This window comes from Oncorhynchus masou, chromosome 20 (genome assembly GCF_036934945.1).
Source record: "Oncorhynchus masou masou isolate Uvic2021 chromosome 20, UVic_Omas_1.1, whole genome shotgun sequence".
Classification (NCBI taxonomy): domain Eukaryota; kingdom Metazoa; phylum Chordata; class Actinopteri; order Salmoniformes; family Salmonidae; genus Oncorhynchus; species Oncorhynchus masou.
The window spans coordinates 5,230,284-5,302,372 of NC_088231.1; the positions used below are offsets into that span (position 1 = coordinate 5,230,284).

The 72,089-nt window shown below is 43.0% G+C and overlaps 2 protein-coding genes across 8 annotated transcripts; one reads left to right on the forward strand and one right to left on the reverse strand.

Annotated features, from left to right (window-relative positions):
* Positions 1 to 18,464: 18,464 nt before the first annotated feature.
* On the reverse strand, positions 18,465 to 26,601 carry LOC135506750 (G-protein coupled receptor 83-like). Its single transcript, XM_064926102.1, has 4 exons — positions 26,033 to 26,601; positions 25,548 to 25,673; positions 24,676 to 24,809; positions 18,465 to 24,176 (listed from the first exon to the last, which is right to left on the reverse strand). The coding sequence occupies exons 1-4, from the start codon at positions 26,468 to 26,470 to the stop codon at positions 23,474 to 23,476; spliced, it is 1,401 nt and encodes a 466-aa protein (XP_064782174.1). The 5' UTR covers positions 26,471 to 26,601; the 3' UTR covers positions 18,465 to 23,473.
* A 15,792-nt stretch (positions 26,602 to 42,393) lies between these two features.
* LOC135506752 (ankyrin repeat domain-containing protein 49-like) lies at positions 42,394 to 57,212 on the forward strand. Of its 7 annotated transcripts, none has more exons than XM_064926107.1 (4): positions 42,415 to 42,451; positions 43,301 to 43,353; positions 50,918 to 51,172; positions 52,229 to 57,212. In XM_064926107.1, exons 3-4 carry the CDS (start codon positions 50,963 to 50,965, stop codon positions 52,694 to 52,696), a joined length of 678 nt encoding a protein of 225 aa, XP_064782179.1. In that variant the 5' UTR covers positions 42,415 to 42,451; positions 43,301 to 43,353; positions 50,918 to 50,962; the 3' UTR covers positions 52,697 to 57,212. The 7 variants fall into 7 exon arrangements, with proteins under 7 accessions (XP_064782176.1, XP_064782177.1, XP_064782179.1 ...); XM_064926108.1 differs by having other exon boundaries at positions 42,428 to 42,451; positions 50,921 to 51,172; XM_064926104.1 differs by lacking the exon at positions 43,301 to 43,353 and having other exon boundaries at positions 42,394 to 42,451; positions 50,921 to 51,172.
* Positions 57,213 to 72,089: the final 14,877 nt, after the last annotated feature.

A 72,089-nucleotide genomic window follows, 5' to 3' on the forward strand; every position in this document is an offset into this window, starting at 1 on the left:
ACACAAACAAGAATCAGACACTGAAAGTAGCAGGAACAGAGAGAGAAATAGAGACCTAATCAGAGGGGGAAGAGAGAACAGGTGTGAAAGAGTGAATGAGCTAGTTAGGGGAGATGTAGAACAGCTGAAGAATGAGAGACAGAGAAGGTAACCTAAAAAGACCAGCAGAGAGAGACAGAGTGAAGAGAGGACAGGAACAGACATAACAAGACATGACAGATATGACATTAATACATTATTTGGTTTAGTTTCCCTGGCACTGTTTCCACAGTTTCCCCCCCCCCCAAATTATCTCAAATTAATTATAAAGCTCGACAAAGTCACTTATAGATGATTTGAAAATGATAACATAAAACACTGATATCAGTCCCATGACTTGAATGGGATTTGTGCCACAGAATGTTAGCATATGGAAACTGTGCCAGGGAAAGGGTGGGTCTAATCATGAATGCTGATTGGTTAAAACTGAGTACCAGCCTGGTGTCTATTCCACAAGTTACCACCCGCTAAGGCTATGAAGTTGAAATGCCCATTCACTATTCCATCTGACTGTGCAATCCACTGTCTCATTAGCCCAGCCAGGCAATTTATAAGCTCGATCTGTACTGTAAAAAGCATCTAGCCATTATCACCCATGTCTTCTAGACTAGCATTTGTATTATCCTGGCTGTCTGTCTCTCTGACATTTGCAACATTGTTTCAGTATTCAAATTTGATCTCCAGTTGTCCCAATGTAACAGACAGACAGGCTGTCAACTTTTCCCAGCCAATCGAATCAGCATAATTTTTATGGATATGTACAAAGAAATGTCAAAATAAAATCCCAGAATGCAGCTAATTTGCTGTCATTTCAGCTTCAGTTTGAAGTGATTGTGTTAGCTGTGTAGTTGGCTAGCTCTTCTGAACATTGTCCTGACGAGAGAGCACATTTTCTATGCCAGGTGAAATCCCCTATCATTAATTCATTGTTAAAACAAAATTCACGAGAAAACAGCTTAAGCAAACCCAAATAAATTGTTGTGGAAATAACAATCAATTTTTAGGAGAGACGAGGTCAATCACCAATCAGGATATTACTTCATTGAAACGTATTAATAACATTAACTAATTGTTGCAATAATGAAGATGGTCGACGAACCACCCCTAGATGATTCGTTGAGAGCCCAACGAGCAGATTTGAGCCACAGCATTTTATAGCAAAGGACATCCACCTAAATGTTCATGACAACCAACAGATGTATGGAATGGGTCACAAGGTAAGGATTTGCATACAAAATACTAATAATTCACAGCAGACAGTATTTGCTGTAAAGACTTTTCTTATTGTGTAGAAACCCATAATCGAGCGATCTCTCCCTGGTACCTTCCAGCACACAAACATCAACTCATGCTGTAGAATGCAGTCTTTAGGTTTTTATCACCAAAGGCATCATAAACCTCCAGATGAGCTTCAATACCAAACAACTCTCCTTCCGTGGCCTCCAACTGCTCTTAAATGCAAGTTAAACTAAATACATGCTCTTCAACCGATCGCTGCCCGCACCTGCCCGCCCGTCTAGCGTCACTACTCTGGACGGTTCTGACTTAGAATATGTGGGCAACTACAAATATCTAGGTGTCTGGTTAGACTGTAAACTCTCCTTCCAGACTCACATTAAGCATCTCCAATCCAAAATTAAATCTAGAATCGGCTTCCTATTTCGCAACAAAGCATCCTTCAGTCATGCTGCCAAACATACCCTCGTAAAACTGACTAGCATACCAATCCTTGACATCGGAAATGTCATTCAAAAAATAGCCTCCAACACTCGACTCAGCAAGTTGGATGAATTCTAACACAGTGCCATCCGTTTTGTCAGCAAAGCCCCATATACTACCCACCACTGTGACCTGTATGCTCTCGTTGGCTGGCCCTCGCTTCATATTCGTCGCCAAACCCACTGGCTCCAGGTCATCTTTAAGTCTTTGCTAGGTAAAGCCCCACCTTATCTCAGCTCACTGGTCACCATAGCAGCACCCACCCGTAGCACACGTTCCAGCAGGTATATTTCACTGGTCACCCCAAAGCCAATTCCGCATTTGGCCGCTTTTCCTTCCATTTCTCTGCTGCCAATGACTGGAAAAATCACTGAAGCTGGAGACTCATATCTCCCTCACTATCTTTAAGCATCAGCTCTCAGAGCAGCTTACAGATCATTGCACCTGTACATAGCTCATCTGTAAATAGCCCACCCAACTACCTCATCCCCATGTTGTTATTTTTTATTTTTTTGCTCCTTTGCACCCCAGTATCTCTACTTGCACATTCATCTTCTGCACATCTATCACTCCAGTGTTTATTTACTAAATTGTAATTATTTCGCCACTATGGACTATTTATTGCCTTACCTCCCTAATCTTACTTCATTTGCACACACTGTATATAGACTTTCTATTGTGTTATTGACTGTACATTTGTTTATTCCATGTGTTGTTTGTGTCTTATCTCGGCCAGGTTGCAGTTGTAAATGAGAACTTGTTCTCAACTGGCCTACCTGGTTAAATAAAGGTGAAGTAAAATGTTTCATTTTTTTTTTACTGTCAGCTTTAAGCCTCCAGAGGCCCACCTCCGAAGAATACAGACACAATATAGTTCTAACAACCCCCTATTCTGTTCCATAGAACAACCATTTGATGCAATAACAGTATTATAACAATCTTGTAATTTCACCCACACCAAAAAGCTACTTTGCTGTTATTCTGGCTGCACTGTTTGACCTGACAGTATTAGCCCAAATTGGCTAGCTAGCAAGCAATGGATAATAAGAACATTGCCAGCCATCATGGCAACAGAACATTTAGAACGAACTTATGGGTCGTGTCCATAGATTTAGAACAAAAAGACTGGTCCCTCACCGAGTTTCCTGCATTCATAAATTCGCTTTGGCTATCTACTACAATTTCAGAGCACTCTCATCTGAGTGCCCAGAGCGCAGAATAACTGATGAATTTACAAACGCTCCACATCCGTTGAATATGTCAGTTGACCGCGACAAAAAGGCGTAATTAAAATTATAGCCAGCAGCACATTTGGTCACCAACGCTCTGGATAGCAGAGCTGGTTAGGCTGTTTTTATGTTATCCAGAGCGTTGGTGACAGGAACTGTGCTGCTGGCAACAATTTAATGATGCCTTTGGGTGTTCGTTTAATTTCTCTGTATGTCTTTAGCTTTTGCAAGCAAACTTGCAACATCGTTTCAACTGGTCCCTCACCGAGTTTCCTGCGCTGACGAGCTCAGGATAGACACCTGTATTTGTGTCCAGTATTTCAGCCCCTTTTCAGGTGTCCCGGCTTTTCTTTTTACAAAAGAGATACAATTGTGAGCAAGAAGCATCAATTCTTTCAGGCTACAGGAGTGTTGGCCTGATGAGAATCGCTGAAAGCCATTACACTTTTTGGTGTTTTGTAACAGACGATCGTGTCTCTTTCCCTTCATCATATGGCGGGTTTAGAGGTGATTTGTTTGACAAACAGAAGAAAACATCAAGACTGGTTGTGTTCATGCCACATTAAAAGGTATTAGATGTTTACCGTTAAAATACGTCTTTACTATTAGTCGCACAAAAATGTTTAGCACATAGGAAGTCCCATGAAAGTGAAATAGATCGCAAATTTCACGGTATAATTTGCACTCTGCTGTATGCTCTGTTACGTTATATAATCGGTTGACTAAAAACCGTCCGTCCAAATCCTAATGAAGGGAAGACAAAACAAATTCAAGTTGCCAGTGCAATACCCGTCACCTAGTGGTAAAGATAGTGACCAGTGGTGTTGCGTGGGTAAAATCACTGGGGAAGCCAAGCCAAGAAAAATTGTCATATTGCAACCTATGAGTTGTGATAATTGCGTTGTTTTCTCTATAACCAGTTATTTCACATTCCTTGCTAGCGTGATATATAGGCCTAAGGCAGAGACAATAGGAAGACACAGTAGTAGAATATATTCAACCACACCTTTGTTTCATCACAAAACTGGAGAGCAACGTCTGTCCGGTGGAGTCCACAAAGCATATTGAATGTAACAAACATTTACATGACCTACAGCATGGTCAATCAAGTTAATGTTTCTGACATTTTTGGAATACAAAACAAGTATTGATTTAGAAGCCAGGAGAGTTACCACAAGTCGCAAAGAAAACAGGCGCTGCCTCCATTATTTCAGCACCATTTCAACTTCGACGTTTCAACATCATCAAATCACCTATGCTTAGTCTAATACAGTGACAACTAGAACATTCCAAAAACTATTTAGTCCAATCAGCGTGAGCTAAATATCATGTGCCTGTCCATGGTACTGATTTGTGTGTGTGTGTGTGTGTGTGTGTGTGTGTGTGTGTGTGTGTGTGTGTGTGTGTGTGTGTGTGTGTGTGTGTGTGTGTGTGTGTGTGTGTGTGTGTATGAAAAAACATGACTCACCCTACTTGTAGAAAAACGCCAATGCCATTGTCTTCTCTTTCATGTTGCTGAAACGGTCTATGACTCTGTCATGCAGTACACACTTTGAGTTTTTGTTGTGCAAGGCTACCTGGCTAAAATGATTGCTTGTTAGCATTTCATGGGCAACGATTAGCCTACTACATCTAGCCACATATTGAACTTCTATTCTCTGTGGTCAGAAGCACAATGTATACATTTATGGTTGGATCAGAATCCCCGTTATAATCATTGGCCATTAAGGAGAGTTAAGTAAAACCACAAGTCTATATCCCTATCTCCGTCCATGGCTAATTTAGGAAATGGCCAATTTTAGCTAGCCAGCCACCAGAGAACAACAACACAACGAGATTCAACAATTCAAGATTTCTTCTGACAATGATATTTGGCTTGATGTGATGTGATTGGTGTGACGCCAAATCCAAACTAGCTTCCCTTGACACTTTCTTTTAGTGCGCCAGGACCATTCACAGTTGAGCTCACTCAATTTAGCTCAATACTGACTGGTTATTATGCTTTTTTTTAATCAAGGGAGGCCAAATGCTTGCTGGCTTCCTTTGCATTCAATGCTGCGGGCGGCAACAATGTCATACTCTTTTTGACCAGACAGCATCAGCTAGATGGGCTACACATAGAGAGACAGGGGGCGCTGTTTCGCTCACTCGGATGCTTTCTCCAGTGAGATACATTCAGTCTCTTGTGAATTGAAGGACAGTTATGAAACACTGAGAGATGTATTTTGTTGTTGGTACATTTTTGGGGAAAAGCCTGGCTTCCCTTGGCATCCATGAATACATCCCACTGATGGTGACTGAACAACATGGGAAGTAAAAGAAGAAGAATCCGACTACAGGAATACATGACAAACTATTAGTTTAGCTATTTTTGGGGCACAATCACATTCAAGGTTGACCTGCCGTTGAGGGCAGCAAGATATGTTGGCTGGATTACAGGTCTACCCTGACGATGGGTTTGGAGGCAAACCCCCAAACTGAAAGTGAAGCTACCTGTGAGACGTTCAGTGTTCTGGGCTGGCGGTTGTGTTCCGTTAAAATGTCACCAGGTATGTAGTTAAAATGCCACCAAATTGGTTTCCTGTGGCAACAGTTAGGCACATTCAAAATATGCAGTGCACAGAACGTAAAGTGACATCATTTGGCTGACATTGCCGCAGGCCCGCAACAGTACTGTTCGTCTAATTCCAAGCTTCAGTTTGTAATGAGATATTGGATCAAAATCCAGTATGCATGAGATGGCTCAGCAGCATCTCTCCACATAAGCCTTCAAGCTTGTTTTTGAATTTAATCTTTTAGAAAAAGAATAAAAAAAGAAGACTGGGAGCCAGTTAACCCTGTCTCTCACTTCAACCGAAGCATATGTCAGAGTTGGCTGTAAGGATGCTGTGGTTATGTCCCAATTATCTCTCCTTCCTCCTAAAGTGTGCACTTGATCACTTCACTGAACATAGATGACTGATATAAGAAATAGGATGGGAAGTAGGGAACAAGTGTTCACTTCGGGAGAACTTGTTGGGACGCACACTGTGGTCTGACTGGAGCATGCTTTGACTGAGAATGTTACCGAGGATGGGCTGGTTGAAGGAGGAAGGGAGAATGAATATTCAGCCTAAAGGGTCAGCTGCCCTACTATATCGTTGGGGATATTGAAATGCAGAAAAAAGTAAAGAAGCCATACTTGCATGTCCACAGTTGGGATTCGACATGTATTTTACTTAGCCAACTTTGCAAATGTAGGAGATTGTTTCAGCTGGCCCGAAAAAAAACGTGTTACAACTTTCCATGCATTCGACTTTGCTTTACAAGCCATCATGTTGGTATGGATACAGTAACTTTGCAGGACCAAATGCGTTAGTACAATACCTCAGGGATACATTAACCCATTGTCCTTCAAAATGACAGAATAGAATTGCTGGGGGGGGGGGGTAATAATACATTTCCCATTCCCTGTCAAATGAAAGGCGGAGTGGTAGCTCTATATTCTTACAGGACGCCAAAAGAGTCAATCAGAGTGAACTCTGCATTATACGTGTGTGTGTGTGTGTGTGTGTGTGTGTGTGTGTGTGTGTGTGTGTGTGTGTGTGTGTGTGTGTGTGTGTGCGTGTGTGTGCGTGTGCGTGCGTGTGCATGTTCGCTTATATAATGATAACACACAGGTCATGCTTTACTGTGATAATTGGCTTACTGTGATTTGGTCACGACATTTCCTAATTATAAAACTGTTAGTACCAGTCTTCAGTTGCAATTATACATTACCTTGACTAAATACTTTGCAATGCATATTTAACAGCATGTAAATAGGTTGACTGTGTGTGGGCTGGAAATGACAGGGCTGTCAGACAGCGAAGCAGATGACAAGGTTTTGCCTCAGTATCAACTATGGCAGAGCTTGTTAGGATGGGTGAGAGTGTTTTGTGCCTATTAATGAGTCATTGAAATATGACTTCTTATGAAACACCCACTTTCCAGGTTTCCCAACAGGAAGTAAAATAAATGGCTGGAAGGAATTGGGGTTGTAGTTACACTTTAAAGTGGGTGTAGGTTGTAGGCTTTGTTCGGTCGGTGTAGGGGGAAGTTACACACTAGACAGTGACCTTGGGTGAGTTTTGCATTTGCATCATGCCTGGTCACTCCCCTCTCTACTATAGTAACACCCTAAACCACTTCCTGGTTTGTGAAATAGGTATTGGGATGTGGCAGGTGGGGAGAAAATAGTCAAATAAAAATTGATTTGTTTGAGGCTGGGAAACTTTCAATAACTTGAATCAAGTTCTTGTGGACTACCAATGTAGATTACATACTTTTTCTATGGCCTATTGGATGGCAATTTCCTTTCTATGGCTGACTTTTGTTTGGAATACTTATATAGTTTTGTAGTCAGTTAAGTCAGTTAAGAACAAATTCTTATTGACAGTGACGACCTAGCAAAAGGCCTCCTGCGGGGATGGGGGCTGAGATTAAAAATAAATTAAAATATACTACAAAACACACATCACGACAGAGTCATCTGAAATGACGTGGTAAGAGCAATTATTGTTCTTCATTTGCTCGGCTGGTTGTATTTGCTCGCTGTCTACATTGATTGGGCATTGTCTCTGGATTTTTCGGGGGGCTTGGATTTTAACTTAATTTTAGTGTTGGGGGATTGTGGTTGATTTACATAAAATCTCTGTTTCTGAATACACTTTCATGAGCTTCCTGCTCTTCTTTGTATTTATATTGGTGGCATTGGGAATAGTGCTAACAAACCATTATACCATCCTAGCTGCTTTGTAGCACAACTCCAAACCTAAAGCATTGAAGAAGGGTTTCTTTTTGCCACGTGGAAAGACCTTATACTTTACCAGAGGTGTTTTCACCATATTTCATATGAATCAGTCCATGATTAAACACTTTAGAGGGAGGAGAAGGACAGAGGAATGGACCCCGGCAGTTGCTGGCCAGAGGATGCTGGCTTTCAAACTTCTGATTGGTGCAGTTTTTGAGGCAAGCTATTATAACTGTTATGTGATTGCTCAATACCCTGAAGCTGGGTGATTGCACTACCAAGTGCCTTCAGGTGCTGTGGTACGGAGTGGTTCGGAGCTGTCCAAGGTCCTGTAGAGGGTCCAAAAAGTTGGAGCCATTCCCAAAATGGACCTGGGACTTTCCCACCCGGACTTGATATGCATTAATCTATTTTAAAATAGAGAGCCCTGTCCCAGACGAACCCAAGGATAACTAGACTGGTTCTGTATAGACCTGGTCAGATCCAGACTCGATCCGAATGAGGGAAGCAGCAGAAAAGTCACGTTTTTAATCTAATTTATTAACCGGAGCTGATAAAGCGCAAGGTAGAGGAGGGGGAGAGAAGTGCCACTCTAGCAGGTGGCAGAGGGGGCGTGCTACTTGTAGCTAGTGACACAGGGAGCAGGGAGAACGGAGGGAGAGATGAGAGATGGCAACCAACCAAGACGACTCGTGCTATAGTAGACTTATAGCTGCCAGAGAGAGGTTATTTATCATGTAATATGATTCAGTAATACCTGTCGAGACTGCATCAAACCGGGAGAAGTTAGTTCTGCTACTGTAGCTAGCCAGTCTAATTGAGGCTGCATGTGCTTTCTCATCCTACAGTTACAAACAACAACTCCATTCAGAATATTAAGTAGCAGCCTACCTGCTGGCTCTTGTCAGTTTGTACCCAGTCCTTCTCCTTTAACATTTAACATTTTTAATCCCATCTTCCATTGACTAGATTTCTTAACTTGTGCCATACACTTTTATGACACTTTAATGACTTATGATTGGCCAACAACGAGCTACACTTGCCACTCTCGTGAAAAGAGCAGCAGCAATTATTACATGTCTCTCTCTACTGCAGCTGTCGCATTTGGATATGTACAGGTCATTCTGGATAAGTCAGTAAAGTTACACATACCCTAGACCTGTGACAATCATATCAGATCCGACCCAGACCTGTGACATTATATGGAATTTCTGGATCCGGACACGCTCAAGTCCTGGATCTGGTCTCTGGTATTAGGATACATGTGGATCCTGGAAGACCTCTAGAGTGGAGTGGTTAGCTGCTGCCCAAGGTCCTGCGAGGGTGGAGGGTAGTGCTGTAAAACTGCCTCATCAGGAGGACTCTGTCCAGGGTCCTGTAGAGTGCAGGAGTTTTCATAGTTCTGTAGAGGAGAGCAGAGTGCAGGAGTTGTCACGGTCTTGTAGAGTACAACAGAGTGCAGGATATCTCATGGTCCTGTAGAGTAAAGTGGAATATTAAGGAGCTATCCACGGTCCTGTAGAGTAAAGCAGAATATTAAGGAGATGTCCAAGGCCCTGTAGAGTAAAGCAGAATATTTAAGGCGGTGTCCATGGTCCTGTAGAGTAAAGCAGAATATTAAGGAGCTGTTCAAGGTCCTGTAGAGTAAATCGGAATATTAAGGAGCTGTCCACAGTCCTGTAGAGTAAAGCAGAATGTTAAGGAGCTGGATGTTGACAGTTGTCATTCCGTCCAGTGAAAAGTCATCCAGAACTACAGCACCAAAACAACGCTTTCACTTTTTTATTAACGTTTCTAGCGCAGGCGTTCCGCAAGCGACTCCCCTCGACCACATCCGTTGAAATTGCAGAGCGCGAAATTCAAATTACAGAAATGGAAATACACATACATACATCAAAATAAAGCTTAACTTCTTGTTATTCCAGCCGCTGTGTCAGATTTCAAAAAGGCTTTACAGCGAAAAATAATATATATATATATAATAAAAGCCTTACCTTTGAAGATCTTCTTCTGTTGGCACTCCAAAAGGTCCCAGCTACATCACAAATTGTCCTTTTGTTTGATAAAGTCCTTCTTTATAACCTCAAACTCACTTTAGCTGGCGCGCTAAATTCAATAATCCACCGGTTTCCCTCCTTCAAAATTCATACAAAATGAATCCCAAAAGTTACCAATAAACAAGTCAAACAACGTTTATAATCAAACATCAGGTACCCTAATATGTAAATAAACAATACAATTTAAGATGGAGAATCGTTATTGTCTTTCCCTGAGATCAACAACAAAGAACGCACTTTCATCCACGCACAGGAAAACACTACAGACAAAATGGGAGCCACTTAGAAAAATTACAAATTCTAGCAAATTTTTCCAAAAACAAGCCTGAAACTCTTTCTTTCTTTCTAAGACTGTTGACATCTAGTGGAAGCCCTAGGAACTGCAATCTGGGAGGATTTTGCCTGATAATAAACATGACAGCCATATGAAACAGTGGTAGGCTGAAAAACATTTTTGGGGGATGGTTTGTCCTCGGGATTTCGCCTGTCATATCAGTTCTGTTTTACTCACAGTCATTAGTTTAACAGTTTTAGAAACTTTAGAGTGTTTCCTATCCAAATCAACCAATTATATGCATATCCTAGCTTCTGGGCCTGAGTAACAGGCAGTTTACTTTGGGCATGCTTTCCATCCAGACGTCAAAATACTGCCCCCTAGCCCAAAGAGGTTTTAACAGTGTCAGCTACAAACTAATATTTCATCAATATCGAAAGGGGATACTCACTCCTACAACATCCACAAGCTTTACAGCAGTTGTCTTAACTCTCTGTCGCGAACGTCTTCATTTCGAAGACTTGTCCAGACTGAACCGTTGGAGCTACAAATTAATATGTAACCAGTATCTAAAGGGGAGACTCACAAACATGAAGGTTCTGTTCTATGACGCACACAAGCTTCAGGGGAGTCGTCTGAAGGTAACCCAGTACCAGAATGTAAAAACTGCGTAAGAGGTCTAATGTCCCAAAAATAATGTAACCAAACATGAGTTTACATTTTTTTTCTTCTTATATCTCTTAGATATAGTAGGACATACACTTATGATTTAATTTTTGACTCTGTTTTGCCATTCATTAATGTGCCATTCAATGTGTTTCTATGGGCTATAGCAGTAAAGACAAATTCACTGTGTCAATGTCCCAATACTTTTGGAGCTCACTTTACTGCGTTTCATCATAATGATGCAGAGGAGAGTTCTCTTAGCGAATCAGATGCTTGTGAACTGTAAATTATTAATGAACAACAGCAGTTCCAATAAGCATGTTTGAAAAATTAAAGGAGAGCCGCACACTCTAGGAGCTCAGACGCAATAATTGAATTACCAACGTTTCGACAGACAAGCTGTTTTCATCAGGGTATAATGACAAACTGTGGGTCACTAGTTTATATTAATGTGAAAGGACACACACAGGTGTGTCTAATCATGGCCGTGTGTGGCCTGATATCATTGATTAATCTTCAGATATAAAAATAACATACAAAAAACATGGATAGTGTTAGGGTTCGTTCCTCTGCCCTTGTCAATCATTGGCTCATTGGTGAAATTAGCATTATGACAATGTCTTTAATTTAATCATTCAAGAACCTTTATTAATGCAATTGCAGACAGAATTTGACAATCAGGAATATAGCACGCATGTTTCCGAGTAAGTTCTGCATCAAAGAAAAGGTGCCATGTTATTTTATCAAACCCGAAGTGATGTCACTGCCTACGTCATTATCTTTTACTCATGAGACCAAAACAATGCTTACACAGCTATATGAACAAGGCTTTTAGTGTGTTATCAAAAAGCTTAGCAGTAAATGTCCAAGTTGATTAATAGTGTAATGTCTGACTAGTCTTATCTTCTACACTCCCCTGCAGAGTTCTGTCTCAGTCACACATTTCTCAGAGGGGTCTCTTTATAAGAGGCAGAGCGAGAACTAGAAAACAACTGTGGAACAATATTAAAACCTCATCATGTATATTTATTGCTAATCTGTAGTCTAGGACCCTATAAATGTAAGGAGGGGGGGGTCTTATAACTCCTCCCCTTCTATTAATACAACATAAGCATAATCAATTTTTCTAATACGTCCATCATTTGGTACAGCCCCAATCATGACCCCTAGGTGAACCTCTAACAATAGCATACGATCATAGATACAACTTGGCTGCAATAAGCTTGTTCACCACTTCATCTCAAAACAAGATATAGGAAAATGGTTTGATAATGTTCTAAATAATGTGCTGGATGATTGACAACGTCCCACCCTCTCTGAGAGAAGTAATCGATAGAAGATGTCAGTGTGATGGCATACCATAAAGATAAACATCCTTACCATCCTTGCTCATCTCTGTCAATCGTTGCCATGGCAATGGGGGCCACAGTGATTGAAAGCTCAGGTACTTAAACGTCCTATTTCTACATGAAATTACCTCTGATCAATCACACACAGGAACGTTTTGTTCCTCTGGCGGAAATGCGATGGAATTGACCCCAATCCTAGCTGTAACTTTGTACAAAAGAAGAGTAGATAATTATCCACATCTTAAAGTTGTTAGTTTAGAGGGTTGTTGCTTTACACATTTATTTCTATTTAAATAACAAAGAAAATCAGGGTTGGGTAGGTTACTTTCTAAATGTAATCCATTACAGTTACTAGTTACCTGTCCCAAAATTGTAATCAGTAACGTCATTTTTGGATTATTCAAACTCGGTAATGTAATCTGACATTCAGTTACTTTTTGATTACTTTCCTCTTAAGAGGCGCAGGTTAGTAGCTGGCACATCCACAGTCATAAAGTCTGATTTTAAACCTAACCCTAAATCAAATCCAATGTTATTGGTCACATACACATATTAGCAGATGTTATTGCGGGTGAAGCAAAAAGCTTGTGTTTCTAGCTCCAACAGTGCAGTAGTAGTAGTAGTAATTCACAACAAAGCACACAAATCTAAAAGTAAAAGAATGGAACTAAGAAATATATAAATATTAGGACGAGCAATGCCAGAATGGCATTAACTACGGTATATACATATGAGATGAGTAAAGCAGTCTGTAAACATTATTAAAGTGAATAGTGTTCCATTATCATAGCGGCCAATGATTCCATGTCTATAATATATGGGGCATCAGCATTTAAAGTGCAGGCTTGGTGGTAGCCGGGTGGTAGCCGACTAGTGATGGCTATTTAACAGTCTGATGGCCTTGAGATAGAAGCTATTTTTCAGTCTCTCGGTCCCAGCTTTGATGCACCTGTACTGACCACGCCTTCTGGATGATAGCAGGGTGAACAGGCCTTGGCTCGGGTGGTTGATGTCCTTGATGATCTTTTTTGGCCTTTGCTGTAGGTCCTGGAGAGCAGGCAGTGTGCGTTGGGCAGACAGCACCACCATCTAGAGTGCCCTGCGGTTGCTAACGGTGCAGTTGCCGTACCAGGAGGTGATACAGCACCATAGGATGCTTTCTATTGTGCATCTGTAAAAGTTTAAGGGTCTTAGGGGCATCTCCAAATTTCTTCAGCCTCCTGAGGTTGAAGAGGCGCTATTGCGCCTTCTTCATCACACTGTCCGCGTGGGTGGACCATTTCAGATTGTCAGTGATGTATACTCTGATAACTTTAAGCTTTTCAACTTCTCCACAGTGGTCTTGTCGATGTGGATAGGGGCGCGCTCCCTCTGCTGTCCCCTGGCTATATACTATCTCCACCCGGCACAGCCAGAAGAGGACAGGCCACCCCTCAGAGCCTGGTTCCTCTCTAGGTTTCCTCCTAGGTTCCTGCCTTTCTAGGGAGTTTTTGCTAGCAGAAATTGCTCAGTTCTGCCTTCAGGACAAGACTCATCCCAATAAACATCAACCTAGGCATTAGAAGAAGACAAAAATGTCTGTTACCAATTGAACGACATCTATTGCAGGATAAATCAATGTTGCATTTTACTTTATGGGTTGGTTATGTAGGCTTGTTCTAACCCTATCTACTATGCTATCTACTATGATTAGGCAATATATTTACATTTCTGTGAGATTTCCAGTCATTCCAATTCATTTAATACCCCTTGATCTTTAAGAATAGGAAATATGGAAATATACCTTGAGTGTACAAAACATTAGGAACACCGTCCTAATATTGAGTTTCATCCTCTTTTTCCATAAAAGCAGCATACATTTGTCAGGGCAGTACTCTACAGGGACGCTGGCCCATGTTGACTCCAGTGCTTCCCACAGTTGTGTCAAGTTGGCTGGATGTCCTTTGGGTGGTGGGCCATTCTTGATACACATGGGAAACTGTTGAGCTTGAAAAACCCAGCAGCGTTGCAGTTCTTGACACAAACCGGTGCGCCTGGCACCTACTACCATACCCCGTTTAACAGTACTTACATTTTATGTCTTGCCCATTCTCCCTCTGAACGGCACACATACACAATCCATGTCTCAAGGTTTAACAATCCTTCTTTAACCAGTCTTCTCCCTTCATTACACTGATTCAAGTGGACATCAATACGGGATCATAGCTTTCATCTGGAATCACCTGGTCAGTCTATGCCATGGAAAGAGCAGGTATTCCTAATGTTTGGTGCACTCACTGTGGATTAGCGAAATTGTTTGACTTGAGCATAACCCAAAAACTAAGGACAAATTAGCCTACTCTGTTTTTTGTTTAGTTTTTTGGGGGTCATGAAGGGTTGATTGGGCTCATTGCTTCGAGTTTAAAAGGAATTTGCTCTCGGAATGGCATGCTTGGAGCACTACAGAAAAGTAAAAAACTAGATGGTAATTTTCCATTAAGAAAATAAAAGCCCCACTCATGGTCTTCTGAAATTGAACTTGTATTTGATAGTATGGAGCACAATACCACAAGGGAGTTTAGAAGGGAGGAACTCAAATTTGTATTCCATAGGCTGGGATCCACAATATGCAGCTGTTGAAATACCGCATTTGTCACTGGCTGGCCACTGGGGCGTATTCATTACTCCGAATCTGTTGCAAAACATTTCTTAAACGGAATGAAACAGAGACCTATACGGGGACCTCACCAATAGAAACTCTCATTTTGCTTTTGTTTGCTTCAGTTTGGTTTTTAAATGGTAACCACAATCTGTACGGCACAAATAAATGAGAGCAGCCGATTGAGTCATATCAATACGCTACAATCCGCCCTAGCATGCTGTCAATCAATTTCTGGGCCACATCCTGACTGATGGCAGCCCATTCTTGCATAATCAATGCTTGGAGTTGGTCAGCATTTGTGGGTTTTTGTTTGTCTACCTGCCTCTTGAGGATTGACCACGTGTTCTCAATGGGATTAAGGTCTGGGGAGTTTCCTGGCCATGGACCCAAAATATTGATGTTTTGTTCCCCTAGCCACTTAGTTATCACTTTTGCCTCATGGTAAGGTGCTCCATCATGCTGGAAAAGGCATTGTCCCTCACCAAACTGTCCCTGATGTTTTTCCTGGCGATAAGGGGCTTCTTTGCTGCCCTTCTTGACACCAGGCCATCCTCCAAAAGTCTTCGCCTCACTGTGCCTGCAGATGCACTCACACCTGCCTGCTGCCATTCCTGGTGCCACGATCCCGCAGCTGAATCAACTTTAGGAGACGGTCCTGGCGCTTGCTGGACTTTCTTGGGCTCTCTGAAGCCTTCTTCACAACAATTGAATCACTCTCCTTGAAGTTCTTCATGATCCGATAAATGGTTGATTTAGGTGCAATCTTACTGGCAGCAATATCCTTGCCTGTGAAACCCTTTTTGTGCAAAGCAATGATGACGGCATGTGTTTCCTTGCAGGTAACCATGATTAACAGAGGAAGAGCAATGATTCCAAGCACCAACCTCCTTTTGAAGCTTCCAGTCTGTTATTCGAACTCAATCAGCATGACAGAGTGATCTCCAGCTTTGTCCTCGTCACGACTCACACCTGTGTTAACGAGAGAATCACTGACATGATGTCAGCTGGTCCTTTTGTGGCAGGGCTGAAATGCAGTTGAAATGTTTTGGGGGGATTCAGTTCATTTGCATGGCAAAGAGGGACTTTGCAATTAATTGCAATTCATCTGATCACTCTTCATAACATTCTGGAGTATATGCAAATTGCCATCATACAAACTGAGGCCACAGACTTTGAAAATGAATTTGTCATTCTCAAAACTTTCGTCCATGACTGTAGATAGGCCTATCAATAATAAGTGATATATATATTTGCAAACGTCTCGAAACCTGTTTTCGCTTTGTCGTTATGGGGTATCTTGTGTAGAGTTACGAAGTTTTTTTTTTTATTGAATCTATTCTAGAATATGCCTGTAATGAAACAAAATGTGGAAATAGTCAAGGTGTCTGAATACTTTCCGAATGCACCGTAGCTGCAGGAAGGTGTTTTGGGGATGGGAGTGCGGCTTGTTTGGTTGTTGTGTGAGGGGCAGAATTTGTTTTTGTCGCCCGCACCACAGACGGCTATATCGGTCCGCTAATACAGAACTACTAAAGGCTCAGGGCACTTTTTTAAATTCAGATTTGTCAAGGGGTGCTGCAGTACCCATACCTCCCGTGGCTATGATGGGACAAGCTTACCGCTGGTCTCGCTCTCTCAGTGGCAGTAGATCTTACAGAGCAGCACAACGAAAGACCCCAAGTCACCGTGTTAGTGCTTCTTTGTCGACACATTTCCAATGACATCTTTCAGCGCTGTGCATTGAATTACCTGTGCTCAATCGTGTAGAACTGACCTAGTACACCTTGTTCCCTGGACACAATGACTCCCACTCACATGAATCGTAGCAGAGTGGGAATTCAGAAACATTGACTGACACGCACACTTAATGGAGGAAGTGCATGAAGCCATATCATTATCTATGAATCACACCAGCACATCCTTGTCATGTGGCTTTTGAAAAGAGAAATAGTTCAAACCAACAATGGGTTGGATAATGAATGTATTGACCAATTGCTCAGTTAACAATCAGCCAGTCGTAAGAGCAAAACCAGAACAGAACCTTTATTCAAACCCTTTGGCAATATCAACCCACACATACAAGCATGTGCACACAGTTGCACACACACACACACACTACTTCGACTAACCTGTACCCCCGCACAATGACTCGGTGCCGGTACCCTGCGTATATAGCCTCGTTATTATCTAAATGTATTTTGTTCATTTTTGATTTTATTATATTTTTCTACTTTAGTTTATTTAGTAACTATTTTCTTAATTTTATTTCTTTAACTGCATTGTTGGTTAAGGGCTTGTAAGTAAGCATTTCATGGTAGGGTCTACAAAAAGATGTGCACCTTGAATTAAGGCAATGGATCAAGAGATACACCTTTCACAGTCTTCACATTTTGTTGCCTTAAAATTAAATCTAAAAAAGGATTACTTTGCAATTTTTTTACACCAATTTTTTTACACCAATTTTGGTTCCTTGGAAGTTGTGGAAACGTATGTTTTTGGTTTCCCATATATAACCTGACCGTTAAAACGGAACAAAACATTAATTTTTTTATTTTACCAGGCACGTCAGTTAGGAACAAATTCTTATTTTCAATGATGGCCTAGGAACAGTGGGTTAACTGCCTGTTCAGGGGCAGAATGACAGATTTGTACCTTGTTAGCTCAGGGGTTTTGAACTCGCAAACTTCTGGTTACTAGTCCAACACTCTAACCACTAGGCTACCCTGCCACCCCATTATGATAGCAATAGTGAAAATTTGAACTCTTCTGGTAATGCTCATTTTTTAGTTTGCATGGAGGTTCTGAGAACGTTACTCCATGGTTACCTGAAATTTTTGATAATGGAAATGATAGGTTATTTGAAGGTAATTAAATAACATTCAATAATACTTTTAATAACACTTCTGGCTTAGTTTGGGCTTAGTACATTGTTTTGAACTCCAAGCACATATAGGACACATGGACATTAATTTGCTTAGGCATTAATCATGAAAAACATGTCTTTTTTATGGTGGCATGTTGTCAGTGAGATTCAAACCTTCTGGTCTCTTTCATTGGAATTAGTCCACCGCGCCATAGAACAACCACGATTTTACCTTGCTCCGAGAAACATCTGGTTCTCAGAACCACTGTGTAGGCACCGTTACTGCATTTTGATGAGGACTTGTTCAGAATACAATTCAAACAGAAACTGAAATTGTCTCCGACAAGCACAATGAGTGAATATAAAATTGGAATAGATTGTGAATAGCAGCCTCGCAGGCATGTTAAATGTCACCTACTTGTTCGTAAACAGCAGGACAGAAATGACATTTTTCGTAAATACCTCCGTATCCTGAAAGTGTCATTTGATCGCAAAGGGGCAGAGAAGGTTAATCAACATTCCTTTGGGACTTGCTTGAGGTCATCAGACAGACGTCACCTTATTTGTGCTTCTTGATGCCACATGTCCGCCTTTCAGGTGTTTCATGTGCCGTATGTGAAATGCTCTGCACTCATTCATGTAACTGACCTTGGACCTCACGTTCCCTCAACACTATGACCCCCCCCCCCCCCCACACACACACACACACACACACACACTCATGAATAGTAGCAGAGTTGGAGTTCAGAAAGATTGGCTACACACACACACACACACACACACACACACACACAGAGACTCATAATGGAAGAAGAAAGGGAGTTCAGAAATGACAGTGCGCAAAACCATACCGATGTCTATGAGTCACACCAACCCATCGTTGTCGCATACTTTAATGGCTTTTGAAAAAGAGAAAAAGTTAAAGGGGTTGGACAATAACATATTGGCCAAATGTTAACAGAGCAATCAGCCAGTCACAATCCATTACTAAGGAGCTAAACCAGAGCAGAAACGTAACTCAAACCCTTTGGCAATACCGTCCCACACATGCAAGCATCTGCACACACTTACAGAAAGCACAGATCGAGAGAGGGAAGAATTCACAATTCAGATCCCACATCACAAAAAACATCATATTACAGATGCTCATATCTGATGTTAGCATCAACTCACACAATACCCTAGCGTCAACGTTCAAAACAAGAACAACTTCCATGAAACCAAACATTAACACAAGCATGTTCAAATCCTCACACTTCACCCTGTCCGCTCAACATTCAAATGAATTAAGAACGAAACGACACAAACATATACAAATCTGTAATTCAAATTACCATCAGGTCTTGGTGGAAACGCTACTTGTATTCTTTCACATAAATTGGGTGTTCTTGATTACGTTGCCCTACAATAGAATTGTCAAAAAGTGCAAACCCCACCCACCTGGTGCTCCTGTTCAGCTAAATAAAATAGATACAATTTTTTTTGAAAACAAATACAATTGTATCCAAGGTCTGGTTACCAGTACCATCAACAGTATTACAGAATCCTTTGAGTGACTCATCTTGTCCACCAGCCGGCTCTCTCTGTAATTGAGCCTGCGGACGAGGTTACTCAGTGCCTCATTGCCAACAAGTGAACGCATAATGTAGCATATAACCAGTAGCCTTCTCGTGGACAGTTTCCCAAATGGCACCCTGTTCTACTTTAGTGCACTGCTTTTGACCAGGCCTATAGGGTAACTTCCGTCAAGTATAGTTTACCACTTTCTTCTTTCCCATAGTCCTGAACTCAAATCAGTTCTTAAAGGCAGTGCACAGCAACCAAATGAATGCTTGAGATTGTATTTTGAGAAGCAGCTGGATTTATTTATTTATTTCAAAGGAAACAAGCACCCATTAAGTTTAGATGTGGCCAACATACCTAACAAGATAGAGGCTGAAGAGAGTTTTGTTGATGCTAAGAACGGAATGTACATGGTTTTCAGTAATATACTTAGAATGTTACTAATGTTTTGTTGTGGTTTTAATGGTAAGTTTTCTTAACGTTCCGAGAACATGACTTTAAATAGAACCATGAGGAAACTGGACAAAAAGGTTATGCTGAAGTACCAAAATTTCCACAGAAGAACATTTGTTTCTTAACGTTCTCTGACCATTTTGACAACATTACTTTAAGTAGATCCATGAGGAAACCTGTAGGAAAGGATATGGGAAGGTTGTATCCAAAATAACCATAGAACAACCATGATTTTACCTTGCTCCGAGAAATATCTGGTTCTCAGAACCACTGGGTAGGCACTAACTGCATTTTGATGAGGACTTGTTCAGAATACAATTTAAACAGAAACTGAAATTGACCCCGCAACCACAATGTGTAAATCCTAAATTGGAATAGATTGTGCATAGCAGCCTAGCAGGCATTGTAAATGTCAGTACACTTGTTTGTCACGGCAGGACTAAAATCACATTTTTCGTAAAAACCACCGTATCCTGAGTGTCATTTGATTGCAAAGGGGCAGAGGATGTTAATCGACATTCCTTTGGGACTTGCTTGAGGTCATCAGACAGACGTCACCTTATTTGTGCTTCTTTGAGCCCACATTTCATGTGCCGTACGTGAAATGCTCTGCACACATTCATGCAACTGACCTTGGACCTCACGTTCCCTCGAAACACAATGACCCCCCCCCCACTCTCATGAATAGTAGCAGAGTTGGAGTTCAGATTAGCTACACACACACACACACACACACACACACACACACACACACACACACACACACACACACACACAGAGAGACTCTTAATGGAAGAAGGGAGCTCAGAAGTAATAGTGCACAAAACCATACCGTTGTCTATGAGTCACACCAACCCATCGTTGTCGCATACTTTAATGGCTTTTGAAAAGAGAATCACATATCTAATTCTACAAACACATCTGTAACACAATATTTGGTGGAGAATCCTAATTCATGAACACATTGATAAATATCGCAAAAGGAAAGTACAGACTTTCATGAGAAAGGCGTGTACACAAAGATATGTGCACTATGAGTTAAGGCAATGGATCTCAGAAAGCACAGAGAGACGGAAGAAATCACAATTCAGATGCCACATCACATTTACATCACAAAACCGTCATATTACAGATGCTCATGCCTGACGTTACCACCAACTCGACACAATACCCTAGCGTCAACGTTCAAAACGAGAACAACTTCCATGAAGCCAAACATTAACGCAAGCATGTTCGAATGTCAGGTTTAAACCACCATCATTATCATCTGTACACGTGAACATCAAGTCACAGATGCTCACACTTTTACCCGGTTCGCTCAACATTCAGATGAATTAAGAAGTAAACATTGACACAGACATGCAAATCTGTCATTCATATCACTGTCAGGTCTTGGTGAAAACGCTGCTTGTTTTCTTTCACATACTTTAGATGCACTTGATTTCACTTAACCTACAATAGAATAGTCCCAAATGTGCAAACCTCACCCACCCGGCACTCCTGGTCAGCTAAATAAAATGGATACAAAGTATTTAAAAGAAAACAAATAACATGTTATTCAAGGTCTGGTTACCAGTTCCATCAGCAGTATTACAGAACCCTTTGATGAGTGACTCATCTTGTCCACCAGCCGGCTCTCTCTGCAATTGAGCCTGTGAACGAGGTTACTCTGTGCCTAATTTCCAACAAGCTCATGCATAATATAACCAGTACCATTCTCATTATAGAAAGTGTCCCAAATAGCACCCTGTTCTACTTTAGTGCACTACTTTTGACCAGGCCTATAGGGTTCCTTCCGTCAAGTATAGTTTACCACGTTTTTCTTTAATATATTTATCAAACTGAAAAAAAAAATATATATATATTTAATATTGATTTAATTAGGCAAGTCTGTTAAAATAACAAATTCTTATTTACAATGACGGCCTACGCCGGCCAAACCCAGACAGGCCAATTGTGCGCCGCCCTATGTGACTCCCAATCACAGCCAGATCTGATCCAGCCTTGATTCAAACCAGGGACTGTAGTGATGCCTCTTGCATTGAGATGCAGTGCCTTAGACCACTACACCACTCAGGAGTCCATTTATACATTTATGCTCTGGTACTTTGGCAACTAGGATTTTTTAACGTTTTTTTTTTTTACCCCCGCTTTGGGCTGGATGTGTCAATATGTATACATACAGTACATAAATCTATAAGCAGAATTAAGATTTTATGTCAATTAGCCACGAAATCCCTACATTTACCCCCACGTGGGCCAGCCCTCTAGCAGTTTCCGGCCAATGAGCTTCAGCCCCACGCCATTTGAGTGACAGCTAGCAAGAATCACACACGGCAGAGCGAGAGACCGCAATGACGTGGTGCACATATCTGCTCATTTTCGGGGACCACAAAAGCTTACCCCTTTCCTCTTTCCCACGGTCCTGAACTCTTATCAGATCTTAAAGGTTCGGTCTGTTACTTTCGTTTACAGTCAATGGTTAAAAGCGCTGTCCCTCCACATGTTTGCAAACATTAGGAGTGGATCTTGGCAAATGCACAGAACCTGCTACAGAGTTACTGAAATTCTGTGGGTCACCTTCAGTTACATTTGCCGAGCGAGACCCAACGCCACAGTATACAAAACGTGCAGGGATAGCACTTCCGACATGAAGTGAAAGTTACAGATTGTTCCTTCAAACTCTAGCTCCCCTCACCTTCCTGCAACTCCGCGACAGCAGCAGTGAAACTCGGGGAGCGGAATATTGCGCTCACAGTCTTCACCCCCACTGGTTAGATAGTTCTGTCTTCAACAAAAATGAAATGAAAAGCTGTCAGGGACCCACCACAACACTTAATAATCTGTGTGCAGTGGGCGATCAGCGGGAATGAAGACAATATTATTTTTTGGGAATGAACAGCAGCTGGTGAAATGACAAAATTCCACCGCCTTTTGATGTCCAAGAACGGATATAATTGTCCGTGATTTATTCGGAAAGCGAGACAAAATAACTAGACAGAGACAGAACATAAAGAGAGGCAGAGCAAGTTTCGCAGGTTGTGGTGCAATGCGGTCCCGAGACAAACAGAACTGTCTATGCCGCGACAATACTGCTCTGCTAATGTATACTGAGTGTACGAAACATTGAGGACACCTGCTCTTTCCAAGACATAGACTGACCAGGTGAAAGGTATGATCCCTTATTGATGTCACTTGTTAAATCCACCTAATTCATTGTCGATGAAAGGGAGGAGACAAGTTAAAGAAGGATGTTTTAGCCATGAGACAACTGAGAAATGGATTGTGTGTGTGTTCCATTCAGTGCCTTTGAACAGGGTACGGTAGTACACACAGTTTCCTGTGCGTATCAAGAATGTCCCACCACCCAAAGGACATCCAGCCAACTTGACACAACTGTGGGAAGCATTAGAGTCAACTTGGGCCAGCATCCCTGTTGAACACTTGACACCTTGTAGAGTCCATGCCCCCACGAACTGAGGCTGTTCGGAAGGGAAAGGGGGGGGGGGGTGTAAACTCAATATTAGGAAGGTGTCCTTAAATGTTTTGTACACTCAGTGTATACAGTATGTGCTAACAGAGTGGTTGCTGGTTTGGGTGTTGCATTTGTTGCTAGACCTCCCCAACCCCTACTCCTATCCATGTGAGACATTTCTTCCTGAAGGTGGCGCTGTCATGAAAGTTTAAAGATCTCACATTTCCTGTCCAAGAGCCCCCACTGTCTTTGGCTAACAACGTAGTCCTTCAACAGGACTCACCACCTAATGCAGCAACTTTACACGTCTTTAATTGTCAAATAAACTCAATCATTCACTCAATCCCAACCCAAATGCATTCTGGTAGTCGAAGTTAACTGACAGCTACTATAGGCTCCACTGATAGGATGTCTGTTTTACTGGCATGTCTAGCGGTGAAAAGGACATGCCTGTCTTTAGGGGGCTGGCGAGAGGACGAGGAGTGGCTTGGTCGAGAAGAGGCGTGGCTCGGGTGTGAAGAGGCGTGACTCGGCCGAGAACCAGTGCGGCTCTCCGGCCAGGCGGCTCTGTGGCAGGGTGCGCAGGAGGGATGAGCCACCAGCACAGGCCCCACCCCTCCACGCCCCCTCCTCTGACACATGCCCAATAGCAGCCTTAGCTCCTGGCGGAAGGCGGGGTTCAGACAACAGTAGATGAAGGGATTGTAACACGTTGAGCTCATCGCCAGCCAATGAAAACAGAAATACAAGGCATTGGATGACTGAATGGCCTGGCTGGAGAGTAGCACCACGTAGCAGTTCAGAGGGAACCAGCATACTGCGAACACCCCAACAACCGCCAACAACATAGCCAGGGTGCGCCGCCGCCTCCGCCGCCGCACAGCGAACTGCGCAGTGGTGGTGTCCCCGATAGCATTACGGCGCCACAGGCGGCGAGCCACGGTTGAGTAGGCGGCGGTGATGATGAGGAGGGGTAGGACGTAGAGGAGGATGAAGGTGAGGAGGTCGATGCACTGCCAGTAGACGTCAGAGGGCTCGGGGAAGTCGGGGACGCAAAGGCTGCGCACCTTCTCCTTACTGAGAGAGAGAGGGGGGGGGGGAGAAGGAAGAGGGAGTGAGAAGGAGGGGAAGATGGGGGAGAGTGAGAAGGAGAATGAAAGGTGGGAGAGAGAGGAAAACGAGAGAGACCCCATAACCAGCTTTGAGTATTGCACAGGAAAGAATACACCCGTGAAAAGTCAACAATATTGGAACAATATTGGAAACCCCAAAACAAAACGTCTAATGAGAAATGTAGTGAGAGGGAGAGTGAGAGAGGCTGGAGGGAAGAGAGACGTGTGAGAGAATAATACCTTGTGGGTATTATGTACCCAAAGGTGGTGTTTGGTTGATCAATATAGTGTGTGTGTGTGTGTGTGTGTGTGTGTGTGTGTGTGTGTGTGTGTGTGTGTGTGTGTGTGTGTGTACCTGTGCATGAAAGTGAAGTGTTTGTTCTATCGATTTATTGTGTGTGCGTGTGTGTGGGGTACCTGTACACAAAGGTAAAGTGTGTGTGTGTACTTGTGTGTGTGTGTACCTGTACACAAAGGTTAGGAGCTTCTGGTAGATAGCATGAGGCAAGGAGAAGCAGCTGGCCATGACCCAGATGAGAATCACACACACAACGCCGCGAGTCTGGGACATGCGGGGCCTCAAAGGGTGGAGAATGACCTGCACACACACAAACAAAGTGTTTTTATCAGGCCGCATTATACACACCAGACCGCACACATTCTCCAAGACACACACTCCATTACACACACCTGCTGCTATTCTCTGTTACACACTCCTCCCTTACAAGCCACACTTTTGGTTTGAGAAGAAAAAAAATCGTACTCAAACTCAGCTTGAGCTCTGTTGCTCATTGATACATAGTAGACTCATATCCAATACAACTCTATGAAAAACAACTTCATGTGAAAACCATCAAATATGAATTATATTGAAAGGATAGACTACAGCAGACGCCAGAAAATAACACACTTGTCCCTATAGCTTGGGAGCTGTCTTGTCCCTCAAACGATGACCATAAACCAATAAATGTATGTTACATATATTGTCATGCTCCATTGAAATAGACCTATCCCTAAAAATGTATTTCTATGTGGACACAACAACATAATAGTTGGCTTTTCGTTGCCTGTATCGAACGGTCAGCCTGGTGATTCACTAGTAACAAGCTGTCAATTAGCGAGTCTATTTGATACCCCCGCTTGAGCTAAGGCAGAATTGCCGCGTGGACAGCTCCCCTTTGCGCTTTCGAGTGCTGACGCTTGACCCACTTTCCTAACAGCTTTCCTTTACAGATGTTATTTTGCTAGACTAAGCAAACTGCAACACTTTAATTAGACGAAGCACATACCCGACATTCACGATATTCACCAATTGTACGCATGACTGTTGACCTACCTGGCGTCTGTCCAGCGCGATTGCCGTGAGAGTGAGTGTGGATACGTGCAGGGAGCAGTACTGGACGAACCGGCTGATGTGGCACATACCCTTCCCGAACCCCCAGCTGCTGTTCACAAAGCGAACCTGAGGGAGACCACACAGGCATGTTGTCGAGGGCGTTTTTTACTGGCATGATGGAGTGATGAAAGGCTGGAGCTTTCCTATCCATACGCGTAATATATCGATTTAACACTGACAGATAACCCTCACACATCATCCAAACCATCTGTGAATAATTGGTTAAAATGGATTTTAAAACCTATTCGTTCTTTCCCTTCTTGAGATAACCACTGATCTACCATGATGAAAAAGGTAGCAGTAAAATATTACATTTTTATACCGCAAGAATCTCAGACGCTCTTAAAACAACAAAACATCGAAGGTGTGTGTGTGTGTGTGTGTAATCATCTGTGATGTGTGTCGTGCCTGTGTGCGAATCGCACCAAAGTAAAGGGCATGTTGAGCAGCGTGATGAGAATGTCTGCCACCGCAAGGTTAATGATGAACAGGCTCGTGGCGGAGTGCATCCGCTTGTTCTTGATCACCACATGGCACACCAGCGTGTTTCCGAATAACGAGATGACAATGATGAAAGAGTAAGCCACGACCAGTAGGGATTTCACGGTCGCGTTCTGGGACTCTCCCCCGTAGCGCTTTTTACCCGCCATGGAGTGCCAGTCCGCGAGCGTGCCCTCGTCCAGGTCCAGCGAGAAGACATTTGTCCGGTTGGACGTGTACGGGTCTGAGAGGTTCAACAGCCCTTCTGCATTCACAAATAGAACCCCGCCGATAACGGTTGAGTTGCTGTATTCCCGTGCCCCCAACCCGTCGGGGCTGGCGGCCAAATAGGTGAGGGACAGCCATAGACACGCACCTCGCATGTCTGCGGGTGATTGGGACTTCCAATTGGGACTTTCAATCACCGGACTTCCTCGAGCGCATCAGTAGCGGCGTGAGGAGAGGGGGACATTGCTTTCTCTGTGCAGATACTGGAGGAGATGTAATGCGCGCGATGTGTTGGCAGCACTTTTAAACCGGTGCTGCAGGCGCGCGCAGTGTGTGTGTGTGTGTGTGTGTTTGTGTCAGATATTGGCGGCTCAATGCTTGTTTGTTCACGCTGAGAGAGAAAAGAAGCGAAGCATTGAGATAGAGTGAGAGAGGTCAAAGTATGAGCGCTTACATGTTTACTTTTGCAATGATCGATGAGGTACAGCAGTGTTCTGTGGCTCTTTGTTGCTCATGGTCTGATAAAACAGCTCTAGCTCTTTCACCGTTCACCGCCGATCCGGAAGTGTGGTCGATTGAGAGACATCCCATGCAACAACAAAAATATCTCTAGTTCAAACTGACAGATTTATATGGCGATTTTTTTATTATTCTAATTCAACTTCCGCGGTCCGCGGACATCGACTCTGGGGTTTAAGCTGGTTGTGGAATCTCTGCCTTCCTGTCCTGATTGTGTAAATTGATTACTAAAGGGCGGAGAAGGTTACTTTCCTTTCCTTGCAGTGACTGAAGAGCCAGGTTGGTCTCTGCCTCTCTCGCTCTCAATTCAATTTCAATTCAAAGGGATTTATTGGCATGGGAAAACATAGATAAACAAAAGTGAAATAAACAATCAAAAATGAACAGTAAACATTAAACTTACAACAGTTTCAAAGGAATAGAGACAAATGTCATAATATGGCTATGTATAGTGTTATAACAATGTGTAAATAGTTCAAGTACAAAAGGGGAAATAAATAAACATAAATATAAGTTGTATTTACAATGGTGTTTGTTCTTCACTGGTTGCTCTTCTCTTGTAGCAACAAATATTGCTGCTGCGATGACTCACTGTGATATTACACCCAGTATATATGGGAGTTTATCAACATTTGATTTGTTTTCGAATTCTTTGTGGGTCTGTGTAATCTGAGGGAAATGTGTCTAATATAGTCATACATTGGCAGGAGGTTTGGAAGTGCAGCTCAGTTTCCACGTCTCTCTCTCGCTTGTTAGAAAGATTCTGAATTATTAAAATGCAATTTCATTAAAATTCAAAGCACCTCTTGGCAGGGAAACTTGATAGCTAATCGCAATTAAATCAGCAAGATTTATTGGCCACTCATTTATTATGATTGAGACAGCCCACCCACACGCGCACGTAAAGTGTTAAACATAGTCTGTCAGAGAGCCGGATTCTACGGCAGGGATCATCAATTTGATTCAGCCACGAGGATTTTTTTCTTGAGCAGATGGTTGGGGAACCGGAACATAATTACAAATAATTTGGAGACTGCAAATTGACCGCAAGAAGCCCAAACAGATTAGACTAAAACATAATGGTGTCAAACCTTGCTTATGTAACCGATGTGAAATGGCTAGTGGTGGTGCGCGCTAATAGCGCTTCGATCGGTGACGTCACTTGCTCTGAGACCTTTGAAGTAGTCGTTCCCCTTGCTCTTCAAGGGCCGCGGCTTTTGTGGCGCGATGGGTAACGAATGTTTCGTGAGTGAGGGTCCCTGTTTCGAGCCCAGGTTGGGGCGAGGAGAAGAACGGAAGCTATACTGTAACACTTACACGTGCAGTATACGATCACGTACACTGAGTGCACAAAACATTAGGAACACCTTCTTAATATTGATTTGCACCCCCCTTTGCCCTCAGAACAGCCCCAATTTGTTGAGCCATGGACTCTACAATGTGTACAAAGCATTCCACATGTTAATTCCAATGCTTCACCCATTTGTGTCAAGTTGACTAGATGTCCTTTGGATGGTGGACCATTCTTGAAACACACAGGAAACTGTTGAGCATGAAAAACCCAGCACCGTTTCAGTTAAACAATCCTTATTAGTTAACCCTTCATCTACACGGATTGAAGTGGATTCAACAAGTGATAAGGAATGATAGGAAATTCCATGTACCGAATACAAAATACAAGTTCAATGGAACATCACATGTTCAACTCTACTGATAGTTTTCTTATATTTTTTTTGTTGCGTTATATAGGTAGTGTGCCCACTCTGGTATTGGCACGTGCGCTCTAGCCGACAGCTCGCAGATACAGTGCAGGTGCCCCCTGGCGACTTCCCTTTAGAAGTGCCATTTGAGATGCACAAATTGACATGAATCACCTAAAGGGTAAACACATGGAGAAAAAGCTGAGGATTACTGAAAACGCCTTTCCAAGTGCCGGGAAAATGGAAAAGGTAGGCTATGCAAAGGTGTGACGCACGAATGCACCGCATTCAATTCACGTTCAGAAAAGCAAAGGCTCAATTAGACCTGGAATAAATGTTAACCTAATTATGTAAATTGTACGACTGACAACAGGAGTCATAATAAGTGTGTGCGTGCGTATGCGTGCTAAGAGAGAGTATGTGTGCGTGTAGAGGTGTGTGTTTATCGAGGGGACTGAGGTGAGCTGCGTCACTTGCAATTTTCTCCTGCTCTGAGAAATGTAATTTCAGCCAGAGATACTTAATTAGAGAACCAGAGATAGACATAATAACCACAGCAGGACTAAAGTCACCCCGGGGTGGACTGGGATCAGCCCTGGAATGTCAGCCACACCAGCCTTTTACCAGGTACTGCAGGAATAACTACCCAAGGGAGTCTGTGCACTTCAGTTGTGGGTGGGATATTATTTGTTTTCGTTCAATACATTTGTTGTGCTTGTTTTGGCTTACCTGAGGTGCTGGGTGGGCAGGCTTTGCTCTTTTTTCGTCAATGTGTTGCTTTACACCAGGCAGTCTAAGATAAGCTCGACCAAATATATTTAGAAAAAAGCAACCAGTGATTTCTGTACTTCCTATGTTTAAAAAAAAAGTGTTCTATTGTTGTCTTTTGGCTTCTTGGCCAGGCTGCTGTAAGCAAGAACAGGTTAAGAATGGTAGGGGAGAGTGAGGTGAGTTGTGGTTTTTTTTCTTTTACATTCAGCATCACTCCGTCAAGGGAAATCTAGTATTCTTTCAAAAAATATACATCGACAAATATTTCAGGATATTGTGTATCCCTGGAAATAGTCTGAACTCATTTAAACATTGCAGTTTTGAAAACATAGCTTGTCCAAAAAAAAGTGGTCTCTTGAGGTAAGTTGAGCCACAGCCAGACAGTGGGAGTTTACTCTGCCCAGGGGTGGACTGGGAAACAAATTCAGCCACACCTACCTTTTGTCTACCAATGGCATGCCCGTCTTTTTTTGTGAGATTAGACAGGTGACACAAAACACTTCAAAAGTATACATAAAGTATAAATAGCACTCACTTTAGATTAGGGACTGCAAAATGACTTTGCTAATGATTAGTAAATGGTTTATTAATGTGGGAGTAATGGTTAAAGAAAGGTATTATATAAGTCTATGGGCATCTATAACATGCTAACTACATATTTCAAATGAGTACATGTCAAGTGTTCCCGCCCTGTCCATTTAGCTAAGTGTTTAAATATTAAGCTACATATAATTCAATACAAAGAAAACAGTGAGAGACAAGGAGAGACTGCCAGTTCCACGCTCTCTCTTTCTCTCTCGCAGTGCATGCTGGTAATTATTTGTGTGAGTTTGGGTGTTTGCTGTGGAGGGCTCTGTCCTAACTTATTTTCTTGATTCTCTCCTTGGTCTTTTTTTTTCAATTTTAATTTCTGTGGTGGAGGGTTAATGCACTGTTTGTTTTAGCTGTACCCACTGTTTTTTCAAAGGGTGGAAGAGGACAGAGTTTTCCTTTCCTGGGGTTTGGAAGGTGTGGTGTGCGTGACGACTTCTCAGCCTAGCGCGGAGGAGACTCTGTCGACACGGCATGGATTCAGGTGTGTTCCTGAGAATGGAGTTAAGGTGGAGGAGGTTCTGCTCGCTGTCGGTGAGCAGGTAGGAGCTGAATTTATACATTCTGCTTCCAGAATGAACAAAGTTGTGGTTGTGTTCATGAAAATAGCACATTTGGTGTGTAGGCTCATTGCTAGTGGAATGTTTGTAAGGGGTGTGTTGGTGCCAATTTCGCCTCTTTCTACCCCTTCGACCAGGGTGGTAGTTGCAAATGTGCCTCTGTTTATTGTGGATGATAAATTCAGGAAAGAGCTGAGTCTTTTTGATAAGTTTGCTAGTGGTTTTCGTGTACTGTTGGCAGGTTTTCAGGCAGATGCCGTTAAGCATGTTGTTTCATTCCGGAGGCAAGTGTTCATGTTTCTGAATAACAATGAGCAACAGCTAAATGTGCTTTTGAAAGTGAGGCATGGGGAGAGGCTCTACACAGGGTTTGCCAGCACAGATAGTCTATGGTGTTTTGAGTGAGGGGATTTAGGTCATAAGAGCTTTGTGTGCCCACATAAAGGCAGTAGACAAGGTGAGGGTACAGGCGCCAGTGGGGGAAATCGAGGTCAACGTGCAGGGGGCAATGAGACGCAGGCAGGAGAAGCTGGGCCTAGTCATGCCAGGGATGGTGGTGTAGATGAGGCTGGGCCAAGTCAGGCTAGAGATGGTGGGGTAGCTGAGGCTAGGCCTAGTCTTGCTATGGAGGGTGGTGTAGATGAGGCTGAGAATAAAGGAGGTGGGAGGGGAGAGGCCGGGGAGAGGCCGGGGTGGTCTAAGGTACCAAGGAACCTTGAGAGAGGAAGGGCAGGTAGTCAGGATGGGAGATGGAGATGAGGAAGGTGAGTCTGAGGACGAGGATGATGATAGCCAGTCAAGCAGAAGGGTCAAAGTACACCGTGAGGGAACTGACAAGTTTCCTGAATGGGAACAAGGGGAAAAAAGTGAATCTTTTTTTCTGATCCGAGAAAGTGTGTAAGATCAGTACAACATGCTATGACAAATGAGGGACATGGTGTCCTCTCACCCAAGAAACGGTTTAGGTTGAGGAAGTCTCCCTTCAGATGATGTTTAGATGAATATGTTTTTTCTGGCACTGGGGATTTTTGAGTTTTGCTACTGGTGTCTTTCTTTGCTGGCTTTTTTCCCCACGTCTTATCAAGACTCTTCGGGTCGGATCGTTCAATATAAATGGCGCCAGAGATGCGAGAAAGAGGAGTGTGTTGGGCGAATATGTAAAACAAAAAAAAGAGTACAGGTGTTGTTTCTGCAGGAGACATAGTGATGTGGTGAATGAAGTCAATTGGGAGCTCTGGTGGAAAGGGACACGTCTGTTAGTGCAGGGGTGGCAGTCCTTTTTGTACCGGGTCTGTCTGTAAAAATGTGCTCCTCCAAAGGAGGTGCGTAAGGGTAGGCTGCTTATTGTGAAAGCAGAAATGAACAACATGGGTTTGCGCTTAACACAGGGAGAACGAGTGGGGATTCTATTTGAGTGTCTTAGACAGGAACTCTCACAGGTAGCGCATGGGGAGACGCTGGTGGTCGGCGGGGACTGGAACTGCACAATGGATTTTGAGAAAGACAGAAATGGGGAAGAGCCTCATTCAGGGTCAGGGGGAGTGTTAAGGGACATCATTAATCAGTTCGACCTCGTGGATGTTTGGAGAACTCGACATCCTGATACAAGACAGTATACAAGGGTGAAGGTCTTTGGGGCTAGGGTGAGTGCAGCCCGACTTGATAGTTTTTACATGTCCAGGAATCAGAGCAATAGGCTGTTGGGCGCTACCATTCTCCCGGTGGGGTTTTCGGATCGCCACATAACCATGGCTAGGCTGTCTATTTCACCAGGGCCTCGGCATGAATCCTATTGGAAGTTTAATGTAAAGCTCTTACAAGATGACACTTTTTTCTCAGATTTCCAGATTTTTGGGGGAAAGGTTGGGGCAGCAAAGAGAGGAGTATAAGTCTCTGAGTCAATGGTGGGATGTGGGAAAAGTCCAAATTAGGCTTTTTTGTCAACAGTCTACAGCTCTCTCATCCTCAGAGGGTTGGAAAGTATTGAGGGAACTCGAGCGTAGTATTAGTGAGATGGAGGTAGAGATGGTGGGGCAAGGAAATGTAGTCCTCCAGGCTAATTTAGCTTAATTAAGTAGAGACCTGGGAAGTTTTTTCCAGGTTAAAGCAAAGGGAGCACTTGTAAGAGCTATATTCTCCATGCTCAAGGAGATGGATGCTCCCAGCTCCTTCTTCTTTGGTTTGGAAAGACAGAGCGGTGAAGCCAAGGGCATGCATTGTCTACGGCTGTCTGATGGGCGGGTGACCTCTGTGGTGGGGGAGATGCAGGACTGGACTGTGGAGTTTTATACTGAGTTGTATAGGGCAGAATTGTGTGATCCTATGTGTGCTCAGGTCTTGATAGCAGAACTCCCTAAGCTCTCTCTGTCACAGAGGGATGAAATGGACATTCCTCTGTTATCCCATGAACTGGCAGAGGCCGTAACCCAGATGTCCCCCGGCCATGCACCGGGTGTAGATGGACTACCAGTGGAGTTTTAAACAAAATTCTAGTTGGACTAGACTTCTTTTGCGTGAATGCGCTGGGTAGGAGAGTTGCTTATGAGCTACCGTCGGGCGGCTCTGACTCTTCTGCCCAAAAAAGGGGACTTGTGTGAACTTAAGAACTGGAGGCCTTTGGCATTGCTCTATGCGGACTACAAAATATTTGCCTAGGTCCTCTCTAACAGACTGAAGTCCCATCTGAACTCTACAGTACACAAGGACCAGACACATTGTATACCGGGACGCTCAAGCACGGGACAACTTGTTCTTAATCAGGGACATGTTGGACTTGTCAAGAGGTTCTAAGGTGAACTTTGGACTGGTCTCTTTAGATCAAGAGAAGGCATTTGATAGAGTGGACCATGATTATCTGTTTAATGTGATATCTGTGTTTGGGTTTGTGGAAAGGTTTTTGACCTGTGTGAAGATATTGTATGCTGGGGCGTCATATATGGTCAAGGTGGGAGGGGGGCTCAGTAGGCCAGTCTGGGTGAGACGGGGCATCAGACAAGGATGCCTTCTATCTTCTATATACACTGGCTATTGAGCCTTTTTTGGGACTGCTACACAGGAGACTGCAGTGAGTGTGCTGAACAGGCATGGGTGTGTTGACAGGCATAGCAGTGTCAGTGTATGCAAATGGCGTATCTTGGATGGTCAGGATATGCAGGCACTAGAGACTAGTCTGAATGTGTACGAGGGAGCTTTGTGAGTTCTTTGGGAGCTTTTGTCTTCTGTCCCAAGTGTCATATAGAGGGAGGGTACTGATAATCAACAACCTGGTAGCATCTTCCCTGTGGCATAAACTGACTGTCCTCAATCCTCCCCCTACCGGTCTGCTCGCAGACCTGCAATGCAAGCTGGTGGACTTTTTATGGTCGGGCCATCACCACCATCAGCGGCTAGTGGATTAGGTCTGTTCCTCATGAAGCTGGAGAGGTTGAGGACAGCAGGTCTCTCAGACTTTTACTCTGCGATGCTGAGAGCCACTAATATTTCCGCCACTGCAGGTGACGGCAGAGACTGGGGACTGGCAAGGGGGTCGGGAGGACTTGTTAGATTTTAACACTCCGAGCCTGGGGGAGTTAGAGCCGTCTACAACCTCTGCATTAAGGTGAGGAATATTAGGAGCCTAAAAGGAGTGAAGGCATATCAGTGGCGGGGGGTATGTGGGGCGGAGAATATGGTGGGTTTTAGATGGAGGGGGCTCTACAAACCCAGTACCAAAGAGGTCAGGGGACCTCCAGTGGAGGGTTCTACATGGAGCCCTGGCCACTAACAGCTGGTTGGCACAGGTTGAACCGGGAGTCGGACAGGGGTGTCCTTTCTGTGTTTTGAGTGAAACTGGGATTCATGTGTTTTCTGTGTGCGCCAGGTTAATGCCATTAAAATCATCCTCTTTGGTCTAGGTGTCCTGCTAGCGGGATACCCTAATATGTAAATAATAATGTGTAAACGATAATATTTCAGACGGAAAGAACGGTGTTCAATAGGAAAGGGAAATAACTAAAGCGAGCCCTCATTCATGCGAGCCAAAAGCCTACCTTTCCTAATGACAACACCTTGGATAAACTACAACTACTCGTTTATTTTTCAAGAAACAAGCCTGAAACCCTGTATAAAGACTGTTGACATCTAGTGGAAGCCATAGGAACTGCATTCTTGGAGGAATTTTGATATATAGACCCATAGACTTCCATTGGAATGGCCTGTGACCTCCAAAGAAAACTATTTCCGGATGAATTTTCCTCAGATGTTTGCCTGCCATATCAGTTCCGTTATACTCACAGACATTATTTCAATAGTTTTAGAAACTTCAACGTGTTATCTAGCTAATTCTACCAATTATATGTATATCCTAGCCTCTGGGTCTGAGTAACAGGCAGTTTACTTTGGGCACGTCAGTCAGGCAGAAATTCAGTATACTGCCCCCTAGCCCGAAGAAGAGTCTCTGTTGGAAATTCTGTGTGAGAGGTTGGGGGTGGAGTTTACTGTTGGGATGTTTATAATTGGGTATAGGTATTCAAATAAGGAGAAGGCCAAATGTGTGTTGTTGAATTTTCTGTTTGCTCAGGCAAAGTAGGCTATTTGACTAACAAGGAGGAACAGGGTCAAATGTGGGGGATAACAGACCCTTTACTATTGTTTAATGAGATGGTCTCTGCGTGCCTTAGGGTGGAATTTGGATTCTGTAAAATTATAAAAAGTGTGGAGATGTTTCAGGAGATATGGTGTGTTGGAGGGGCTGTCTGTACAGCTGGGGAAGATGGGTTGGATATATGGCTGTAGAAGTGGTGAGGTTTTGGTTATTGTGATGTGTGGTGTTGTTTTTGTATCATGATGTAGAGGGCAAGGTACATGTATGCAGGAGACTTTTGTGTGTTTTGTTTGATTTGGGGGGGGGGTCAAAAGTCCTCCCCCCTCTATTGAATTCAATATGCAACCTTTTGTGTTTTGCCAAAGAACGGCGCCAGGACTAGTTTATTTGGATGCAGATAGATTTCCAGCATTGCACTTAATTTGACAATGCTGCGCCTTTCAGTGACTATGCAATGTAATCCGACACCAGAGTCACTTGTTACTTCAGCTCATAAACCCACTCATTGGGCTGAAGAGACTGATATTCAAAAGCAAATAAGCAATGATTAAACAATTAAAATACACACTGTCCTCGAATTGACCTGCATTGATATACACTCGACTCATCTGTCGTCAAAAACTATAGACCTGTATCCCTTCTCTCTTTTCTTTACAAAACAATTGAGTGCGCTGTCTCTTATCAACTCTTTTTTTTTATCTCTCAGAACGATCCTCTTGACCCTGACCAATCCGGCTTCAAGACTGGTCACTCAACCGAGACTGCTCTTCTCTGTGTCACGAAGGCTCTCAGAACTGCCAAAGCTGACTCATCCTCCTAGATCTATCCGATCTGCCCTGTACACCGTGAACCATCAGACTCTCCTCTCCACCCTCTCAGGGATGGGTATCTCAGCCTCTGCACACTCTTGGATTGCATCCTACCTGCCAGGCCGCTCCTACCACATACTCTCACTGATTGGTTCTAGGCCCTCTCCTATTCTCTCTACACACCAAGTCACTCGGCTCTATCTTATCCTTACGTGGTCTCGCCTATCATTGCTATGTGGATGACACTCGACTACTTTCCTCCTTCTGCCCTTCTGCCCTTCTGACACCCAGATGGCAGCACGCAGCTCTGCGTGCCTGGCAGATATCTCAGCTTGGATGTCGGCCCACCACCTCCAGCTCAACCTCAACAAGACAGAGCTACTCTTCCTCCCGGGGAAAGCCTGCCTGCTCAAATACCCATCTATCATGGTTGACAACTCCAGTGTCGCCCTCCCAGATTGAAAATAACCTTGTCTGGACAACAACCTGTCGTTCTCTGCAAACATCAAAACAGTGACTCGCTCCGGCAGCTTCATGCTCTACATCATCCGTAGAGTACGACCCCACCTCAAACAGGAAGTTGTGCAGGTCCCAATCCAGGCACTTGTCATCTCCCGTGTAAACTACTGCAACTCGCTGTTGCCTGAGCTCCCTGCTTGTGCCATCAAACCCCTGCAACTTACCCATAACACTGCAGCCCGCCTGGTTTTCAATCTTCCCAAGTTCTCCCATGTCACCCCTCTCCTCCGCAAACTCCACTGGCATTCAGTCAAAGCTCGAATCCACTAGCAGACCATAGTGCGTGCCTACAGAGCAGCAAGAGGAACTGCCCCTCCCTACCTTCAGGCTATGCTAAAACCTTACACCCCATCACGAGCACTCCGTTCTCCCACCTCTGGTCTGAATTCCTCTCTGTCCTGGTACCCGAATGGTGGAACCAGCTTCCCTCTGAAGCTAGGACAGCAGAGTCCCTGCTCATCTTCTGAAAGCACCTGAATCCCTACATCTTGAAATAGTATCTTAAGTAATCCTCCTCCTCCTCTCGACCCCCCCCCCCCACCCCATTTTTTTATTATTTTTATTAATACTTTCCTGAACCACCACTTCCACTTGACCCCCTCGCCCGCCCCCCAGCTCAGACTTTGCTGATAACTACTTTATGTAGGAAAAGTGTACTTGCAATGCCTGTGATATGTGGCTCTCCCACCTAGCTAACTTGACATTAATGCACTCGAAAGCAAGTAAGTCGCTCTAGATAAGAGCTTCTGCTAAATGACTAAAATGTCAAATTTAAATAATGACTTGTGTTTAGTAAAAAGCACTATATAAATGTCTAGTAGGTGGCTATTGTTTTACCCATGTGTTATACAGTGCATTCGGTAGGTATTCAGACCCCTTCCCTTTTTACACATTTTGTTACTTTACAGCCTTATTCTAAAATGGATTACGTAAAAAAAAAATCATCATCAATCTACACAGAATACCCCATAATGATAAAGCAAAAACAGGTTTTTAGAAATGTTTGCAAATGTATTAAAAATAAAAAACTGAAATACCTTATTTACATAAGTAAATGAGACTCGGAAATTGAGCTCAGGTGCAGCCTGTTGTCATTGATCATCCTTGAGATGTTTCTACAACTTGATTGGAGTCTACCTGTGGTAAATTCAATTGATTGGACATGATTTGGAAAGGCACACCCCTGTCTATATAAGGCCCCACAGTTGACAGTGCATGTCAGAGCAAAAACCAAGCCATGAGGTCGAAGGAATTGTCCGTATAGCTCCAAGACAAGATTGTGTCAAGGCACAGATCTGGGGAACGGTATCAAAAAATTATACAGCATTGACGGTCCCCATGAACACATTGGCCTTCATCATTCTTAAATGGAAGAAGTTTGGAACCACCAAGACTCTTCTTAGACCTGGCCTGCCCAGCCAAACTGAGCAATCGGGGAGAAGAGCCTTGGTCAGGGAGGTGACCAAGAACCTGATGGTCACTCTGACAGAGCTCCAGAGTTCCTCTGTGAAGATGGGAGAGCCTTCCAGAAGGACCACCATCTCTGCAACACTCCACCAATTAGGCTTTATGGTAGAGTGGCCAGACGGAAGCCACTCCTCAGTTAAAGGCACATGACAGCTTGGAGTTTGCCAAAATGCACCCAAAGCACTCTCTGACCATGAGAAACAAGATTCTCTGGTCTGATGAAACCAATATTGAACTCTTTGGCCTGAATGCCAAGCTTCACATCTGGAGGAAACCTGGCACCATCCCTACGGTGAAACATGGTGGTGGCAGAATCACGCTGTGGGGATGTTTTTCAGAGGCAGGGACTGGGAGATTAGTCAGGATTGAGGCAAAGATGAACGGAGCAAAGTACACAGAGATACTTGATTAAAACCTGTTCCAGAGTGCTCAGGACCTCAGACTGGGGTGAATGTTCACTTTCCAACATGACAACGACCCTAAGCACACACCCAGGAGTGGCTTCGGGAGAAGTCTCTGAATGTTCTTGAGTGGCCCAGCCAGCCCTGACTTGAACCCTATCGAACATCTCTGGAGAGACCTGAAAATAGCGGTGCAGCGACGCTCCCCATCCAACCTGACAGAGCTTAGGAGGATCTCTGGAGAAGAATGTGAGAAACTCCCCAAGTACAGGTGTGCTAAGCTTGTAGCGTCATACCCAATAAGACTGGAGGCTGTAATCGCTGCCAAAGGTGCTTCAACAAAGTCCTGAGTAAAGAGTCTGAATACTTTTGTAAATGTAAATTGTCAGTTTTTTAAATTCATATAAATTCAAAAACGTGTTTTTGCTTTGTGATAATGGGGTATTGTGTGTAAATGAATATATGGGGGTATTATGTCTAAATTAATCCATTTTAGAATAAGGTTGTAATGTAACAAAATGAAACGTAATAAAATGTGGAAAAAGTCAAGGGGTCTGAATACTTTCCGAATGCACCGTAAACAATCTAATGACCTTAGGCTATATCGTAAGTAGCCCAGTGTCTAAATGTTCCCCCGAATCCCCATTCCCTAATTAGCCTACTAAATTAAGTATGAATATATTTCCTACAATATGCAGCCGAAATATTAGCCCTAAATGAGCTGTGTCAGTGTGTGTGAGTGTGTCATTCTCTGTTTTCTTCCTACCTTGACTGCACAACAGCTGATCTGTCATTTCTCAGAGACACAGATACAGCACTCGGACCAGCGAACCAGAACTTTCAGCAAATAAGTTGGTTGACTTCACACATTTAGCAGCATTGTCCTCGAGATACCTGTATTGGTCTCTAACTTTTTCTGCACCACCTTCCCGTTTATCTATTTTGTCTGAGTGACTGACAGGATCAGAGCGGGTCTCGCACTCGTCGATGATTTGCGTTTGACTTTGAATGTGAATTTACGCCACATCAGCTCAGCCAATCAGAAACCCGGCTGGTCCATCGAGGGGCCAGTCACTGCCCATTGGTCAGCCAAATACTAAATATAGATGATTATTACAAAGAAAAATGTTGCAAATGTCTTTAAAAAAAAAACAGGCCCGTGGGCCACCGGTTATGTCCATTTTTTTATATATACAGTACCAGTCAAAGGTTTGGACACACCTAATCATTCAAGGGTTTTTCTTTATTTTGACTATTTTCTACAATGTAGAATATTAGTGAAGACATCAAAATGAAATATGAAATAACACATATGGAATCATGCCTGTGCCTTGTTAAAAGTTAATTTGTGGAATTTCTTTCCTTCTTAATGCGTTCGAGCCAATCAGTTGTGTTGTGACAAGGTAGGGGGGTATACATAAGCTAGCCGAATTTGGTAAAAGATCGGGTCCATATTATGGCAGGGACAGCTCAAATAAACAAAGAGAAAAGACAATCCATCATTACTTTAAGACATGAAGGTCAGCCAATCCAGAACATTTCAAGATCTTTGAAAGTTTCTTCAAGTGAAGTGAAGTGAAACCATCAAGCGCTATGATGAAACTGGCTCTCATGAGGACTGCCACAAGAATGGAAAACCCAGGTTCCCCTCTGCTGCAGAGGATAAGTACATTAATATTACCTGCCACAGAAACTGTAGTAGCTTTTTGGACTCTTTCCCGCACTGAAGCCTGTGTGCTCTCGTACCGGTTGTGGAATAAGTGATTTTGAAAGGGTTTTCCTGCTTGGAATTGTGTACATTGGATTTAGACTATTGCTATAATTTCTAAAACCTCTGTCCTCCACGATCGAAAATAGCTGGAAATCGGTGGCAATCATTGTAGCCAATGCAATATCAATTTGGCCTTGTTTTGCTACAGACATATACTTTGGCATAAACTGGTCCATAGAAGACTGTGTTGCTGTGGGTCGCGGAGTAGGTCTACTTGACTGAGTGGATACATGTGTGGAGATGCTGGCTCCACCACTATCACTAGCAGGCCCACTAGTTTCTCCAAGCTACACTACAGCTAGCTTCACAGTTGGGTGCACAGTTCGCATATGCCGGTGTAGGTTGTGCGTAGAACCGGCTTTATATGAGATTTTGTTTTGGCAAATTCTACACTGGGCTCTAACATTGTCTACATTACTAAAATGCATCCAAATGCTACTGCGCTTCCGACTCATTTTCCAGTTGTTGTTTTCACAGCTGCCCTTCCTCTCTCTCCTCGGCTGCTAAGTGTGTGACTGTGAGTGAGTTGGCTCGGCCCTCCCCCACGCATCTTTGGTTCATTGGTTGACACTGCGTGTCTGATTCACAGGAACAACAGGTGAGGCTGTTAGTCTGAGCAGACAGTCAGAAGGAATGTGTGTGCACTTGAGCATTTAAGCCTATATTATTATTTTTTTTTTCATTCTTTGAATTAGTTAATTCTATTGATTTAAATCTTTTGATTATTCATATCTTAATTTTTGTATATTTTTATAAACAGATTTGTTCTGATATGCGAGTCGGCTCCCAACGTTCACCAACAAGAGCCGGCTCTTCGCAAACGACCCATCACTACAAGACTTCTATTTGCTCTTCTACTGAATGGAAACTACAAGTGTTATTGCTGTGCTCAATGTCATGGCATTTACAAACGTAGATCCTTCTAACACCCTCAAACAGGGAAACAGATCCCAATCATAGGCGTTATCATGCTCCACCAAGGCAGTTATTTATCTTATAACTTGTCCTTGTGGTAAAAATGATGTGGGTGGAACTAAGAGCGAATTAACTCGATGTACCCAGTTGTGGAAGCGGTCCACTCTATTTCGTCCCTTCGCTATATCAGCATCTAACACGTCCCCTAGGAGAGGGGGAGACCTTGACAATTTATTGTTAAAAGGAGAGGCTGCCTGGATATTTAATTTAAAAACACTTGCTCCCTTTGGTCTCAATATAGACTTTGACCTGAAGCCATTCTTGTGATTATTGTGATTTTTCTATACATTATAAATGTTTTGTAGGTCTATGTAGCCACATTGTATTTATGATCGTATACCCATTCATGCTTTTTATATGTTCTATTTATATCTGTATATCAACCAATGACATCAAGCCACGCCCGGCCATGATTACAGACACCTGTGTGTCCTTCCAAATTATATAAATTAGTAACCCACAGTGTTTGTCATTATACCCTGATGAAGACAGCTTGTCTGGTGAAACGTTGGTTATTAAATTGTTGCATCTGGGCACCTAGAGTGTGAGGCTCTCATTTTCTTTATCGGGTAGTCATGGTTACCATGAATCTGAAGATGTTCAAATATGTAAAACGTTTGTCTGTCTATCTGACTGTGTGAAGCCTGTGCGTGCATGTATCTGGGGAAAGGGAAGTTCACTACAAAGTATGTAACTCTATGGGTTGGATCGGGAGGGTGTAATGTTAGGCTGCAGAACGTTCAGCTGTAAATGTGTATAACCGACAAGATTGTCTGTCATGTACATTAGGGAAAATTACATTTATTTCTGTAATATTCTGAACATTTCTCCTCACTGAATACACCCTTTGACGAATAGATATATCCAGCCTCTGTGCCAGCTTTGAAAGACACGGAATGCAAACACTGGGTTTTTAGCACATTGACCCAGCTTTAGCAAATAGACACACAAACCCACCCACACACTCAATGCAGGCTACGTAGTATTGTTACATTTAATTACTACTTATGTTAAATGAAATATTTCTATGTATTTTATTTCCATTAAACTATGATCATTATAAGGGTAATGATAAAAAGTATAAAACAACTTACTCAAAATAGTCTACATGTCTGATATGCTGGTACAGTGTTCTGCATTTGGTTGTAGTTTGTTTTATACGAGTGATGAATGAAAAAGCACATATCTAAAAAAAATGTTTTATCTATGAATGTCATTGTTGGGGCTTCTGTCTGGCTTTAAAACTTGCGCAGCGCAAATACTCGATAGACGACATGGAACATCACCACAGTTGTGTTTCTACTTCCTAGCACGTGCTGCGAAGTGGGTATGGGAAATGTAGTTTTATATGTTAAAAATCGCTCTGCACAGCAACGCTAGATGCAACAAATACTGACGACATATCCCAGAGAAACCCGGAAAAGGGGTAAAGTGCTGTTCGAGGAGGGTTTTGTTGAAAGCTACTACCACAGTAAGTCAAGTCGTATTTTTAAGGAATTAAGCTTTTTTGGGGGGGGGGTATAGCAACTGTCGAATATCAGAGTAGTCATCTACAAGCTATCGCTGTCCATTCGAGGCTTTAAATGTTGTAGCTCATGCTTTTTTCTCGACTACTAACGTTAACGGTCTTGCTCTCCTGTTAAACTAACAAGGAACGATACTTACTGCTATTATTACGAACATGCTTTGAATTAAAATCATTGGGTGATAAGTAAATTCACTTTGGAGTGCGCTTTGGCCGTTCGAAAATTTAGAGCTTTATGAGATTGTCGGAGCGGACACTGGCCGAGGAGTAGAGTTGATCCGAGAATTCTGACCTCAACCGCACTCAAGCGAACGTTCGCTAGCTTGTTAGCTATAGTACTTCCAGACACAAACAAGAGAACAACTCACCCTGACCATTTTACTCGCTCAAGCAGAACTGGTTAGGCAGTGTTCATGTTATCTAGAGCGTTGGTGGCTGTAACTGTGCTGCTGGCAATAACTTAGTTTATTTTTATGCCGTATTTGTAAATTCATTAGTTATTCTGCGCTCTGGCATACTCAGATGCACGGTTGTCAGGTGTAACTGATATTTGTAGTGCAATGACTACTCAAAACTCGTCCAAAAGGCGAAATGTCGCAGACAGACTTGGCAGCTCTGCTTCTAGCTCCTATGCAACTTTGTAGTATTTAGTTTACATTATTAGCCCAGAAGGTTTTTTTGTGTTATTACATACAGCTGGAAATACCTTTTGGAAATCAGTGTGGCGGTAACTCAACAGCATTATGACCAGGAATACAACTTTCCCAAATTGGATCCTTTGTTCGTACCCCCCAGGAAAATTGAACTTATCCCAGAGGCTACCCCAAGACGCTGCAAGTGGAGAAGAGGTATTTGGAGTGGACTTGAAGCCTGACTCAGGAGGCATGCACACAGTCCACTGATTCTGAGTATATTACTGTCTAATGTTCAGTCTCTGGATAATAAAGTAGACAAGCTCAGGGCGAGGATCTCCTTCTATAGAGGCATCAGGGACTGTAATATACTTTGTTTCACAGAATCATGGCTCTCTCGGGATATACTGTCCCGTCCATACATCCAGCTGGGTTCTCAGTACAGTACGCAGACAGGAATAAAGAACTATCAGAGAGGAAGGGTGGGGGTGTATATTTCATGAATAACTACCCATGGTGTGATAACATACAGAAACCCAAGTCCTTTTGTTCACCCGACCTAGAATACATCACAATCAAATGGTGACCATATACCTCCCAAGAGAATTCTCTTTGATTATAGTCACAGCTGTGTATATTTCCCTCTCAAGCTGATACCACAACGGCCCTCAAGGAACTACACTGGACATTATGCAAACTGGAAGCCATGTATCCTGAGGCTGCATTCATTGTGACTGGGGATTTTAACAAACCAAATTTGAGGGAAATGCTACCGAAGTTCTATCAACACATTGACTGTAGTACTCGCTCTTGAAAAACACTCAATCACCATGGACGCCGACGCCTTGCTCCTGGACAAGTTAAACACCTTCTACACCACTTTGAGAATAACCGTGCCACCAACACGGCCTGCTCTCGTTCTTATGAGGTTAGACATTTTAAGCGTGTTAACCCTCCCAAGGCTGCTGGCCAGGACGGCAACCCTAGCCATGTCCTCAGAGCATGCTCACACCAGGTGGCTGGAGTATTAAGGGACATATTCAATCTCTCCCTATCTCAGGTGCTGTCCCCACTTGCTTCAAGATGTCCACCATTGTTCCTGTACACAAGAAAGCAAAGGTTACTGAACTAAATGACTATTGCCCCTTAGCATTCACTTCGGTCATCATGAAGTGCTTTGAGAGGCTAGTTAAGAATCATAGCACCTCTACCTTACCTGACACCCACTTCAATTTGCTTACCGCCCCAATAGATCCACAGACAATGCAATTGCCATCGCATTGTACACCGCCCTTTCCCATCTGGTCAAGAGGAATACCTATGTAAGAATGCTGTTCATTGAATAAAGCTCAGCCTTCAACACCATAGTATCCTCCAAGCTCGTTATTAACCTCGGGGGGCCTGGGTTTGAACCCTGCCCTGTGCAACTGGGTCCTGGAGTTCCTGATGGGCCGCCCCCAGGTGGTGAAGGTAGGAAACCACATCTTCGCTTATCCTCAACACAGTGACCCCACAAGGGTGGGTGCTCAGATCCCTCCTGTACTCCCTGTTCAACCATGACTGCGTGGCCACGCACGCCTCCAACTCAAGTATCAAATTTGCAGATGACACACGGTAGTAAGCCTGGTTACCAACGGTGACTAGACAGCCTACGAGGAGGAGGTGAGGGCCCTGGCGGAGTGGTGAGAGGAAAATAACCACAATGTCAACAAAACGAAGGAGCTGATCGTGGACTTGAGGAAACAGCAGAGGGAGCACACCCCTATCCACATCGACGGGACCACAGTGAAGAAGGTAGAAAGCTTTAAGTTCCTCATCGTACATATCACTGACAATCTGAAATGGTCCACGCACACAGACAGTGTGGTGACAAAGGCGCAACAGCACCTGTTCAACTTCAGCAGGCTGAAGAACTTCGGCTTGGCCCCTAAGACCATCGAACTTTTACAGATGCACAATTGAGAGCATTCTGTTTGGCTGTGTCACCGCCTGGTACGGAAACTGTACCGCCTGCTACCACAGGGCTCTCCAGAGGATGGTGCAGTCTGCCCAATGCATCACCGGGGGCACACTGCCTTCCCTCCAGGACACATACAGCACCCAATGTCACAGGAAGGCCAAAATGATAATCAAGGACATAAACCACCCCAGCCAAGGCCTGTTCACCCTGCTAGAAGGCAAGGTCAGTACAGGTGCATCAAAGATGGGACTGAGAGACAGAAGCTGTTTTTCAATCTCAAGGCCATTAGACTGTTAAATAGCCATCACTAGCCGGCTACCACCCGGCTATTCAACCCTGCACCTTAGAGCCTGCTACCCCATATATTATAGACATGGAATCATTGGCCACTTTAATAATGGAACAATAGTCACTATAATAATGTTTACATACTGCTTTACTCATCTCGTATGTACTGTATTCTATTCTACTGTATTTGTCAATGCCACTCCGACATTGCTCTTCCTAATTTATATATTTCTTAATTCCATTCTTTTACTTTTAGATTTGTTTGTATTTTTGTGAATTGTTAGATACTACTGAACTGTTGGAGCTAGGAACTTAAGTATTTCTCTATACCCGCTATAACATCTGCAAAAAATGTGTATGTGATTTGAAAGGCATGAAACAGCTTCTTTTTTTGTGCTCCCAAAGTCTTTATCCAGTGCTTTGTCGCCATTTTTTATGCGTATCAGTTCTAGCGTGTTAATGTTTTATGTGAAAAAAATAGGTGTCTCCATAATGACAACCTAAATGGCCTACCGACAACTGGTAAAAGGTTGTCACAACGTGCGCGCTTGCTGCTCTGTCTCCTCTCACCCAAGTGACTCAGCCACTAGTGGGCTCAGCTGCCTGCTGCAGTGCTCTCTCACGCACAGCCCTCCCCACCACTCACTCACTCAGCAACTCACTGCCTGATAGTCAGCAGCAGGTCTCAGTGAAATATCTATATATTTTGAGAGAAATGCCATTTTGGCCGCGCTGCACCTTAGAAGTAGCCCCAAAACCCGAGTTCAATACATTTTTGGGAAAACTGCTGACGTGGCAACCCTGCTCGAACGAGAGTGATCTGTTTGGATTTCTTCTCAGGTTTTTGTCTGCCGTATGAGTTCTGTTATACTCACATACATAATTAAAACAGTGTTAGAAACTTCAGTGTGTTTCCTATCCACCAGTAATAATAATATGCATATAGGCAGTTTACTCTGGGCACCCCTTTCATCCAAAAGTGAAAATGCTGCCCCCTAACCCCAACAGGTTAGAAGTAGCCCTAAAACCCACGTCCAATACATTTTCACCTGCGACATAGTTTTCAAAGTTGCCCAAGTATGGGAAAACTGCTGACGTGGCAACCCTGCTCGAATGAGAGTGCTCTGATATCCGAGTAGATAGCGAGAGGGAATTTACAAACACGCACAGTATTGTGTGTCTAATCCTTCTGACTAGCTTCACATGGGGATTCATGATTTAGACCCTAAAACAGCCTAATCCGATAGGCCAGGCTTTTTGACATAATATGCTTTCATTTCCATTTGGGAAAAACTCAGATTTAGACTAGACTACGCTGAATATGTTATTGGTACATTTCCATGATAACATCATATAGGGACAAATTACCCAAACTTGGCCTAGGCTATATCTTTATTGTCTGTCTCACTCAGTAATCATGTTGTTAATGCTGAATGACTATCTTTTCTTCCCATCTCTCAATGCAACATTTCCATGACTACAATGGTCTATCCCTAACATCAAAAGGGGACGTATGACTTTGAATGAATAGGGTGATTTCGCACCTGCATAGTGTGAAAATATTTTTTTGTATCTCAGATTGTTCTGACAATTTTCACGTAGTAACTTCTTAGGAAGAAGGATGTTTGACATGCTTTTTAAACTGGTATCACATTTTGGGAAATCATGATAAAACTGTCCCTTTTAGGCCCTTTTTAATCCTATGCCTCCTGTAGTAAGACCCCATGACAGCGTTTCTCAAACTCGGGGCCTCAAGGGGTGCACGTTTTGGTGTTTGCCCTAACACTACACAGCTGATTCAAATTATCAAAGCTTGATGATTAGTTTATTTTATTATAGTTATTTTATTTAAATGTTATTATTATTATAGTTTATTAGTTTATTATTATTATTAATCAGCTGTGATGTGCTAGGGCCAAAAACAAAACATGCAACCTCTTGCTCTATGATCTGTGAAACCGTTGATGAGACGGACAGCATTTTGGTGTCATCATACCCCTTAGTGTTCTCTCAAATATGGATTATGTCTAGATTCTGAAATACAAATATTCAGAAATTGGTTCATCATTATAAATATGAATATCTAAAAACGACCCTAATTTGGCAATTTTTTTTCAACATTGTTAGATTCTAAATATCAGCGTACGAACTTGACGGACACTATGAAAGCTTAAACCAAGTTTATTCACCCCAAAGGATCTAACAGTTGAACAGACAAAAACATGGCTCTACCAATGGTGATGTATATATACACTGCTCAAAAAAATAAAGGGAACACTTAAACAACACAATGTAACTCCAAGTCAATCACACTTCTGTGAAATCAAACTGTCCACTTAGGAAGCAAACACTGATTGACAATACATTTCACATGCTGTTGTGCAAATGGAGTAGACAACAGGTGGAAATTATAGGCAATTAGCAAGACATCCCCAATACAGGAGTGGTTCTGCAGGTGGTACCACAGACCACTTCTCAGTTCCTATGCTTCCTGGCTGATGTTTTAGTCACCTTTGAATGCTGGCGGTGCTTTCACTCTAGTGGTAGCATGAGACTGAGTCTACAACCCACACAAGTGGCTCAGGTAGTGCAGCTCACCCAGGATGGCACATCAATGCGAGCTGTGGCAAGAAGATTTGCTGTGTCTGTCAGCGTAGTGTCCAAAGAATGGAGGTGCTACCAGGAGACAGGCCAGTACATCAGGAGACGTGGAGGAGACCGTAGGAGGGCAACAAACCAGCAGCAGGACCGCTACCTCCGCCTTTGTGCAAGGAGGAGCACTGCCAGAGCCCTGCAAAATGACCTCCAGCAGGCCACAAATGTGCATGTCTGTTTCTGACCGTTTGAGCAGACTCCATGAGGGTGGTATGAAGGCCCAATGTCCACAGGTGGGGGTTGTGCTTACAGCCCAACACCGTGCAGGATGTTTGGCATTTGCCAGAGAACACCAAGATTGGCAAATTCGCTACTGGCGCCCTGTGCTCTTCACAGATGAAAGCTGGTTCACACTGAGCACGTGACAGACTTCACAGTCTGGAGACGCCGTGGAGAACGTTCTGCTGCCTGCAACATCCTCCAGCATGACCAGTTTAGCAGTGGGTCAGTCATGGTGTGGGGTGACATTTCTTTGGGGGGCAGCACAGCCCTCCATGTGCTCGCCAGAGGTAGCCTGACTGCCATTCGGTGCTGAGATGAGATCCTCAGACCCCTTGTGAGACCATATGCTGGTGCGGTTGGCCCTGGGTTCCTCCTAATGCAAGACAATGCCAGACCTCATGTGGCTGGAGTGTGTCAGCAGTTCCTGCAAGAGGAAGGCATTGATGCTATGGACTGGCCCGCCCGTTCCCCAGACCTGAATCCAATTGAGCACATCTGGGACATCATGTCTCGCTCCATCCACCAATGCCACGTTGCACCACAGACTGTCCAGGAGTTGTAGGGAGGTCATACAGGCACGTGGAGGCCACACACACTACTGAGCCTTATTTTGACTTGTTTTAAGGACATTACATCAAAGTTGGATCAGCCTGTAGTGTGGTTTTCCACTTTAATTTTGAGTGTGACTCCAAATCCAGACCTCCATGGGTTGATAAATTTGATTTCTAAAGTATATAGTAAGAATATTCATTCATTCAGATCTAGGATGTGTTATTGTTCCCTTTATTTTTTTAAGCAGTGTATATATATTGGGGTGGAATCTCCTCCTCTCTAAATATTACATCTCTATTGGTAGGCAGGAAAATAACTGTCAATAAACTGTTCCTTCTCCCATAACGTGACCTGACCTCAACCCTAGTGTGTGGTGGTTGCTCATAAATTGATCATACCTTCAGTTTTAGCAGAGAGCCCACTCTGGAAATGTGATGTACTTGTAGAGTATATTGTTCCAAACAATGTCTTCAAATTTAACAAAATCAAACAGGTAATTTTGAAATATTACTATGAATATTTTTAATGTTGAAAAAATTGTAAACATTTCATTTAATTTCAGAATAAAGACATACTCCATATTTTAGAGCATACTATAAGGAGTATCACGACGCCAAAATGTTGTCTGTATCATGTACAGGTGACAGATCATAGGCCTTTACAGAAGCCAAGTTTAGGTCTAAAAAGGGCCACTTTCATCATGATAAAAAAAGTTTGATACAAATTGCCAGGGACCTCACAATATTATCACGATACTTATGTGCCGACACTATATATTACGATTCTCACAATTCTATAGAGTATGTATTGCGATTCAATACTGTGATTTCTATTGCAATTAGATATTCCAAACATATTGCTCAACATATGTCAGCTCCCGAGGGACAAGAGAACCATGAGAAAATTAGTTTTGATCAGTCAAATTGGCTCCCTTATTAAAGAGATGGAGAATAAGTTACGGAGGTACAGCTGACTAGCTCGAAAATAATATTGTGATATTGTAAAAACAATATAATACGATATCGTCAAAAATAATATCCCTCAATGAAACTCAATTTTTATATATATTTCTTTTGTTCCCGAAAATTGTCAGACCTCCTTCCTCCCAATGAAGTTTCTATGTGAGAATTGCCGGGAACAACCGGAGATATCAAAAATATTTTAGGCTACGCTGGCATGAAATTTCCCACGAGGACCATATCTTTTTTTTGTTCTCGCTGTTGGTCTTTCTCACAGTACCATAATTAAGTTTTTGATTTGTTTAAGTATATTGATGTATTGTCTCCTCTCATTCTCACACACACCTTCAGTAATCTTGGTCTAAAATCATACTTATGTCAAGTGCAGAATTCTCTCTCTCTCTAAGTTGTATCTCCTCTCTTTCCTCTCTTGATCTTTTTCTCTCTCACACTACTTCAGTAATCAGTTGTACAGTCATTAAGCATTAACAATCTTCTCTCTCCACTTCCCATCTCTCAATGCAACATTTCCATGATTACAGGGGCCTATCCCTAACATCAAATGGGGACAAATGACTTGGAATGAATATGGTGATTCCACACCAGGGTAGTCTCTAAAAATATTTTTGTTAACTCCGATTGTTCTGGCAATTCTCACATAGTAACTTTAATTGGAAGTAACTTCAAATGAAATTTTGTTTCACAAACTATTTTGGAGGGAAATCATGATGAAAGTGGCCATTCTAGGCCCTTTTTAGACATGCTCATGCCTCCTGTAATACTAATCTGTGAACCGTACATAATACAGACATCTTGGAGTCATTATCCTCCTTATTGTGTCAAATATCGAGTATGTCCACATTCTGAAATAACATTTTTTTTTCACATTCATTTATTCAACGTGAAATCTCCCATCTTTTATTTCCGCTCGTGAAACAGGGGACCAACACTACATGTTACGGTTTTATATTTTTGTTCAGTATATAGTGTTGATCAGTCAAATCGCATCCCTTAATAAAAAGTAGCTGTCGGTCTTTCTCGCAGTAGCCTACATTTAAATATTGATGTATTGTTCTCTCTCTCCTAAGTGAATTAACTTGTTGATAATTAATATCAATTACCCAATATCTCCTCTCTATGTCAGCAGATTCTGAGTAGACTGTGAGTGTGCATGGGCAGTTAGTACAGTATGGAGGAGTTCCCAGAGAGCTTTAACCAGCTGGAACTGCTGAAGACCCACGACCACCTGATCCCCCGCGGAGCATGCAGCCTCTGGCCGGGAGACGAAGGAGAGGAAGAGGAGGAGGGGGAAAGGAGTGAAGAGTGGTGTCAGCAGAAGGAGGAGAAGCTGAAAGACCGACCGGAGGAGCTAATGCTGTGGGCGGCAGAGAATAACAGAGTGAGTGTGACATGCAAACTACACACACCTTCTCACTAGGGTTGGGAATTGCCAGGGAACTCACGATACAATGTTGTCATGATACTTAGGTGCCGATTTATATGTATTGTGATTCTTACGATTCTATATGTATTGTGATTTGATACTGTGGTTTAATTGGGATTTGATGTTCCTAACATATTGATCACCTATCCTGCACTGAGCACCAACCAGGCTCCAAAGTAACAGTTGGAAACTAAAAGTCATCTGAACGTGTGTATGTGTGTGCATGTGAAGAAGTGGTGCGGGGGGGGGGGGGGTCGATACAGTTAAATGGATGAATTTGAACTTATTGATTTGCAATTTACCCAGAGAGACTTGTGAACGTGAAAAGCTTTTTTATTAAAAGCGTACAACAAGTTTTGGCGTTGAACCTTACATCCTGGAGCTGGTCCTCCAAGGCCAAATTTTTGTGAAATTGACGTCTCGTCAAACATCTTTCTTTTGCAAATCCGGTGCTCAAACTTGACCTATTTTGCTTACCACAGCCTATTATGAGACGTCCATGTCTTCGTCACTGGAAGAGTTTGATATCATGGGCCAATATTTCTAGAAATGTTTGTTCAAATCAACAGTGAATGAGCTGTGAGAGTATAATGAATGTGTCTCCATTTAGACGTCTGATCACTGCTTAAGATTGGAACAGAACAGCACAGAAAGCCTCTGATTACTGTGTGTGTCCTTGTGTGTGGGTGAGTGTCATGATGTGTCTCACTGGTATCAAGAGTTAGTGAGATTTTAATAAATAGAAGGAAGGGGGGAAGAAAGATAATCCCCTAGAGCTCTTGTTTGTTCCCCCTGTCAAACCCGTGCAGAAATAACTTTACGTCTCCATCTCTCTCTGTGGATCCAGAGGCAATAACAGGGGCCAGGGTGGGGTTTTATCTCTCTATTTTTCTGGCCTTGCTTTTAGATTCTTCATGAAATGCATCTGCCTTTCGGGTGTTTCATGACATGTTGAAGAGTTCCATAAAGGTCAGTTAAAATGCAAATATTCTCTCTCTCTGCCACTTTAAGCTGCCAACGGTGAAGCGGCTGCTCTCGGTCGACCCCTTGCTTGCGCATTGCCAGGACGAGGACGGCTATACTCCGTTGCACCGTGCGGCCTACGGAGGTCACGCCGCCACGGCCTCTACCCTGTTGGCAGCGGGCACCGAAGTTAACTCCCGCACTGCCGATGGCTGGACGCCCCTACACAGTGCCTGTCGCTGGGGCCAAGTTGCCACTGCGTCCCTGCTGTTGCGCCAAGGGGCGGAGTTGAACGCCCAGACCAACGGCGGCCTCACAGCGCTCCATCTAGCTGCCTCCCACCCTGGACCGGGCTCCGCCCACACACTGGAGTTCCTCCTATCGCAGCGCCACATCAAGGCGGAGCTTCAGAGCAATAGCAGGGAGACGGCTAGTGAAATCGCACGCCGAAGTGGACCACACCACTTCCTGTTTGAGATGGTGGAGGACTGTAACAGTGTGCGGTCTCCCCGGTGACACCCCCCCCCCCCCCTTTCACACACACACGTACATCAGCTCTTCTTTCCCTCTACCCAGGGGCCTTCATGGAAGACAATACAATGTTCCAAGAAGTGTCTTATGAACGTATGGACAGTCACGTACACCACCACAGTCTTTCTTTGCAGTCCTGGGAGGAAACCTCAATTCTCAATATGATGACAGTTTATCTCATATATTCTCTGTACGCTTTATTTGTCTGAGTCCCAAATGGCAACATATTCTGTACATAGTGCACTACTTTTGGGTCCTGGTCAAAACTAGTGCACTGTGTAAGGGAATAGGGTGCCATTTTGGATGCAGACCCTAATAGCTGGGTACTTGGAATGGGTTGAAAATAAGTGGTCCAATTAGCATCCTCAGATACTATGGGTGATTTTTAGCATGGAAACCCACATGGTCAGACTGTACTTTGGATTAGTTCATCTTGTGATTGGGTGAAGGTGATCCAATTGCTGACTTAAATTATTTTATTTTTAAATAATGCCTGTCATTACAGACGTAGGCTCAAATGGGTTTCAGCGGTGGGATGACTAATATTGTGAAATGAAGCAGATCAGTCTGGATTCCAGGCTAAATTGTGTGTGCTGGAGTAATGTTTCTCAATGGTCTCTGAGCATTGGGGGTGTATTCATCTCATTTATTGAATTGATTGTTGAGCGTTGTGGCCATTTTAGATGATTTATTCAAATTCTATGCTAATTCTACAGCTAATTTGTTAGTCATCCAAGTGTCATCCGTGCTCGCTGTAGAAATAAAAATCAAATCAGTCTAAATCTTTAACGACGTTTCCCTTAATGCCTTTGAATGTCCCATCTCCCTTTACAAATAATGGCCGCCATTTTGATAGCGCTTACCAAACACAACCTGAGGATATTATTCAGAACCGCGTTCATTTTCTAATGTTTGTTTTGCCTCTGGGATGTCCATGGGAAGATGTCTGAAGTGTGTCTATGCCCAGCTTCAAACTCGCTTGGGATAAAGTGCCCTGCCATGTTTTTGTAACTTCTGGTTGTTTTTGATAAAATCACCTTGATTTTGCGCTAAAATGGGTTGTCAGACTTGTCACTATCCAGCCGTGCTACAAAGGACAGAAGTATGGTCATGAAAAGGTCACTAGAGGTAAGCAGAAGGAGAGTCGATGCTCCGGCGATGACGCTTCCCCCTATGTACAGAGCTAGGACCAGCTTCCCCTTTCTCTATCCTAACTTACCCATTATTGGGGTAAATGTGAAATTGACCTAAGATCAGTGTGTAGGGGAAACTTCACCCTACTCTGAGGGTCAACTTTGAGTGTGACAGTTTTACTTCTAATTGCTAAGATACCATATTAGGCTACCCACAAAACGTTAAAGCACAACTGAATCTAATAACCAACTTCTCAGATTAAAAAGGTTAAAAACAGCCTATGTAGCATCAATATTAGTCAAATGTGCCAAAATTGACTGAAGTGTAAGTAGGATAATTTTGGTCATATAAGCCAGTATATTCCAAAACAGTTTTGTGAGATTTGTGTAATGGAGTTCGTCATGATTTACATGAGGGTTGGGCTTGGATTACAATGATGCCCACTCTCTCACTAACACAAGATAGTAGAATTGTCATGCCCAGACAAACAGCTGTGCTGACTGCGCTCTATCCAATCATAGCAGCCAGAACCTAGACATTGGGCTTGTTCGACATTTGCAGACGACAGTGCAAGCAACTGCCGATTGATCTACAAATCATTTAGCAGCATAAATAACTACTCATTATTATTTGTAGATCAGTCACCACAATGCATCATGGATTTGATGCTATATTGAGACAGCCTTGCCCATTACGCAGTGCCACAGACCTGTTTACATAAGACAACACGGCGCCAGTGTTATGTTGTTGAAAGAACATTTGGCCTCTAAGCCCTTTTATGGGGTGGCCAATTGCGGATGTTTTTGATAGTGATCACTCGAGTCTGCCACATTTTTGGGCAAAATGAGAATTGAGATGATGCACTGCCACTTGTCAAAATTCCATTTGCGAGCGTCTTGTGTCCCGCCGTGACCTGTTTTGTATCATGATTCACTATCAAACACTGTCAGACAGACACACTGGATAGTGAGAAAGTTGTAAAAAAAAAAAAAAACAGCAACAAAGCGCACACATCGCTTATCGCAAGTGACTTTATAAGCTTATTTAGCTAACGTGGCCCGGCAGCTTAATGTGCCTGCTAGCTACTACTAGCTTCATTGACAAATAAACTGTATGCAGGGCACCGACTAGTTTTTCATGCACATTTTCTTACTGCACCAAACAACTTAGCTAGATGTAAAATTGTGCTATTAAGACATTGGCAAAAAATGTCAATTTATTACAGGTTTCTTGATTTAACAATTTGGAGAAAGTGAGTGACAGTTGTTGCTACGGTGACTCGGGAGGGACAAAACACAAACATAACACACCCACATCGAAACACACCGCCAAGACCCAAATCTCATTTATTCATAATGAGCTCCAGAAAAACACACGCAGAATCATTGTGTTCAGTCAGTCTCCCTTTAAGCAGCATGTCTTCAAAACCTTTCCACTGCTCCTTCAATGTCTGTGAGACGTGGCTGATTTTATTTATGCAAATGTTGTTCAATCGCACGATAATTGTTCTGTATTTTTTTTTTTTTTTAAGTATGATAATTGTACATGCTGTGCACAAAGTAGCAAGTAAAGAAGATCTGAGTGACTTACCTGTTGTCATGGGAACTGGGAGAGTATGCTGTTCTGCGGTACATATGTGGGCGCAGCCATGTTAAAATACTCACACTGTCCTGTTTCCTCCCACACACACACGCGCACACACCCAAACCTAGCCCTTGGGTATTTATGTAAAAAGGATTGTTTGTACCTACAGTCCATTAGCCTTTCAAATGCCTGGGCACTAGGGGGATAGGGACTGAAAATGGATTTGGAATCGAGCAGTTGCAGTCTAATGGACCCTGGGTCATATTAATTAGGGCACACTGTACCAAAATGTTTTGCAATAGAAAACTAGTGTTTCTTGTTGGACAAGTTAAGATAGGGGGGGAGCTGATCCTAGTTCTGTACCTAAAGGATACTTCACCTTGGAGCGAGAGCAGATGGACTAACAGCCCTAATACACTTCTCATGTTTGACCAAGAGATGCAACTGAAATGCTAAACAGTAGAAGCCCTGCAAATTCTTCAAGGTGCTCATTCAGAAAGCAACCGCTGAATATGCATGTTAAAACCGAAGCACTTGAAAAGATGACAAATTGAGCTTGATTGTTGTGTAATGTCTGAACATTTTGCTGCTCAATGATAAGTTGTCATGCATGCTCGCTGTGGAAAAACAAATACATCTTTGTTCAAATCTCTGTTTATTCAATCTTCATAGTGCATCAACCTCGTCTGGTTCCTTCACTGACTGAGACCGATATGCTTTGACCGTGAGATGCAAGAGATCCTTCTGTTCTTAAAGGAGCAGCACATCAAAACTGGACAGATTTCTATCCCTTTTTAAAGTTCTACTCTTCTAATGTAGCAGATCCAAAACTACGCTAGTAGAAAGTTTGCTCTGTGTGCCAAATGGCACCTTTTTTTATTTTCTTTTAGTGCATTACTTTTGACAAGCCATATGGTGCTCTGTGCACTAAAAGTGAATAGTGCACTACAAAAGTCCACTAAAATGGAATAGGGTGCCATTTGGGGCAAACCCTTAGCCACGACATGCAAAGGAAGCAGTCAAGCTGTGTTTGTTGAAGTCATTGCAAAGGTTTCCTAAGTAAAGGATCAAAGCTTGACTAAACCACCGAGCCCATGGAAGGTTGCAGGATACTAATGGGCACTAGCAAGATCTGTTTGGCATAACTTGTATCTCAAAATCAAACATAAAAACCCTACACACACAGATTCCTAATGTCCTTGAGTGATAAAGCATAATGTAGATCCTTGACTTCAAACAGGCTGCGGGAGGCTTTGAAGAGTAATCATAGGAGGACCACTAACTGCAGTGCGGCAGCCGTAGCCCTTTCAACTCTTCAGACCCGCACTTTCATTCAGTGGGGAAAAGAAAAGTGTGTCCTTTAATGTTATACTCCCACACTTCTCTTAAGTTAACCCCTGAGCGTGGCTCCTGGCTCAGTGGCTGTCACCCAGGGCAATAGAGGAAATTGCTCTGAACCCTGTATTCCTATTTTCTCAAAGCCATCTTTCTCCTTGTAGTGTCCATGGTGACAGGTGGGATTATTGTGGAATGTCAGGGGAGCGTATGATGACACGGTTTCCCTTGAATGAAAAGACTGGGTCTGTGTGAGAATATACATGTTTTTTTGTGTGGTGGTAGTTCAGCTTCAATATTGCAGATTGTGTGTTCTATCAATGTAATTGTCTGAAAATTTCCAATCCCCATTTTTTTTTTTTTAATTTATTTCCTTTATTTTCCCCCAAGCCTACCACCCCTCCCCAAACGTATTGCAAATAAAAAACATAAGTATTCAGACCCTGAATGAGACTCTAATTTGATTTCAGATGCATCCTGTTTCTATTGATCATCCTTGATGTTTCTTCAACTTGATTGGAGCTCACCCGTGGTAAATTCAATTGATTGGACATGATTTGGAAAGGCACACACCTGTCTACATAAGGTCCCACAGTTGACAGGGCATATCAGCTCAAAAACCAAGCCATGAGGTCAAAGGAATTGTCCTTAGAGCTCTGAGACAGGATTGTGTCGAGGCACAGATCTGGGGAACGATACTAAAAACATTTCTGCAGCATTGAAGGTCCCCAAGAACACAGCGGCCTTAAATGGAATAAGTTTGGAACCACCAAGACTTCCTAGAGCAGGCCGCCCGGCAAAAGCAAGTGGGGGAGAAGGGCCTTGGTCAGGGAGGTGACCAAGAACCCGATGGTCACTCTGACAGAGCTGCAGAGTTCCTCTGTGGAGATGGTCGTCCTTCTGGAAGGTTCTCCCATCTCTGCAGCAATCCACCAATCAGGTCTTTATGGTAGAGTGGCCAGACGGAAGCCACTCCTCAGTAAAAGGCACATGACACCCCACTTGGAGTTTGCTAAAATGCACCCAAAGCGCACTCAGACCATGAGAAACAAGATTCTCTGGTCTGATGAACTCAAGATTGAACTCTTTGGCCTGAATGCCAAGCGTAACATCTAGAAGAAACGCGGCACCATCCCTACAGTGAAATGTGGCAGCATCAGATCACTTTGCGTGTGCTGCACAATAGTGAGTGACTCAAGGCTCCGGTCTTGTTATTGTGTGCTTGTAAACAAACACCACGTGAACGGGGGACTAACGGTAAGCTTCATAATGAAAAATGTCACATATCACACAAATTATGCAACGTATCACAGAAGTTGACTGCAGGTATTTACTTAAGAAGTAGCTTCAAATAATCAAATGTATTAAAAAAACATCAAATTGTTGACGGTATTGAAGAATCATCCTGTGGCTATTTCCAAATACCCCGATTTATATGGTATACCGCCCAAGCCGAGCCAGAACTTGTATTTCAACTTGTGTGTGTGCCCTTCCGTTGCTGTGGTTTGGATAAGGACTTTGAAGGGTGTCAAGGGACATAGGCCAGCTGGCGTTACCATGGAGACAGATCTCATGAAATTAGAGTTGGGAAAGGTAGAACATGGTAGAGGACCACAATGGAACATTGATCCTATCAGTAGGCAAGTGGCTGCAGGGCAAAACACGGGACATGGGCACTCTGTGCCATACATTCAATCATACACAATATTATAGATCATAATGCATAAGATTACATGCAGACAAGGGGGACCTGATCCTAGATTCACACTCCTACTCTGAAACACTATATTATTATGGGCCCTGATATGAATCTCTGCACTTTCAGAAATGCAATCTAAAATCTGACCTGGGGTCATGTGATCTAATGAAATGGCTTCCCAGGCTATTTACTACTTTCAATGCATAGTCACTTTAATAATTCAACCTACCCCGCACATTGACTCTGTACCCGTACCACCTATATATAGCCTCGCTGTTGTTATTTTACTGCTGCTCTTTAATTATTTGTTACTTTTGTTTCTACATTTTTTTGGGGGTGGTATTTTTTGTAAAATTGTATTGTTGGTTAAGGGCTTGTAAGTAAGCATTTCACTGTTGTATTCGGCGCATGTGACAAATAAAATTTGATATACTTTTTTGTGTGCGTCATTTCAGCAAGCGATGAATGCCTGCTTTTAAGACACTTACTGGGATTTAACAGAGAGGTATGAAAGATGCACTAGTCATTGATGCCATTCTATTCACATGAATTCAAGAGCCATTCATGAAAGAACTGAGTTTCAACACAGCTTAGTGTGATGCTATTTGAAGAGTGAAGTGAACGTAAGATAGAGATAATGGTGTACATTAACTGCCCAGTTGTAAACAATGGCAGTACGTTTCTTATCAATTGCTTAAAACCTCTTATGGATCTGCAACTTTTTGCCTAAAATGACATACCCAAATCTAACTGCATGTAGCAAGGATATGCATATTCTTGGTACCATTTTTTAAAATGTAACCTTTATTTAACAAGGCAAGTCAAATTTTCAATGACGGCCTAGGAACAGTGGGTTAACTACCTTGGTCAGATGCAGAATTTTTTTTTACCTTGTCAGCTCGGGGATTCGATCTTGCAACCTTTTGGTTACACGTCTAATGCGCTAACCACTAGGCTACCTGAAAGGAAACACTGAAGTTTGTGGAAATGTGAAAGGAATGTAGGAAAATATAACACATTTTATCTGGTAAAAGATAATATAGAGAAAATAAAACTGTTCTTTTGTATTTTTTTTGTACCATCTTTGAAATAGGAGAGAGGCCATAATGTATTATTCTAGCCCAGGGACCATTTAGGCTTTGGCCACTAGATGGCAGCACTATGTGCAATGTTTTAGTGATTCAGTGAAATCTTGCATATCTATTCAAAATGTTGTGTCCAGACTGCCCAAATGTGCCTAATTTATTTATTCTTACATTTTCAAGTTCATAATTGTACACTCTCCTCAAACAATAGCATTATATTATTTCACTCTAATAGCTACTGTAAATTGGATAGTGCCGTTAGATTAACAAGAATGTAAGCTTTCTGCCCATATCAGATATGTTTATGTCCTGGGATTTGTTTTTGTTTCATACAACCTCTTGCTAATCACAATAGCCTACGTAAGGTCAACCGTCCCGCGGACAGGACTACTCTGACCTACTCCCTATAGGCTGTGTCATCGTTGTTGGTGATCAGACCTATCACTGTTGTGTCATCTGAAAATGTAATGAGGGTGTTGGAGTTGTGCCTGGCCATGCAGTCATGAGTGAACAGGGAGTACAGGAGGGGACTGAGCACGCACCCCTGAGGGGCCCCTGTGCTAAGGATCAGTGTGTCGGATGTGTTGTTACCTTCCCTTACCACCTGGGGGCGGCGCGTCAGGAAGTCCAGGATACAGTTGCAGAGGGTGGTGTTTAGTTCAAGGGTCCTTAGCTTAGTGATGAGCTTTGAGGGCACTGTGGTGTTGAATGCTGAGCTGTAGTCAATGAATAGTGTTCTCAAATAGGTGTTCCTTTTGTCCAGGTGGGAAAGGGCAGTGTTGAGTGAAATAGAGAGAGCATCATCTGTTGGGGCGGTATGCAAATTGAAGTGGGTCTAGGGTTTCTGGGATAATGGTGTTGATGCGAGCCATGACCAGCCTTTCAATTGGGCTTCCTGTGTAAACGCAGCCTGTTTCAAAACAGCCAATTCATTTTTTTAAATGAAACATTTATCCCCCTTGCAAAACAGCATAGCCTTATTCATTGATGATACATCTATACAAAAATGTACCTCCTCTCTCTCCCTCTCTCGACATGGACAGTATTTTGCCTACCCCTTAGAGTGATAATGGCTGCAATTGACTGCCTATTTTATTTATTTACCAGGAAAAATATAGCTTTATAGATAAAACCAAACAGAATTTGAGATTCCTCGGTAAGAGTACTGTGCTTAACCTCAACAACGCTGAAGTCCTGATCTCACACAAACACATTTCACATGCTCCACTCGCACCTGATACACACCTCTCTGCCAGAGTGTTCACATACTCACTCCACTCTCACAGAACACTCACACACTCCACTCTCACCAAACACACTCCCACTTCACTCACAGAATTCGCCCTCCCGCTCTATTGTATCACACCCTCCGGACCTACTCTTTTCACTCTCCTCACACATACTCCTGCTCCTTTCCCACATAGCAAAGAGACAGACAGTGCTACTCCGTCCTGCCTCACACACCCCGCTGTGTCTCAGCTCAGGGAATAATGATGATGGCATTACCATCAGTGCCGGTTAGGTTTTTACGAGACATGACTATACAAGACAGGCTTTTCCCCAATTTGATGTGCGTGTGGTGATTGCAAGTGTGTGTGTCTTATTCACTCACTCCCACAAATAATCTATCCACACACACAAAGGCATGCGAGCATGTGCACACACACACACACACACACACACATATATCAGGAGAGTGTGAGAAATGTACATTGTACCTTTTCATATTCACATTTAGATGGAAGTGGCAGTGTGCACCAAAAAGAAAGTCAGTACGGTTACATGCCCACAATAAGATTATTGGGGATAGTCAGATTTAATATAATAGTTTGTTTTAAACTGTTTACAAGCTTTGCAAAAAGAACGATTTCCCTAATAATCCTGTTTACATGGACACATCTGAAATCAGGCTGCCTGATGAATGCAGATAAATGCCTTTCAAAACAAAAAACTTTCTACCACAGTGACCATGTTATTTTGCTATGCCTTGTTTGATTGTGAGTTCGGGCATATGACGGTTGTTTGTGAAAACTATTTGGAAGATGCACTTGTTCAGTTTTGCCGAACTCACGTCGAGGGAGACTTGCACTACCGGTGCTGGCACATGCTCAGATCAAATGCACAGCTGGATGCCGATTTTAAGCTGTTTACATGTTCTAATAGTTCAAAAAATTGCTCAGAAAACCAGGTGTTTAATAGGCCTATGCATACTTCGATTTTGACCTTACGCCGATTAAGATAAGCAGATTAAAGTGTTTACATGACTTGCTGTGCTCTGCCTTAATATCTAATTATTAAAGTGCATGTAAACGTATTTGCTGATTTGTCACTTAACCTTTTAATCAGTGTGGCAGCAGGTGAAGCATCACAGACCCAGCTCCCCAGCTCCCCACATCCCAAACCCCCACCTCCAACTCTCCATACTCCCAGGATGCGTTCCAAATACCACCCTATAGTGCACTACTTTTGACCGGGGTCCATAGGGGAACTATATAGGCAATACGGCGCCATTTGGGAAACACACCCAGACTTGAAGACAAATCCCCCGCTAGGCTAGACACAGAATCTTGGATTCTATTTCTATGACACACTGCCCCCTAGGGGGTAGTACTAGCAGAGAGCCTCGGAGATGCACTCCACCACTTCTCAGTTAAACGGTGCTCAGGTGAATCAATCTCTCGTAATGAATGTATGTCCCTGAGGTAAATACTGTATGGAAAGATAATCCACTTATCATACATGCAGCAGACCTGAGATGGAATATACTGTGCATCCAAAATGGCACCCTATTCCCTTTACAGTGCACTACTTTGGCAACATAGTTGGAGGGATAGTTGGGAGGCTGGGTAGATGGAAGAGTAGTGTACTGTAAATGGAATAGGGTGCCATTTGGGACACAACCAGTCTGACGTTTCTTTGGGAAACTGTTGGCCAATTATGGTAAACTCTCTTGGAAACATTCAGAGCACTTTTCTCATCACAAACTCAACAAGTCTCGGGAACCAAATGAAATGTGCCTGGGAATGGTAAGTATGCACAGCGGGCTACTACACACTGACGGCTAAACGCATAGCTTTTCTTCCTGTGAAATTGATGAAAAACATGGATCCCCAGGTTGATCTAGAAGTGACAAGTTTCAGTTGTAAAATGCAAGAATTGTCATGCTTGTCAGTGATAGCCAATCTTGAAATTCTTACTGTTTGACAGATGTAACATTTCCCTGGATGTTATATTTGGATGCCGCATCCTATGCATATTCTAATATTATTTTGAATGGCTTTTCCTCAAGAAATTGACTCAGTTCATTCATAGTCGTTATCTTATTGTTTTGTACACTCAGTGTACGTCAGGGATGGGCAACTGGCGGCGGCCCTCGGAAGGCCCGGTATAAAACAGCACATTTTCCTCTCTGCCATAAGGCAAAATGAGTAGAATTGCTTGAAGAGTTATAAAATTGCAAAATCCTCTCTCCACCCCATAGCAAAATGTGTAGAATTGCAGCAAACTTGCTGAGCAATTGTATTACTGTAAAATAATAAGCCACATTTTTGAAGCACACAATATAGCTGAGTATTTTATTAATTTATTTGATACAAATCGTATTGCTCATCTTTATCAAGGTTGTCAATCATTTCGGACCCCACTGTACAATATACCACACCCCCATTCCATGAATTAAACTTCGACCTACCCGCACCATCACCCACTGTTACGGGACACAATCACCCACTTACCCCCAAGGAGGCTCAACTTAACCCGGTGTAAGTTGTGCCAAGAGACCACTTTTTTGGACAAACTACTTTTTCAAAACAGTTACGTTTACATGACTTCTGGTTATTTCCAAGGGTGCACAACATCCTGAAATATATGTAGATGTCTTTGTTAGATGGAATACTATATTTCCCTTGATGTAGTGATGCTGAATGTAAAACATGGCTTACCACACTCTCTCTTAATGAGTTAGGTTTCTTTTCTATCGCCACTCACCAGAGCGATGCACAACTCAGGGAGTCCAACCAATACACAGACTCCCAATGTTGTTTCCAAAGCTAGTTATAGTATTTTACGTGAGGGTGTGTGTCGACCTTGTAGGCCGTCATTTGTAAAGTAGAATTTGTTCTTAACTGACTTGCCTTGTTAAATAAAAATGTCCATGGAAGGAGAGGATGCCACTAGAAAGTATTGAGATGTACCCCATGTGAGATGTTGTATTGGAACCTACCCACTAGAGGGCAGTGAGAACTCAGAAGTGTGTGCATGACGGCAGCACACAAAACGGATGCCTCCTTTCTCATAGTGAGCATGGTCAATTTGGATATAATTGCACACTTGCCAAACTACATAGCCGATGCATCTGCAGTGATTTCCTGCTGATGTGAGTTTGAGAAATGCTGAAGTTAAAGCCCTGTTATTGTGGGGATGACAGCTGGGTGGCCTAGAAGACTGGGTGTGTGGGTGGAAGTATGGATGGATGGATGGGTACATAGGTGAATGTCTGGAGGCTACATGGGGTGGATGAGGATGGGTGGCTGGGGAATGAAAGACTGGAGGTTTGGGAGGCTGAGTAGCAACATAAATAGGAGGCTAGATGGCTAGGGAATGGAAGGCTGATGGATGTTTGGAGGCTGGGTGGCAACAGATTGATGGATAGTTGGGAGGCGGGGTAGATGGAAGGCTGGAGACTGAGGAGTGAGAGTCTAGGAGGGGATGGGGGTCTAATATCTTCGGCCCCTCTGCTAGAAGACTGGAAGGCTGGGTGGGTGCTGGATGGCTGGGGGGGGGGGGGGGTGTAGAGACCTGTTATCTGTCTGGGGATATGTACAGAATGGGGTCTAGGGGGGCAAGCAATGGTGTAGCACTATCTTGTAGGTTCCAGCTCACATTTCTATGAATTTATTTTGGTAATCCGTTATTTTAAACATTGACACATTGAATTAACAAGAATCCGATGCATTGCACCATCACTCTTAAGTTGACACTAACATTCAGGGTTTGTCCCAAGATTACTTATATAAAGGAAGGGCCACTTTGATGGAGGTGGGTGCCACCATTGTTTTACTCATTGTGAGAGGCCACAGTTTCTCGCAGGTCTGCATATCCACATCAGTCCTTTTTGTTTTGTTGCAATTCTATATACAGTGGGGCAAAAAGTATTTAGTCAGCCACCAATTGTGCAAGTTCTCCCACTTAAAAAGATGAGAGAGGCCTGTAATTTTCATCATAGGTACACTTCAACTATGACAGACAAAATGAGAAAAAATATCGTAGAATTTTTTATGAATTTGAGAACTTGCACAATTGGTGGCTGACAATACTTTCTTGCCCCACTGTATATTGCTATGGGGTGTAGAGAAAAAGTTGCAGTATTTGACAATAAATAAAAATCATCTAATAAAAGTAGGGGTCAAAATGATTGACACCCCTAAAGATTTTTTTATAAATAAAGTAGTCAAAAGTGTAGTATTTGTTCCCATATTCCTAGCATGCAATGATTACATCAAGCTTTTGACTACAAACTTGTTGGATGCATTTGCCGTTTGTTTTGGTTGTGTTTCAGATAATTTTGTGCCCAATAGAAATTAATGGTAAATAATGTATTGTCATTTTTATTGTAAATAAGAATATAATAATGTTTCTAAACACTTCTACAATGTGGATGCTATCATGATTATGGATAATCTTGATTGAATCGTGAATGAGTGAGGGAAATTAGAGTGTCAAATATCATAGAAGTGGCTCCAATCTGAAACGGCTACCTAAACTGCAAATGTATCCAACAAGTTTGTATAAAATAATATAATATCCCCCCCAAATTTTTTTACAATACAACATACAGGGGCTACACCCCTGCTTGCTTGTTTTAAGTTTGTATACACAAGGCATGATGAGGTGCTTCTACATCTGCATTGCTTGCTGCTTGGGGTTTTAGGCTGGGTTTCTGTATAGCACTTTGTGACACCTGTTGATGTAAAAAGGGCTTTATATATACATTTGATTGGTGTCTGCTCTGTAACAATAAAAATGCACTAACTTGAATTCATATGCATGACCCGTTGCATAAAACTGACTAAATTTAAGCATAATTTGGATGCGGTATGGTGGTCATTGGCTCAACTTACCCCAAGGCAAACATTTTCACGATATTAGCCCACACAACTACAAGGATGCACTTTCATGCCAGGTTTAGGACCTCATATTGTAGCTTATAGAGGCCCTAACGTATGTATAAAACAATCTACACTGACCAAAAATATAAATGCAACATGTAATATGTTTCATGAGCGGAAATAAAAGATCCCAGAAATGTTCCATACGCACAAAAAGCTTATTTCTCTCATTTTGTGCACACATTTGTTTACATCCCTGATAGTGAGCATTTCTCCTTTGCCAAGATAATCCATCTACCTGACAGGTGTGGCATATCAGGAAGCTAATTAAACAGCATGATCATTACACAAGTGCACCTTGTGCTAAGGACAATAAACAGCCACTCAAATGTGCAGTTTTGTCACACAACACAATGCCACAGATATCTCAAGTTGAGGGAGCGTGCAGTTGGCATGCTGACTGAGGGAATGTAAACCAGAGCTGTTGCCAGAGATTTTGTTAATTTCTCTACCATAAACTTCCTCCAACATCATTTTAGAGAATTTTGGTAGTAAGTCCAACTGGTCTCACAACCGCAGACCATGTGTACGGCGTCCTGTGGGTGAAGGGTATGTTTGGGATGCTCTGGATTGACGTGTACAAATGCGTGTTCCAGTTCCCACCAATATCCAGCAACTTTGCACAGCCATTGAAGAGGAGCGGGACAACATTCCACAGCCTGATCAACTGTATGCGAAGGAGATGTGTCGCGCTGCATAAGGCAAATGGTGGTCACACCAGATACTGACTGGTTTTCTGATTCACACACCTACCTATTTTTTAAAAGTATCTGTGACCGACATGCATATTTATTTTGTATTTTATTTAACCTTTATTTAACTAGGCAAATCAGTTAAGAACAAATTCTTATTTACAATGACGGCCTACCCCGGTCAATCCTGGATGACGCTGGGCCAATTGTGCGCCACCCTATGGGACTCCCAATCACGGCCGGTTGTGATACAGCTTGGAATCAAACTAGGGTCTGTAATGACACCTGTAGCACTGAGATGCAGTGCCATATATAGATTTATTTCAGTTGACTGATTTCCTTGTCTGAACTGTAACTCAGTAAAATCTTTGAAAATTGTTGCATGTTGTGTTTAGATTTTTGTACAGTATACTTTGGGTTAGATCAGGGATTCCCAAACTCAGGCCTCGGGACACCAAGGGAGGAACATTTGAGTTTTTTCAAATAATCAACTAATCATCAAGCTTTGATCATTTGAATCAGCTGTGTAGTCAACATTGTGACGACCCTCCCCTCTTTGTCTGCCGTATTCTGTCTTTGTTCTTGTTTCCTTGTTAGGATGCCGGTGGGCGGAGTTGGGGAGGGTCGTCAGCTACATGGGAAACACCTGGGCCAGGTGTGTCCCAGGATAAATAGACCTCTTCCACATTCATGGAGGAGACTCTCTCCATGCAGACGCCTTTGTAGATTGTTGTGGTTCTTGGTGGCCTTTTGTTTGTGTGCATTGGCACCTTTCAACACCCTGCATTATCACATTCATTAAAACACTCACTTACACTACTGATTACACACACCATTGTATATTTTCCTTAGTTGCTTTGGTTAATAAATATATATTTTGTTACTCCTTATCTCCACGTTGTCTCCCTTTGTTACGGGCTTTGAGCCGGTTCGTGACAAGTGGGGACTTGTCCGGGATCTTTGAACTATTGGTTTGGGAGACCGTGGAGGTACGTGTTTGGTTTGCATATTGTGTTTGAGTTTGATAGGCCCAGTATTGGTTGCTTTTGTTGCTTGGTTTGTGTGCTGCGTTGGAGAGAGATAATGGTTAGTTTCCAGGCCCTGCCTAGCCTGATCTCTTGTTCTGCTTTCTGTTGGGAAGTCAGTCTGAGGAGGTGAGTAAATCGGCTGTGTACCTCGGTAGGAGATTTGTGTAGGGTAGTGGAACTTGCTACCTGGAGCTATAGCCTTTTACCCCTGATAGGCTTAGCGACGTGTTTCATTTTTGGACATGTTTGGCATGGTTAAATGTTTGTTATTTTTGTGTGGTGTCTGTGGACTGAGCAGTTGTCTCAGGGGCACATCCGTGGCTTGGTGGAATTTGCCAGCATGCTGGGGAGTTTTTCCTTGCCAGCGGGCTACAGTGCGTAAATTCCCACCGCAAATCTGCACGAAGACTAGGGTTGAGTTATTGTAGGTTTGGGGAAGCTCCATATTTCATCTCTTCTGTGGTGCTCAGGGTGATTGTCATTTCTCTGGTTGTGGTCTGATGTGCTCAGCAGAGGGGTTGAGCAAGATTATTTACTTATGACTATGGTGTCTCATGTACACAAGTTCATTCGCTTTCCATCAGAGGACCTGTTAGAATTATGTACTAAAGAACAGCTGTTGCAGATGGCTGAACACTACAAGGTTAAATGATTGAAATTCTTAATCGTTGGAAGTGACTGAATCGTTGGGAGTGACTATGAATCGTTGACTATGGAGTTGTAGTGAAAAATTAAGGACCCTGATGTTCTTTTCGTTGGAGTTGTTTGACCCTGATGTTCTGTTGGAGTTTGTAGTGTTGTTTTGTGCCATGTTACTGAATGTTTACGTGACTGACCATTGGTTGGGGTTGTCATCTTATCTTTCCTGTCTGTTCCCTCCTGGTCTTGTAAATTTCTTTCCTCTTAAATATTGCTTCATCCTGTGCAAAAGGGGTTGTCTGAGGTCTGGGGAGGGGCTTGTCAATTTGGTGTCAAGGGGAGGGCTGTGTCAACACAGGGGCTGTGTCAAACAGGGGCCCTCATCAATTTGGGGAGGGGCTGTGTCAATTTGGGAGAGGCTGTGTCAATTTGGGACGCAGGGGCTGTGTCACGAGGGGCTGTGTCAATTTGGGACGCAGAGGCTGTGTCAATTTGGGGAGGGGCTGTGTCAATTTGGGAGAGGGGCTGTGGCTAGGGGCTGTGTATGTTCGCAGGGGGTCAATTTTTTGTCAATTTTGGTCCCAGGGGCTGTGTTTTACGCAGGGGCTGTGTCAATTTGTCAATTTGACGAGGGGCTGTGTCCCTCCCACTCTGTCTGCAGGGGCTGTATTTCTGTCTTTGTTCTTGTTTCCTTGTCAATTTAGGGGCTGGATGCCAGGGGTGGTATGTTCCGGGGGGTTTTGTTGGGGAGGGTCTGTCAGCTAGGACATGGGAAACACCTGGGCCAGGTGTGTCCCAGGATAAATAGACCTCTTCCACATTCATGGAGGAGACTCTCTCCATGCAGACGCCTTTGTAGATTGTTGTGGTTCTTGGTGGCCTTTTGTTTGTGTGCATTGGCACCTTTCAACACCCTGCATTATCACATTCATTAAAACACTCACTTACACTACTGATTACACACACCATTGTATATTTTCCTTAGTTGCTTTGGTTAATAAATATATATTTTGTTACTCCTTATCTCCACGTTGTCTCCCTTTGTTACGGGCTTTGAGCCGGTTCGTGACAACATAGAGAAGCTAACTTACTATTTATCTAACTTATCAAACTCAATTTTTGTTTTCCTCATGTAAGTTAGCTGAACAAGATCCCTTTTTATTTGCTATTTACGAAGTTCTGCTGCTCCCCCTTGTCTCACGGAGTGTTTGTTCCCTGGGTCTCTTTTTGTTCATGGATGATGATGGGCTACATGAAAAGGCTTAACTCTGGGTGCCGAACATGGAGCTCCGAGCTACAGAATTGGAACGGGATGTGTGAATCTCCATACCCGTTACAGCTTGGCTAGCGTACATTTTAGAAAGGGATTTTTCAATTAACCTGTTCTTGTCAATACTTTTCTTCCGATTTGAGAATGAAGAAAGTATCTTATACATGTCCGTGTACAGTTGCTGGGGGATAAGATATGAATTCCACGTTTTTTATCAAGTGGGAAATGCTTCTTAAGTTCCTCAGCGTTCACATCACAGAGGACTTGTCATGGACCAACACCACCACCACACAGCGTCAATCTTTGTTTTGGTCGCACAGCACTGTGTGGCGTGCCGTCATCTACACATAGAGACAACTTGTTACGGCAAAGATGTTTGGAAATGCAAGATGTCTGGCAGCTAAAATGACGAGGGAACTCCTCACTCGGTTCAAAACGTGGATTTAATATCGTTCAGACATTTCTCATGTTTTTGGAGAACCACCTGCAACTGGACAGACATTTCTAAGATACTTTCTTTCTAGATTCAGAAGAAAAGTGTATCGCCAAGAACAGGTCATTGAAAAATTCCTAAAATGCACGCTAGCCAAGCTGTAACGGGTATGGAGCATCACACATCTCATTCCTATTCTGTAGCTAGGAGCTAGCTGCTTTGCCTCACTGCAGAGTACGCTCTAGACCAGGTCTGATATAGTTCCCCTGGAGAAAGGCAGCCTTTGGGGAGTGTGGCACAACAATCAGGGGAGTAAAACTCAATTGTCAGGCCTCCCGAGTGGCGCAGCGGTCTAAGGCAGCTAACTTACACGAGGAAAACAAAAATCAAGTTTGATAAGTTAGAGAAGCTAACTTACTATTTATCTATGTTGACTACACAGCTGATTCAAATGATCAAAGCTTGATGAGTAGTTGATTATTTGAAAAAACTAAATGTGCTCCCCTTGGTGTCCCGAAACCTGAGTTTGAGAATCCCTGATCTAACCCAAAGTATAGAGGCGTCACTGCAGACCCGGGTTCAATCCCAGGCTGTATCACCACTGGCCGTGATTGGTAGTCCTGTCGGGCGGCACACAATTGGCCCTGCATTGTCCGGGTTAAGGGAGGCTTTGGCCAGAGTGGTGGGCTTTACTTGGCTCATCGTGCTCAGCGACTCGTTGTGGTGGGCCGGGCGCCTGCAGGCTGACCTCGGTCGTCAGGGGAATGGTGTTTCCTCCGACACATTGGTGCGGCTGATTTTCCCGGGTTAAGCTGAAGGGTGTTTAGAAGCACGGTTTGCCGTTTCGGGGGACGCATGACTCGACCTTCGTCTCCCGAGCCCGTTGGGGAGTTGTAACGATGAGGCAACATTTGAAATTGGGGAGAAAAGGGGGGTAAAAACAAATAAAAACACCTTGCTGCAAGTGAGTTTTCTGATTGATTTATTGACAGTGATGCTCTCAAACCAAACAAAATTTGAGGGGCCAGGACACTGCTCTCCGTGCAGCCAAGATAGCAATGGTAATATCTCTGCTTTGTGTGTTTTCCGCATGTATTTGCCTGCTGATCATATCATTAAAGTTTTCCCCATGCTGTCTCTGTTCACAGTCCATGTTGAGGCCCAGTCCATGTTGAGGCCCAGTCCATGTTGAGGCCCAAGCCATGTTTCATTTTTTGGCACCCTAGTTTTAATGATCTAGGATAAAGTAGCTTTTTTTGGGGGGGGGGGGGGGGGTGATGACTGCACAATGATCATTACAAAAACACAGATGTTCTACATCAATCTGTAAGCTCTTTGTGGTAGTTGTAGCTGTTGTATGACTAAGTAAATACTAGAACAAAAACTGTAGCATCCTGTAGCAGCATATTCCATATAGATTCCATCTGCAAGTCAACGTAGAACAAGATACAGTAGTAAACACCAGGGGGTGAGTGTCGAGTGAAAGGATGTTCGACTTGCACTGCATAGTCGTTGTACTAATTTTAAATGGACAGGACGAGTGGTTGTATAGTAGGCTAATTTTATTTTTTAAATCTAGTCAATTGTTACACATAGATATGGGTTGTGTGCCTGTTTTGAGTGTAGTCATGTCAGTGTTATGTAGTAGTAGATGCAGGCTACTTGATTATGGATAGTAGGGTGCATAAAACGTCATAAATTCGTAACAAAGGGCAATATTCCAGAAGGTACAATAGAAATGACAGTTAGAAAATGTGGAAAAGCAGTGGTGGTCACATCTACTGAAAATATGTGTTTGTTTCTAACTTCAAGTATGTGTAGTAAAACCAAGTGACAAGTTGACTTAAGCTGGTAAATTTGTAGTAATGTTGGTATTTTTTTTATAGCTTTGGAGCTCTTACAGAAATTTGAGAAACTGAAAGAAGTCCAGATTCCGTGGAACGTCATAAGCACTCATTACAAGGGAAGATTCCATAGAATGTCATGACCACTTGCAATTGAGGGTAAGGGACAAGATAAAGGAAATGGGGTTAGGTTAAGCCAGTTGAACAGCCTTTCTGAAACAATTAGGCTGTGTTCACACAGGCAGCCCAATTCTGATCTTTTTTCCCACTAACTAAGTCTTTTGACCAATTACATCAGATCATCAAAAGACCAATTAGCGGGGGGAGGAATCAGAATTGGGCTGCCTTTCTGAACAGCCTGCTAGGCTCTGTACAAACTGCAATGGCTGAGAAGAATCAAACCCCTCCCTTGGATCTTTTCCTCCAATGCTTTTGAGGAGGTGAGGAGAGAAGACACAAGGAATGGAG

Coding starts and splice junctions, on each gene's coding strand:
- LOC135506750 (XM_064926102.1), bottom strand. CDS start 26,470: ATGCGAGGTGCGTGTCTATGGCTGTCCCTCACCTATTTGGCCGCCAGC. Junction 25,674..26,032: donor TCAACATGCCCTTTACTTTG/GTGCGATTCGCA, acceptor GGTCTCCCTCAG/GTTCGCTTTGTGAACAGCAG. Junction 24,810..25,547: donor TCGCGCTGGACAGACGCCAG/GTAGGTCAACAG, acceptor GTGTGTGTGCAG/GTCATTCTCCACCCTTTGAG.
- LOC135506752 (XM_064926104.1), top strand. CDS start 50,963: ATGGAGGAGTTCCCAGAGAGCTTTAACCAGCTGGAACTGCTGAAGACC. Junction 51,173..52,228: donor GGGCGGCAGAGAATAACAGA/GTGAGTGTGACA, acceptor TGCCACTTTAAG/CTGCCAACGGTGAAGCGGCT.